Source organism: Nicotiana tabacum, chromosome 20, assembly GCF_000715075.1.
Source record: "Nicotiana tabacum cultivar K326 chromosome 20, ASM71507v2, whole genome shotgun sequence".
Lineage (NCBI taxonomy): Eukaryota > Viridiplantae > Streptophyta > Magnoliopsida > Solanales > Solanaceae > Nicotiana > Nicotiana tabacum.
The window spans coordinates 129,710,212-129,782,300 of record NC_134099.1 but is presented as its reverse complement, the minus strand read 5'-3'; the positions used below and the strand labels follow the sequence as shown (position 1 = coordinate 129,782,300).

Below are 72,089 nucleotides of genomic sequence, written 5' to 3'. Positions count from 1 at the left end.
GATGTTCTCTAGAAGGTTTGTGTCCATCTTCCAATAAAATCTTATGCATGTAGAAGGTCGGGCTGATCTCCTTAATGTCAGCAATGGTCCACCCAATTGCAGTCTTGCACTCACTCAGTACCTGCAAAAGCTGTTCTGCCCACACATCTAACAAACTAGCTGAGATAATAACAGGTAAAGTTGAGTTAGGTCTTAAGAATGCATACCTGAGATGAGATGGTAAGGGCTTCAATTCCAACTTTGGTGGCTCTTCAATCGATGGCTTAGCTTCCTCTAAGTGCAAAGGCTCAAATTCGAGCTCCCTTATCCAAAAACCTTGGCCTTCAAGAGCAAGTACCCACTCTCCAAGTCTTCACCATTAGTTTCATCTAAGTTCATGAGACAAGCTGCTAGAGGGTCTTTAATGTTCAATGCCTCATCTTCCTCCTCCAAAACTACATCCACCGCATCTATTAGAGAGCAATTAGCAAATTCACTTGGTCTCCACATAGATTTCTACACGTTGAATGTTATCTCTTCATCGTTTCATCTCATATTGAGTTCTCCAGTTTCACAATCAATTAAGGCTCTCCCAGTGGCCAAGAACGGTCTTCCCAAAAGTATGGGAATTTCCTCATCAACCCGATAGTCAAGGATGATAAAATCTGCTCGGAACACAAAATTCCCAACTTGTACCAATACATCATCTAGAATCCCAGCGGGCCTCTTCACTGTTCGATCAACCAACTGTAGTAACATAGATGTGGGTCTAGCTCTTCCAATGCCTAGCCTTTTGTATATAGCCAGGGCATAAGGTTTATTCTTGCTCCCAGATCACACAGTGCCTTGGCAAATACAAAGTTGCCTATTGTGCAAGGAATTGTGAAACTCCCTGTGTCAGACAGCTTTTCAGCTATGGGTCTCGTTACAACTGCACTACAATTCTGAGTTAGTGTAACCGTGGCTAAGTCTTGAAAGTCGAACTTGCAGGACATCAAATCCTTCATCATCTTCGCATAACCAGGCATCTCCTTTAAAGCATCAATCAATGGAATGTTTACATGAATTTGCTTCAACATCTCCAAGAATTTCTTGTACTGCTCATCTTTCTGATACTTGGCCAATCTCTGTGGGAATGATGCTGGAGGTCGCTTCTTCCCTGCAATTGGATTTTTTTCTTGTTTAGGCATTGCTTCTACTGTCGGTTCTGGTGCAACCTCGGTCTTTTTCACAACCTCTTCTTCTTTATTGGTGTTCTCTTTCGCATGATGTACTGTCACCTCAGTTAACCTTGCTGAATCGTCTAGCTCTACGGGTACTGGCACCAGTGCCTCCGTCGGTCTACTTTCATGAGCAATTTCTTGCTCCCAATCTAAGTCTCTACCATTTCAGAGACTAACTGTCATCAGCTGCTTGGGACCTTGCTCTTTTGGATTGATTTGGGTGTCTGCAAGTAATGTCCCATGAGGACGATTATTTAGGGCCATGGAAATTTGTCCTAATTGGATCTCAATATTCTTTATCGCTGAATCATGTGAGCCTACTCTGCCAGTTAGTTTTCCAGTGGACCCAATCACTTGTGTATCATTCCCTCAAGTTTAGCAAACCCATCTTCATGTCTCACAATTGCTGTTGTGGAGGTTGTTGATAAGCCTGGTGCTGATTTTGCTAGTTGTACCCTTGTTGTCTTTGGTAAGGCACCATTTGACCCTGTGGTCGCATAGCCCTATGGTTATTGTTGTTGTTGTACTGCTGCTGAGCTGGTCTATATTATTGATTTTGCTTACCACAATTCTGACCACCTGGTTTCGGTCCCCCGTAGTTGGCCACATAATTCATGTTCTCCTGATATTGTTGATTGTCACCTTCAGCACTCCATGAGTAGACATAAGGTTGATTAAGGCATGTTGTACATAAGCCCCCATTCGTTGCATCAACAATGTGTACCTGCTGCTTCTGGCCTGATTCTTCAACCTTTTTGGTGAGGATGCTCATTTGTGTCAGTAGAGTAGCCATATTTTCAGCCATGGAGTTAGTCGGGTCTAGAGCTACTGAGTGCACCACAGGAGTGATTGGAGCGTTTCTTGTTGTCCATCCTGAGTTTTGTGTCATCTTGTCAAGTAGGATTTTGCACTCTCTGAATGTTTTGCTCAAAAATGCTCCACCTGTTGAAGCATCAACATTGGCTTTCAAACTATCTGCCAAACCCGTGTAAAATGTCGGCCCCAACATCTGCTCCGGAATACCATGATGTGGACACATAACTAGCAGACCTTGAATCTCTCCCACGTTTCTTGTAGTGTCACAGTTGGTTTCTGTCTGAAGCTCAATATCTCATCAATTTGCTGAGCAGTCTTGTTGGGTGGATGAAATTTGTTCAAATATTGCTTGACTAATTCCTCTCAAGTAGTGATGGAGTTTATGGGGAGTGAATTATGCTAAGTCTGAGCTGCTCCTGTCACTGAGAATGAAGACAACAACAAACATATTGCTTCTGGTGTCACGTTGTGTTGCCTCTGCGTGGCGCAAATGGACAAGAAATTCTTTAGATGTTGCTGAGGATCTTTAACGTATGACCAAGAGAACAGTCCCTTGTTCTGCAACAAATGTAGCATGTTATTTATGATCTGGAATGAATCTGCTTGTATCTGAGGGACTACAATGGCAATTTCTAAGTAGTCAGTGGTAGGTTGTGCCTAATCATATAGTGCTGCTTCTAGCACAAGAGGTACCACACCCTGATCGTTTGGGTCATTCAGTTGTTTCTATTGTTTGGGTCATTCAAGTTATCTCTGTTGTTTAGATTATCGTCTTCCACATCTGGTTCATTTTTTTTGGTTGAGTTCTGTTGTTGTTTGCCTTTCCTGTTTGCACGGTTCAATGCATTGAACACCTTCTCAGGATATGCTAATGCTTCAAATAATTCACCAGTTCTTGAGGAGTTTCTAGGCATGCACCTGTAACAACCACGACTACAAATATTAGAATTTCAATGATCAGTTTAAATTGAAGAAAATTGACTACAATAAGAATTTTTGCACTTCTTTTTACTGCAATTAATAACACCGTTAATTCTCCGGCAACAGCACCAAAAGTTGATCACGCCCAACTATACCTTATAAAAAAGACAAAGCGGTCGCTGCAAATATATTCCAATTAACAAGTCCGGAGTCAAATCACAGGGAATTAACCTATCAATCACAACTATTGGACTCACAGAAATTCACGTATTCAATCTTCGGATATATTTAAGTAATAGGTTGGATGTTTACTAACTAAATATTACATAATGAAAATGCAGTAATTAAGAACTAACTATGAACGGTATGTAAACAAGAATTGGAATGATCTAAGGTTCTGATTTCCCTATTGTCGGAATCTACGTTTGCTATAAATTTGCCTAAGTCTTCTCTATCGATCATGAGCTCTCTAACTGTCGTAACTCTCTCCCGAGTAATTACAACAATATACTAGACATATTCTCCTGAATTACACTAGCAAGATTTAAGTATAGCTCACTTAGATCACACCCAAGGTTTCGTTATGCCTAATCCCACATTTAAACCCTTCGTATTGCTCTCTCATATACGTTAGGAGTGATGATGTTCAACAACTATCTAAATATGCACTCTCTCCCGAGTAATGCACACTAAATAGGAACAACTAATTGAGGGTCCTTCAATCAACAGCAATAAGCATATAGTTGAACAAATAGAGAGAATACTATATGGCAAATCTATATTAACGTAATGAGAAAATCATCCTTCAATAGGTTCCATCAAAACCTTAGATTAGGTATTTAGCTACTCATACTCATAGTAACAATTTCCCAAATATTTTAGCTACTCATACTCAGACCAACTTTTACACTGCTACGCCGCAACTTGTGGCGCCCCATGCGCGCGGCAGTGAAATTATTTTGTCCTCTTTTGACATCCAGACATGGTACACGACCTCCGAATACGATCCCGGCTTAATGTATTGGGCTTTTACTCAGACTTCAAAGCTCCAAATTGATCAATTTAGCTCCAAATTAACTTTTGAGCTCAGGATTCCTGCAAGACATAATACACGTACTAAGTGTAATTCACTATCATTTGAGCTCAACACGCATAAAAATGCAGTAATTGGAATGTAATACTACGGCTAAAACACGGGTTTCTAGTCTAATATCACCCCACTAGCTACCACCTGATAGATTTATCACCTCTAAACAACCCTCTCCATCACCAAGAGGTCATCCAAGCGCTATTCTCCTTTAAACCTTTTAAGGCACCAGGCTCAGATGGCCTTCACCCTTTCTTTTATCAAAAACACTGGTCCATAGTAGGAGAATCTGCGCTCAGGTACTGTCACCAAATTTTTAGATTGCAAAAACTCCCTGAAACTCTTAATGACACTCTCTAATGCCTAATCCCAAAATTTTAAAATGCAAATAATTTAAGAAACTTTTGACCAATAGGTCTATGCAATACTATCTACAAAGTCGTTACAAAAATCATCGTTAAACGCATTAAACCTTTCCTGCCCGATCTCATTGGACCTTACCAATCTAGCTTCCTCAAAGGTAGAAGAGCAAGTGATAATGCTTGATAAGTTATGGTATTTTGAGTTTTGATGATTTGTAACAGTCTTGAGAAACCAGTTATGATCAGTTCCTTAGGTTTGGTTCTTATGGGGGATATGGCTGATTCATAGGGGGTACAATGTGGAGATCCAGTTCTCATGAAGAATATCAATTCTAAGTTTGTCATCATCAAAAATGGGGAAATTGATAGGTTACAAGTACTTTGGGCATAACTACTTTACTTTAGGTTTTGATGATCTAACAAACTTACCATTCAGAACCAGATAAGGAACCTGTTACACATTTACAAGACCTTAAGATCACAAAGTTTCAGGTTGGGATCCAGCGTGGGATATAACTCAACTATCCAGAGTGGAAGGAATAGCTGAGCGAACAGGTCCCTACCAGTTCCCGAGGAGACTGTATTAAGTCAACTCTCAAGTTGGAAAGTTGCTGCCTGCACACGTTACTATGCAGGAACAGTGCAGCAGTCAACTTTCTATGGAAGACTTTTTACCTACCTTGCTTACATCTTTGTAAGTGATGTCACACATGTATAAATACAATCAAGAAAGGTAAAACAACTTACTTCATGAGAGTACAAGATAAGGAATCTGATACAATTAAGTTTTCTTGCATTTAGAATAACTAGTCAGATGTCTGGTTCAATTATCAATGAAATCAGATAAGGAAACAACAAAGGGAACAGATAGGGATCAGTTTCCCTTATCGTTGTACAGTCAACTCTACTGTCTGGGAGGCTGCTGCACTGTACCGTCTGCAGCAGTACAGCAGCATAGTTGTAGCTTGCTAAGGCCAAACTAAAGGACACTTTATTGCATCATCCTTGATGACATCACACACACATATTATCAACATGAGGCAAGGGATTTCATCTCTTCAACACTTGAAAAAACAAAAAGAAAATATTTTCTCAAGTGCTAGCCACAACCTCTCTCAAGAACAAAGCTGCTGCAACCTCAAGGACCAAATCCAAAGATGGAAGATATCTTAAGTCCTTAGGTTTGTTGAGTCTTTGTTATTTGTTCTTCATTTGTAACTCCTACTTAGCTTAGTTAGAAGCATTGTGTAGGAAACCCTTTGTAAATCATAAACAAAGTGGTTTGTAATAGTGTTGTTACAAGTTAGTAAGTGATTAAGTCTTTGTAATAGAGTTATTACAAAGTGGTTTGTAATAGTGTAGTTACAAGTTAGTGAGGGATTAAGGTTAATAGGTTGTAATCTAAAGATTGCTTAGTAGTGAAGTTAAAATCCTACAAGGATAGGTCATGGTTTTTAATCCCGTTGAGCTAGGAGTTTTCCACGTAAAATTCCTCTGTGTTCTTTATTTACTGTCGATTTACTGTGGGAACAAATAGAGAACTTGATTACCTATACTGTTTGGTTTTACAGTCTGTTTCTTACTGTGGGAACTGATTCTCTATATAGTTTGGTAGACGCTTAGTATCAATCAATTGGTATTAGAGCAGGTTCTTTCTAAAAGGTTAACACCTAGAAAGGATCTACATGGCTGCTCCGCCAAATTCCGAGGAAAGGACAATCAACGTACAGACCACCAAGATTCAACGGCCAATACTATGGTTGGTGGAAAACAAGAATGCATGACTTCATTATGGCTGAGGACTTAGAGTTGTGGGATGTAATCTGTGATGGAACTTTTGTTCCCATGAAAACGGTTGGTGAGGGAATAGTTACAGTCCCAAAAACAAGAAAAGAGTACAACGATGCTGATAGAAAGGCTATTGAGAAGAATTTTAGGGCAAAGAAGATTCTTGTTTGTGGTATCGGACCAGATGAGTACAACCGCATCTCAGCTTGTCAGTCTGCTAAAGAGATTCGGGAAGCTCTTCAAACTTCTCATGAGGGAACTACTCAGGTTAACCAGTCCAAAATTGATATGCCTACTACTGAGTATGAAATTTTCAAGATGAATGAGGATGAGTCTATTCAAGATATGCACACACGTTTCGCCTCCATTATCAATGAGCTTCAATCCCTTGGTAAAGCCATCCCAAGAAACAAGATGGTTCGAAAAATACTTAGTGTTTTACCAGGTTCTTGGGAAAGTAAAGTGAATGTTATCACTGAAGCCAAGGATTTGCAGAAGCTAACCATTGATGAACTCATTGGAAATCTTAAAACTTATGAGATGAGGAGAAAGAAGGAACTTGAAATAAGAGAGCCCAAGAAGGAGAAAAACCTGGTTCTCAAGGCTGCCAACAAAGACTCAAGTAGTGATGAATCCGACATGGAGTATCTCACTCAAAGATTCCAAAAGATGATTCGAAAAAATGGTGGGATTCCAAAGAAAGGAAGTTCTAGCAGGAATTTCAAAGAAAATGATTGCTGCCATAAGTGTGGAAAGTTTGGACAATTCATTAAAGACTATCCTCTTCATAAGTAAGATCATTACAAAACTAACATTGAAAAGGCCACTAAAAGGAACCAGATCCTTGATAGAAAGTTCAAAAGAAGAGATGTTACTGACAACATGGTGAAGCCAGCCCTGGCTGATTGGGGAAATTCCTCTAGTGAATCTGAAGGTGAAGATATGATTGTTGCTAACAATGAATCTTCAGAATATGAGTCAGTCTTTGCACTCATGGCCAAATCTGATGATGATGAGGACAAGGAGGAAGATGAGGGAAGCTTTCTTGATGTTCAAAGAAATTTGAAAACTTACTCAAAGAAAAAATTAATGTCATTAGCAAATGTGTTGATTGATTCCTATCATAGCCTCATTAATGAGAAAAATTCTTTAATAGAAGAAATTGGTTGCATAGAACATGAGAAGGATTATATGGTAGTTCCCATTGTAGACTTAGAGGAAACAATTGAGAGTCTGAAAAAAGAAAAAGAGGTTTTAACTGAGAGTAAGTGACATTGAGCATGAGAGAGATGACATATTAGTGGTAGTTGTAAACTTAAAGGAAACAATTGGGGAACTTAAAATGAAAAGTAGGCTTGAAAATTCTCAAAAAGGAAAGGAAATTGCAAGTAAGGCACACATTAAGGTTGAAAGTGAGTTAAATTCAATAAAGTCTAGCTTGTGTGCTGAGCTTGAGAAAAACAAACAACTTCAGCAAGAACTAGGAAGAGTGAAGAGTGATCTTGAAAAATCACTTAGGTGGACTTGGTCCTCTGATGTTATCACTGTCATGTACACCAACAATGGGGGAAACAGGTAGGGAATCGGGTTCCATAGGGAAAAAACTCCCTACAACCCTCATAGCAAGTACATTACTATACTTATGGCTTTGCACTCACTATGGCAATATTGGGCATTTTAAGAAAACCTGTAAGGCCAGATTCCAATCTCAACAGAAAAACAAAGTATTTGCTGAAAAAGTAACTACTACTAGGGAACCTAGTACTTCACATAAAAAATATATAATGCATACTTGGACCAAAAGAGTCTTAATTCATTCATTTCCTCATTACAAGGGACTCAAACTAGTTTGGGTTCCTAAGTCTAACTCCTGATTTTCGTGTGTAGGAAACAGTGAAACAGAGCAGCCTACAATGGCACATGGATAGCGGCTGCTCAAAGCATATGACTGTAACTACAAACGATTTCCTTTCACTTAAGGCCCTTCAAGGAGAGTGTACCTTTTGGAAATAGCTAAAAGGGGTACTGTCACACCTCCTTTTTAACCCCCGAGAGTGTATATAAAGGAATTTTTCCAATTAAAGTGACATTATTCGAAATGTGATTATTTATTTAATTTTCAGAGTCGCCACTTGGAATAGTTTATTTGGTGTCCAAGGTCACCGGTTTATTTTAAAATCCCAATTCGAGGAAAATTGACTTTATTTAAAAGTCTGCGAACCAGAAATTCTAGATAAGAAATTTTGTTAACCCGGGAGAAGGTGTTAGGCATTTCCGGGTTCCGTGGTTCGAGCACGGTTGCTTAAACTATTAAAATTGACCTAATTATCTAATTAATTACATGTTTTAAACCTAGTGTGTATTTTTAACTTTGTAACCGCTTTTATTTATTTAAAATCGCTTTTTGGAATTTATGGAATTATTTCTTGAATAAGTTACGATTATCGTACACTTGCCGTTTTGGAACACACCGCAAACCACGCTACATGAAATGCACTCGCGATTCGTGACATGTGTATTTTATTATTGTTTGAAGTTGTTATGATCGGATCGCATGAAATGCACACCTGAATTTGGAAATAGGCATCATAACTACGTCACAGGAACCGTACTCATAGTCACGACGATTTATTATTAAACGCGCCTAAAGCAAACTACGATATTCATGAATTATTATCTTTCCCTAAATTTGAGATTATTGTAAGGCCATGATTTATGGAATTAATGTAGAACTTTATGAGTAATATTAAGAATTTCAAAGCAGTTAATCAAAGTTATAACTCACAATTATGCCTAAAATTACTAATATTCTTGTAGACAATAAATTGCATCAAGAAAATAAAATCAAGAGTGAAAAATATTGCAACAATCATAATATTTTATTTTGAATATTTGAGTGTACAATCTCTATAATTCCTCTGATTCTACTTTTCTAGTATAAATTCAAGGGCATTTGAGCTTGATCTTGAATTTTATTTTATTTTAATCCAAGTGCTCGAGGCATGCTCTTGATCTTGACGTATTTTTAATCCAAGGGCTTGCAGCTTGATCTTAAATTTTCGTCTTGATCTTTTAATCCTTAGAACACTTGAATGCTTGTAGCTTTTAGAGAAATCTGCAGCGTTTAATCCACGAGCTCTCTCTTGCTTCTTGTTATAACTTCCGATGTCTTTTCTGAGCTATGAAGACTCCTATTTATAGTTGTGGAAAGGAAGAGTTATGTTAAGAACAAACTCTTTCCGACCAATCAAATTGAAGTGTGACATTGCCGCATTTGATTGGCCAGAACATGTCACTTGCACAAATGGTGCGATTTCATTAGCCTTTTAATGTGACTTGGCATGCCTTATCATTTTGACACGTGGCATGATCCTATTAGCTCTTTCGTTTGACTTGGCATGCCACATCATTTGACATGTGGCACCAAACTTGTGCCTCTAGGAAGATGGCATATTGGGCTTAATGAAGTGGACTCATTTGTTGTAGAACAACTAAATGGACAAGTCCAATGGATTAAGCCTCATTTATTTAATCCATATATGTTTGACTTATATAAATAATCCAATTATATTATCTCAATAAATTTATTTGAACTAATATATTTAAAACATAGTCCACATTATTTTATCAAAATTCGATAAAATTTAAATGCTTACAAATGACCCCTACTTCAAGACTTGACGGGATATTAAATCAATACGACTAGGCTTGAAGTATCATAAAGACGTCAAATTGGTACTTGAAATGTTCGTTTGCCATATTTTTGTACCAAAACACATTTGATTACAAATATGGATGATTGACGTCACCTTGGCAGGAGATTTTGAACTTTGCCAAAAATTCTTCTTTTTGTTCCATTAGAATAATATTTCTTTCCAATTGCAATAATTGAACTTGAGTATGTGTCATGCATCTTGTTATTGCACATATTTTGATTTAGCTCTAACATTGTCACAAATTTACTCTTATTTAATTGATGAACAAAGTCCCACATCACATTGTAGGAGATTTAGCTCTAGCATTGTCCCACTGGACGTGCCAAGAATTGTGCAGTCCCATCAAAAAAATTCAGATCTTGGTATAGAAATATCGAAATAATGAACCGTTTGATTTATTGAAAATTAGACTTCAAGATCTACAACATATCCAAAATTCTCAATCAAACAACTTCATAATCGTCCCAAATAATATTTTAAAATCAACTTTATATTGCACCAGGCTATCAAAACCAGATTTGCGCAGTCCCACCAAAAAATTCATATCCTAGTGTAGGAACGTCGAAATTAAAAACCCTTTAATTTCTTGAAAACTAGACTTCAAGACCTAGAAGATATCCAAAATTCTCAATCAAAACGCTATCAATTCCAGATTTGCACAGTCTCACCAAAGAAATTCATATCTTGGTGTAGAAACGTCGAAACTACGAACCGTTTGATTTTTTGAAAACCTAGTTTCGAAATTTAAATCATATCCAAAATGCAAAATTTAATGCCTTAAGGATAGTTTCAGATAATATTCCAAATTTAACGTAAAATTCTGACACGCTGACGATTTCAGATTGCGCGACTTCACCAAAACTTTTGTATCTTGGTATGGAAGCCTCGAGATCGGAAGATGTCTTACTTGCCGTCAATCAAAATTTAAGAGTTATATTCTCACAAATATCTTGGGTTCAAGTCTCACTGAATTCGAAACATTGTGCCAAGCAATCTTTTCCTTATACTTGTGTTTCCTTTCGACGCCTCTCTTTTCTTCCCTCCCCCCCCCCCTTAAGGCAAAGGGCGGACTTGTAGACCAACAAACTTGAAGGTTTGGCGAACCTGAAGACACAGAGAATCCCTGGACTTCAATGCAAATACTTGACATCCTCCTAAAATCGGCCCATTGAAGATATCCCTTTACCATGGAGGGTTGCCCCCTTTAAATCAAATGAGATCAAAGTTCAACAGGAAGATGGCGTTTCAGCTTGATTTTACATTCCTTTATACTTCATTCAATTGGGGTAATATGTATCTTTTGAACTTATGTGACTGGACTTAGAATGAAACTCTAAGCTGCATGCGTGCCTCGATGAAGAGGATCAAGTCATACCGTAGTTCAGACTATGTGATTTTTTTTTATGTCCTAACTTTCTGCCTAGGCCGCCTCTTTCGAAGTTTTCAACCTAGCGGACTCCTTTTTTTTATGTCCTAACTTTTGCCTAGGCCGCCTCTTTCAAAGTTTCCAACCTAGCGGACTCTTTTTTTTTTTTGTAGGGGTCGTACAAAGTTTAGACTCATGCGGGCCAGAAGTGTAGCAACATGCAGTTTAGGCTCGTGCGTCAAGGAGCATAGCAACTTCAAGGATAATACTTCTTTAAAAACTAGCCATTGATAGGGTCAATTCTCATGTCATCTGCATCAACCAACTTGTAATCCCCACTTGAGTAAGCTTCTTGTACGACATATGGCCCATCCAATTTTGAAGTGAACTTCCCTACAGGTTTATCAGAAGTAATTATGGGTCTTCGTATGGCAAGGACTTGATCTCCTACTTGAAAGGATCTCGGGCGAACCTTTTTATTGAAGGCATGAGACAATCGAGTTTGATAACATTCAAGACTCTGTTGAGCTTCCAACCTCTTCTCATCAAGAGCCTCCAACTCTGCTAATCGAAGTCGAGCATTTTCTTCATCAGTGATGCCCTCTTGAATAGCCAGTCATAATGAAGGTCTTTGACGCTCAAGTGGCAAGATAGCTTCGACTCAATAAACGAGTGAATAAGGAGTCGCTTGTGTTGGCGTGCGGTGAGTCGTCCTATATGCCCATAGAGCTTCTTCCATACGGTCATTCCAATTTCGTTTGGATTTGGAGATGACTTTCTTTAACAAGTTGCATAGTGTCTTGTTGAATGCCTCGGCTAGACCATTGGCAACAGTATTGTACATCGAAGAGTTACGTTGCTTGAAGCCAAAGAGCTCACAAATCTTGTTCACCAACCTATTGTCGAACGACTTGCCATTATCCGTTATTATGTAACGGGTAATACCAAAGCGATAGATGATGTTTACTCGGATGAAACTTGCAACATTTTCCTTCTTTACCTCCTTAAGAGCAACAACTTCAGCCCATTTTAAGAAGTAGTCAATTGCAGCCAAGATGTATAGGTGCCCGCCAGAGGACTTTGGTAGTGGTCCAACAACATCCAATCCCCAAGTGTCAAATGGCCAGGATGCAACAGTTGGGTGCAACACTTCAGGAGGTTGATGAATAAAATTCGCATGGAATTGACAAGCCTTGTATCTTCGAGCGTAGTCCAAGCAATCTTTTATCATCGTTGGCCAATAATATCTCATCCTTTTTATATGGAAGTGGAGCTTTGGTCCAGACTGGTGTGACCCACAAACCCCATAATGCGCTTCTTGCAAAGCTTGGAGTGCTTCATCTTCCCCTAAGCATCACAAGAGTACTCCCTTGAATGATCTTCTATATAGAGTATCTTTGTAGTAAAGGAAGCGAGGTGCACGACGACGGATTTCAGTTCTTCTCCGCGAATTTTCTGGAAGTATCCTATAGCACAAGTAGTCAATAATGGGTTGTCTCCATTCTTCTTTCTCGACTTCAGAAATAGCGACAAGATGCTTGAGTTCATTTTCTTCACCTTCAGCCTCATTTGGCAGTGGTACTACCCATTTTTGGCAGACAGTAAATTGCGCTTGATCAGGAAGGGTTAAGATGAAGCTAGGGCAGCTAAAGCGTCCGCCTTCTTATTTTCTTTCCTTGGCACATGTTGAATAGTCACATCATCGATCCACCCCATTAACATTTTAGCGTAATCAAGATATAGGCGTAGTTCAGGCTTCTTGACCTCGTAACTACTTAAAAGCTGATTGACCACTAACTGAGAGTCACCAAAGACTTGCAATTGAAACCGCTTCATTTCGACAGCCATTTCGAGCCCAAGTATTAGTGCTTGATACTCAGCAACGTTGTTAGAGCAAATTTGCGTCAACGTAAAAGAGTAGGGCAGAACTTCACCTTGAGAAGTGACAAATACTACACCAGCACCAGCTCCTCCGCGATGTGCAGCACCATTAAAGTACATCTTCCATGGAGGCTGAACATCGATAACCATGGCGTCCTCATCAGGTAGTTCATTAGTTAGCTCCCAATCATCAGGTATAGGGTGATCTGCCAAAAGTCCATTAACGCTTGTCCTTTTATAGCCTTTTGAGGGATGTACACGATTTCAAATTGTTGAAACTGGAGGTACCACCTTGCTAGTCGATCACTAAGGACAGGTTTTGACATAACGAACTTGATGGATTTGCTCTAGAAACCAAACGAACGACATGAGCTTGAAAGTAGTGTTTCAACTTTTGGATAGAGAAGACTAGCGCCAAACATAACTTTTCAATTGGCAAATAATTCAGCTCATTTGGTGCCATCATCCTGCTCAAGTAGTAAAGGGAGTTTTCTTTCCCTTCACTATTTTCTTGGGCCAGTAGTGCTCCAACAAACCTTTCTTGTGCTGAAATGTATAGTATCAACGGCTTTCCAAGTATAGGGGCTGCCAAAACTGGAGGCTTCATCAAGTAGGATTTAATGCTCTCAAAGGCATTGCTACACGCTTGGTCCCATTTGAAAGGGACACCTTTCTTCATACGGCGACTGAATGGTTGGCACTTCCCGGCTAGGTTTGAGATGAATCTCCTAAGGTACGCTAACTTTCTCTGCAGACTTTTCAATTCGTGAATGTCCCGAGGCTCAGGCATTTTCAAGATTGAATCTACTTTGGCTTGATCAATTAAATCCCTCGATGTCGAACAATGAAACCAAGGAACTTTTCGGAAGTAACTGCAAAGGCGCATTTCAATGGGTTCATCCTAAGTTGGTACCTCCGGAGCAACTCAAACACCATTCTCAAGTCTTTTAAATGGTCGCCCTTCTCTCTTGATTTTACCACCAAGTCGTCAACAACACAGTATTCGACATTCTTGTGGAGAAGATCATCAAAAATATTCTGCATAGCCCTTTGGTAAGTAGCACCAACGTTTTTCAAGCCAAAAGGCATTATCTTGTAGCAATAAATACCCTTAGGGGTACGGAATGCAGTAAGCTCTTCATCTTTTGGCGCCATGCAAATTTGGTTATAGCCTGATGAACCGTCCATAAATGACATTGCCTCGTACCCAGTAGTAGCATCGATCATCAATTCTGGAATGGGAAGCGGGAACTCATCTTTCGGACATGCATTGATAAGATCCCTAAAGTCAACGCACACTCGAATCTGACCATTTTTCTTCCTTACAGGGACAATACTTGAAACACATGTTGGGTATTTAACTTCACGAATAAAGCCAGCTTCGATGAGTTTGTTAACTTCGGTTTCAATCAAGGGAACCAAGTACGGCCTAAAATGCCTTTGAGCTTGTTTAACGGGGTGAGCACCATTTTTGACTACAAGGTGATGGACTGCTACTTTCAGGTCCAAGTCAGGCATCTCTTTGTAACTCCAAGCGAAGACATCCCTGAACTCCTTGAGTAACTCAATATAAATGCTCTCTTCATCAGCTTCTAGTAAAGCACTTAGGTAGGTGAGTCTTGGTTCCTCATCGGTGCCAAGGTTAATTTTTTTTAAGGCATCAACTGTCGTTTTCACTCCTTCTTCAAGTTCGGGTGGAGCGTCTTTCGTATCTTCATCTTCTTGAGGGTCCCTATCGTTGAAGGATATGTGATAACATGGTGAAACATCCCCCAATTCTACATTATCCTCCATTGAAGATGGAACACCATTCTTGCCTTGTACAGTAACATGATTCGAAGAACCTACACTTTCTTCATCTTCGTCACGCTCCTTAGTGTAGACCACAGCATATGGCTTTACCTTCTGTACTTCTTTACATGAAACCACAAATTTTGTTTGTCGCCTCATTCTAGAAGGAACCAAACTTTGGAAATCCTTAGAGATCTTCTAGATTTTGGGTGAAGCGGGTGTTCTTATGCTTTGAAAATTTCTCTGGAACTTATTTCCCTTCTTTAATGGACCCAATCTCTCAAATACAAAAGTTCTCACAGTTGATTTTTCAAGTCAATCAAAAACAGAAGGCATGTTAGAAGCGGCAGATTCATCTTCTATAGTGATATAATTCTTACTCGCCCTTCTTATTGAGATTCGCACTAGTGACGATTTCTTGTATCCCAGACCTTCACGTGGTTGCCTCGTTGCAGCTTCTGATGGGAGCTTCTCTAACTTTAATGGCTCATTGGGATTGTATCCAACTTTTGCAAATAGCTTGTAAGCGTTAGGATCAAAACCTTCGTCTGTTCGCTTTGTAGGGAGTGCCACATTCTGTAAATGATTTTGGGCTACAAACCTTGCAAGCGGCTTCGAGGACAACTTTACTACCTCAATTCGTTTTACCGGAAGAGTTAACTCCCTTAGCATCTTGGTTTGGAGATTAGATGATGTGCCCTCGTCTTTCTTCCTTTTAGGGACATATTGGAGCACAAGACTTACTTTCTTGCCATAAGACGCAATACCCCATTTATGAGATTTATTCACGTCGGCATGTATCTCCTCAGTAACAGCTTTGGCTTCACGAGTAGTCACCTCTGGTCTTTTAGTTGTGGGCTCGTCATTCTTGCATTTGATGTCGTAATCAACTTTTATCTCCTTCACAATGCGGTTAGTCAAGTAGAACTTTGCATCGGCGAAGTGTGACTCTGCCTCAGTGAATGGCTCATCATCAGCAACTATCTTCATCTCAACTTCACCCTCGTAGTATTTCAAACATTGATGGTAGGTAGATGGGACCACTTTGTTCTCATGTATCCAAGGCCTTCCAAGCAAGATGTTGTATGAAGTCTTTGCATCGATCACATGTAACCATGCACTTGATTGCATATCTTCAATGATGATTTCCAGCCTGATCGCGCATATGGCTCTTTTCTCCCTTGGTTGAATCCTTGGATCATCATTCGACTTTCTGAGAGTTCACTCATGGGAATACCAAGTTCTTTCACAGTGCGAATTGGCAAAATGTTCACTGAGGATCCCCCATCAACCAAAATTCGATTTATTCTTTCATCGCGCATATAGCCAACCAGGTATACTGGGCGATTGTGAAGAGCGTCACCTAGTAGAAGATCATTATTTGTGAACGTAACTTTTTCCTCGCAGGCATTAGCTTCTTGAGGAATAGACTCGATGAGCTTTTCTGAAGATGGTACCAACGATAGGTCGTCACTCTTTTCTTCCCTTTTATCAGCATTGCAACAAGAGGCTTCAATACCATCACGGGAAATCTTCATGCGGAACCAACATGGCATGAAATCCTCCAAGGTCACTGGATGTCGTGGCTTTTGAGGGTGGTGCACCTCCACTTTTGCTTTCTTTACGTGCTTAACTGGATTCCATTTCCTCGGTCTTTTCACCATTATTTTCCTTGTTGGTTGTTCTATTGATTCTTTTCATGGGCTCCTTTTGTGGCGCCTACGACGAGTCACCAATGTCCAACCTTCATCATCCTCAGGTTGATTGACTTTAGATTTGTCATTCTCCAGTAATTCTTCATCTTTACTTTCTTTAATACGGCATAATTCATCCGAACTAAATGAGCCAAAGGTCATAGAGACTTGGTTTATGCTTGTTTTCTCATCTTCACACACGATCTTCTTTTCGCGAGCCAAGTCCATGACTTTGTCCTTGAAGACAAAGCACTTCTCCAGAGGGTGACTTACAAGTCGGTGATATTTGCAGTAATTTGGGTCATTTGTTTTCCCATATTTATTTGGTCGCTTCATCTCCGGAAGCTCAATGAGATTTAACTCAAGGAGTTCTTCGAAAATGTCTGTTAGCTTGTCAATTCTAGCCTCTTGATTTTGCATGCATTTGGTCAAGCCAGCGATTGCTTCCGTCAAGTTTGCCAATTGCTCCTCCATATATGAAGTGCTTATCACCATGGCTTGCACGAGTGTCGTGGACGATGGAGGGTAGCATGGATTTTCACATAGATTGATCCTTGATTGGTTCACACTATGTGGTGTAAGTAGGGAGGATCCATCACTTAAAGCATCATCATCTTCCTTCACAGCAGATTGCTTGGATCCGGAGAGGTCAAGGAGAGTAAGAGTTTTCTTGATCTTTTTACCAACATCGCTTCCTCTTTCAGATGCGTTTGTGGAAGATCTTGCTCCTTTTAAGGATGAAGATCCAAAAACAGGGGTTGATGCGGACGGTACTTGGGGTGCTTGTTGTCCTAAAGAGCTTGCTTTACTCCTCGTAATTAGTCTGAAGCTTCCAAAGGTAACATCGAGGATGCTTTCCACATCAGCATAGAACCTGGAGTTAGCAGCTTTGGTGGAAGTTGAACCGGAGTTGATTTTCTTTGAAGCCATTTCAATGTTCTCGGACTTTGGTGATTGAAAAGTTGAGATGAGAGGTAGAGATTGTCCCACTGGGCATGCCAGATTTGTAGACAATAAATTGCGTCGAGAAAATAAAATCAAGACCGAAAATATCGCAACAATCGTAGTATTTTATTTCGAATATTTGAGTGTACAATCTCTATGATTCCTCTTATTCTACTTTTCTAGTATAAATTCAAGGGCATTTGAGCTTGATCTTGAATTTTGTTTTATTTTAATCCAAGTGCTTGAAGCCTGATCTTGATCTTGACGTATTTTTAATCCAAGGGCTTGCAGCTTGTTCTTGAATCTTCGTCTTGATCTTTTAATCCTTAGAACACTTGAATGCTTGTAGCTTTTAGAGAAATCTACAGCGTTTGATCCGCGAGTTCTCTCTTGTTTCTTGTTATAACTTCTAATGTCTTTTTTGAGTTATGAAGACCCCTATTTATAGTTGTAGAAAGGAAGAGTTATGATAAGAACAAACTCTTTCCGACCAATCAAATTGAAGTGTGACATGACTGCATTTGATTGGCCAGAACATGTCACTTGCACAAGTGGCGCGATTTTATTAGTCTTTTAATGTGACTTAGCATGCCTTGTCATTTTGACACGTGGCATGATCCTATTAGCTCTTTCGTTTGACTTAGCGTGCCACGTTATTTGACATGTGGCACCAAACTTGGGCCTCTAGAAAGATGACATATTGGGCCTAATGAAGTGGACTCATTATTTGTAGCTCAACTAAATGGACAAGTCCAATGGATTAAGCCTCATTTATTTAATCCATATATGTTGGACTTATATAAATAATTCAATTATATTATCTCAATAAATTTATTTGGACTAATATATTTAAAACATAGTCGGCATTATTTTATCAATTTAAATTCGATAAAATTTAAATGCTTACAATTCTATCATTTGTTATAGAAAAGATGGACCAACTAAATTGGGCTGCACAACAATAAATACTTCGGCCCAAAATATTTTGTTCAAACACTGATAAAGTATTAGAGGATGTAAAATTAATACATATTTCAAGTTCTTAACTAACTAAATATTGGCCTGCTCCTTTAAACCAGCAACAAGCAACAAAAGGGAAAGAACCAAGAAAATAAAATCTTCAGTACTTTATATAACTCATTCAAACCAAAGTGTGCCAAATCGAAAATGTCAAAACCAGTGAAGATGGAAAACTAAATAATTTGAACTAATCTAAAACAAGACAAATAAACAATTAAATAAGGGAAACGTGATTTCAAATCGGAAAAGAAACTACAAGAAATAATTATTTTCATCTTCTAAGAACCTCCACTTCACTGTGCAACAGAAACTAATATTATGATTTCCTTGAAGATAATGATCTGGAAGACCAAACCTCCACTTCACCGTATTCCCTCCTTACTAAAATGCATAACCTTAAAGATTCAAATAGATGCTATTTAAAGTTATTGTTCTTCTTTTATAAATGAAGGTCTATTTCGCTTAACGTCCATATACAACATGGCAGATTGCAGAAGTATTAAGGAAAACGTAACTCTAGCTTCTAACAGAATTGAACCAGTAGGAGAAATAAATGATTAAACTCAATATCACAAACAATTGGAACTCACTTCACTGTTCAAGCATTCATCACTAAATATAACAAAATACAAAGGGGTGCTTTTGAGTTTACCTCTTAAGCAAACAAGCAGTAGAGCTCAACTAATAATTCCAATACAGAACAGCAGCATTTTTGAAATCCCAGTAATTCCAAAAAAGCGAAATCAGTAGAAACGGCAACAGCTCTTCGAGATCTTCCTTTCACTCATTTTTTTTAGTTTTTGAGGTCTGTGGAGTTATAAATCTCAGGGTGAACTTTGAATTTCGAAATTTCATTTTCAGATCTGGGTTTTGAATTCGGAATTTTGAAATTGGTTCTTCACTATCTCGTGTGTGCTTGGGGAATGGGGGGTCCGATGGTCTATTTTTTTAAGGGAGGGGACCAGGCGGCTCTCTTGGTGAAGATGGAGAGCCAGAAACGGCGCTCCTCTTTTTGAGAAAGCAAATACAAAGGGGTCTCTTTTCTTTTATGTGAACGATCTGATTATTTCTCTGGTTTCTGGGTTCTTGGGTAAGGGATCTGATGGTTGGAGGTGATGAAGGAAAGGAGGAGAAGGGGGCAAGCTACGCCGTTGTTCAAGGGGTCTTTCCAAAAGAGGGGTCCTCTGATTATTTCTAAGAAAATGAGGAAGAAGAAGGCCTAGGAACGGCGCCCTCTGCTGAGGTGCAAGGATCTGATCCCTTTTTTAGGCCTCGGATAAAAAGGGGCTTTAAAGGAGGGGGAGAGATCCGGTTATGGGCTAGTTAGGGAATGGACTAGGAAATTTTTTGGTTATTTTGGTAACTAGGCTGATGCAAATGCCCTAGCCCGATTTCAATAAAGAATAAACACGTCCCCTTTCCTCTTTCTTTGTATTTTAAACTCAGCCCCTTAATTGAAACACCGACTTCAAATAGATTTTTGCAAAAATGACCTATTAAACTAATTAATTAAAGTTAATGTATATTTTTTGTGATTTTCATGTATTAATCTAACAATTGAATGGTAATTAATTTCTAAAAATGCAAATTAAACCTAAGATGGCATGAAATGAAAAATGTGATAATTTTTATGATTTTTTTTTTGTGATTTTAAAAATATTAAAAATGCATGAAATGCAACTAAATAAAAGAAAAACTCTTAAAAATCAATTAAAATTATTTTGGGTCTATTTTTAGAAGTTATTTTCACGTAGAAAAAAATTAGGTGCTCACAGGTACACTCTAGGAGTTGGAAGGATTGGGAAGTCACTCACTCACTCAATTGAGAACGTGTACTATGTCAATAGCCTGAAGTACAGTCTCTTGAGTGTTTCTCAGATATGTGACAAGGGAAATAAAGTGGAATTCTTATCCAAGATCTGCACAGTCACAAATCTTGTGACTGGTGAGGTGGTGCTTGTGGCCAAAAGATACAAGGATATTTATGTTGCTGATTTTAAGTCTCTGCATGGTGGTGATCTAACATGCCTAAGTGTCATTGATGATGATGCTGAGTTATGGCGAAGATGACTGGGCATGTGAGTTTTTATTTGTTGAACAAGTTGGTGATGGAGGACCTGGTTCATGGGTTGAAGCAGTCAACACTGCATGCTACTTGATTACCAAGTGCATGATCAGGTCCCTTCTCGAGAAGTCTCTCTATAAACTACTCAATGGGATAAAACCCAAGCTGACTTACCCGAGAGCCTTTGGATGCAGAATGTTTTGTTCTCAACAATGGTGGCAAAAGTTCATATAACAATGAAATTCTAGAAGACGGAGAACCAGGTAGCAGACATCTTCACCAAGGCGCTGAGTAGGGAACATTTTGAAGAAAAAAAATCGGCTGGAGTTGGGGTTGATCAAGCTCAACTAAGGACCTGGTCCCTCGATGATTGGTTATGTTAAGAAGGAAAGGTACAATGCTAAAAAGTATTTTTCGGCGACATCTAACTCAAATCTATACTGTTACAGGTATACACATATGGCAGCTTCAGGATAAAAACAAGTAAGAGTGACATTGCACTTCTAGAAGTCGTTGCTCAGATTTTCAGAAACTGTCAAGGAACCTGGTTCATGTGACTCAGGTTAGTGGTCTCTTCAATACTTATATGTCTTTTTAAGCTACTGATGTGTCATGTCATTAATTTATTCCTGCCTTTCTCTTGCCACTCTCCTGATTTTTGAAGTTCAAAATGTTAAACCTCTTCTGAACTGACCCGTTGCCTCAAAAAATCACTTCTCTATCCTACACCCAACCAAAATCGATTCTTTTCTTCAAAACCAAAATCAACCTTGTCTCAAAAAGAATCCTTATCTCCAAATATGCTAGAAGTTAACCCAACTCTGTCACTTTTCAAAATCCTAACTCCATCCAATCAAAACCCCTAGAAGTCTTTGGTAGGTTTTGATGGAAGTTTAACTGAAAGGAAATATGGTAGATCTAATATTCTAGAGTGTGTAGTTGAAATTGTTGCTGGATTTGTGGAATTCTTGAAGGATGGAGAAATTGGTAAATGTAAGAACTGAATGAGGGACCTGATCCCTCAAGTCCTTCTCAGGAAGTCAATTTTAATGATGATCTTTTTCTTTTGCGTTCTGTGTTTAAACGAACTTCCGATCCAGTAAAAAGGATTGATGAAAAGTAGGTTGATTGATGATGAGGTAGTGTGACCTGCTAATATGATTGTGGAAGAGAGAATGAAGTGAAAAAAAATTACTTGTGAGAAAGAATTCAAAAAAAAAAATTGGAGAAAAAAAAAGGCTGGCTAAGAAAGTTGCAGCAAATTATAATGGTAAATAGATTAAGAAGAAGAAGAGGGAGACATGACTGCTCAGTGAAAGAAAGGGTAGTGTAAGTGAGAAACCTGGTTCCTTGCAGAAGCAAAAGGTTGAGTCATTAGGTTTGGAGAGGTAGAAGACTATGAAGTCTCAAAAAGCGTCACTCTGATATTTCTGAAAATAGAGGAACTTCTTGACATTGTTGTGTTCCAAAAATAGAATCACCTTTTTTTCCTCCAATTCTCAACGTTTATGAAGAAGAAGTAAAGACTTCTATGTTTTATGTGATACTCTGATGTTATACGTGCATGAGACTGAGTTTGTTCTTGATGAGAAGAAGTTTGGGGAGATTCTTGGTGATCTAATTGATGGTTCAGCCTACTCATATAGGTTGAGAACCTGGTCCTTGTGGATCCTTGGCAAAATAGAATTCTAAGTTGAAGGGTGAGAATGAAAGATTGAGAAAACAGGTGGAAGAATTGAGAGAGCTGATAATCATTGATCAAATGAGAGTGAATTAACAAATGGACAAGATCATCAAGGCCTTAGCCCATTACTTTTCCTCCTACCTAGTGATCCATGTCTTTCACTCCTTCCAAATTCCCTTGAATTCTTATCTTCTTTTGATCCCTATATTTGATGACATTGGTACTTCAGTTGTTTAAATTGTCATATTATGTATTGTTGAAACTAGTGTGCTTTTATTATAATTACTCTACTATGGGTAATCACTCTATTTTGTGCAATGACATTCACGTGTTGTTCTTGTTATTGTTTATGTTGTGTTGCCCACGTGGCATGAGTTAATGTTGCTGAACTTCTTTTTGGTTGTGCTTCTTTTATTATTCTTTTTAATGATGCCAAAAGGGGGAAGTTATATAGGTGTCAACATGGGGGAGGAACAGAATCGAATTGATATGTTGTATTGTGTGTCAACATGGGGGAGGAACAAAATCGAATTGATATGTTGTGTTGTTCATGAAAGATAGCTCTGCTTCGCGGGGGGACGTTGCTGATATTATGTTGATTATAGGTCTGATCCGCAGGGAAACATGTGAGGAATCTGGTTCTCAACAGAAATATTAATTTTGGGTTTGTCATCATCAAAAAGGGGGAAAATTGCTCTAAGTTATGTTGTGTCATACTTTGATAATGACAAACGTTCTCATGGAACTAGGTATGACCCAGATGTGATCAGTAGATGTAAGGAATCTGATTCTCATGGGGAATATTAATTCTGGGTTTGTCATCATAAAATAGGGGGAAATTGATAAGTAATGGTATTTTGTGTTTTGATGATTTGTCAAACAGTCTTGAGGAACCAGTTGTGATCAGTTCCTTAGGTTTGGTTCTTATGGGGGATATGGCTGATTCGTAGGGGGAACAATGTGGAGATCCTGTTCTCAGGGGGAATAAAAATTCTAAGTTTGTCATCATTAAAAAAAGGGAAAATTGATAGGTTACAAGTACTTTGGGCATAAGTACTTTACTTTATATTTTTATGATCTAAAAAACTTACCATCCAGAACCAGATAAGGAATCTGTTACACATTTACAAGACCTTAAGATCACAAAGTTCCAGGTTGGGATCCAGCGTGGGATATAACTCAGCTATCCAGAGTGGAAGGAACAGCCGAGGGAACATGTCCCTACCAGTTTCCAAGGAGACTGTATGAAGTTAACTCTCTAGCTAGAAAGTTACTGCATGCACACGCTACTGTATAGGAACAATGCAACAGCCAACTTTCTGTGGAAGGCTTTTTACCTACCTTGCTTACATTATTGTAAGTGATGTCACACATGTATAAATACAACCAAGGAAGGTAAAATAACTTATTTCATGAGAGAACAAGATAAGGAATCTGATACAGTTAAGTTCTCTTGCATTCAGAATAACTAGTCAGATGTCTGGTTCAATTCTCAATGAAATCAGATAAGGAAATATCATAAGGAACAGATAGGGATCAGTTTCCCTCGTCGTTGTATAGTCAACTCTGTAGCTGTAAAAGTTACTGCATTGTACTGTATGGCAGGATGCTGCACTGTACCGTCTACAGCAGTACAACAGCACAACTGCAACTTGCTAAGGCCAAAGTAAATGGCACTTTATTGCATCATCCTTGATGACATCACACACACATATTATCAACATGAGTCAAGGTATTTCATCTCTTCAACACTTGCAAAATCAAAAAGAATATATTCTCTCAAGTGCTAGCCATAACCTCTCTCAAGAATAAAGCTGCTGCAACCTCAAGGACCAGATCCAAAGATTGAAGATATCATAAGTCCTTAGGTTTGTTGAATCTTTGTTATTTGTTCTTTATTTGTAACTCCTATTTAGCTTAGTTAGAAGCATTGTGTAGGAAACCCTTTGTAAATCATAAACCCTTGTGTTTGTGTCTTGGCTAGAGTTAGTCGAGTTGTGAAGTCTTTGTAATAGAGTTATTACAAAGTGACTTGTAATAGTGTTATTACAAGTTAGTGAGTGATTAAGCCTTTGTAATAGAGTTATTACAAAGTGGCTTGTAATAGTGTAGTTACAAGTTAGTGAGGGATTAAGAGGTTAATTCCTAGGTTACAAAAGGTTGTAATCTAAAGATTGCTCAGTAGTGAAGTTGAAATCCTACAAGGGTAGGTCGTAGTTTTTAATCCCATTGAGCTGGGAGTTTTCTACGTAAAATTCCTCTGTGTTCTTATTTGTTGCCGATTTACTGTGGGAACAAATAGAGAACCTGGTTCCTTATACTGTTTGGTTTTACAGTTTGTTGCTTATAGTGAGAACTGATAGAGAATCCGGTTCTCTATATAGTTTGATGGACGCTTAGTTTCTATCAATGCTATTCTTATTCAGGAAGTACTTTGACATGTTAAACATTCAAAAGTAAAGAAAGGCAAACTGATGCTAAAAATAGACCTAGAAAAGGTATTTGACCGCATTGAATGGTCATTTTTCTACCGTACTCTTCGATTCTTCAAATTCCCCCCAAAAATCACCACCCTCGTCATGAATTGTATCAGTAGCAGCAACATTGCTATCTTGATTAATGGGATAAGAACTAATTATTTTTTCCCATCAAGAGGCATCCGTCAAGGAGACCCCATGCCACCTTATATTTTTATCATGTGCATGGAATTACTCTCTACATATATTAATCATCAGGTAGACCTTCAACGATGGGATCCTATCACCCTTAGTAAGAAGGTGATGTTTTATACTTCAATACCATACAAGAGGGGGGGGATAATTTGTGTGGTACCCAATTTTTGCTTAACTAGATTATAGAAGGACTTGGTTCTTCTATATGTTCTAACTACTACTGTTTGTGGAATAATATGTAAAGAAAATAAAGAACACAAAGATTTTTATGTGAAAAACACTTGGCTCAAAAGGTGAAAAAATCACGACCTACTACTCAGTAGGATTTTCCCAAACTTTCACTAAAATCACTGAGCCAAAACTGCATTTACAAAAACTCTTTTGTAAACCTAGGATTAACTCTAATCTCATTGTAGCACACAACCTCAACTGTTGCGATAACTTCAAGTTAACTCTAACTTGAACACTCTAGGTACCTAATACAATTGCTTTTATAAAAGCTGAAAGGTACAATGTAAAATCACCTACTACAATTGAACTAGAATAAAAGATAGACACTTGGAACTGGTTCTTCTATCTTGTTCAAGTAGCTTCAGGATTGCACGCTTGGATCACACATAAATTGCTTGTAAAATCGCCTTGCTCTTTTGCTCTCAATTTACATTTAACTTCTGCTTATGTGCATTACCTGTAAAAGAGAACAACACTGATATTTAATGGGTTAATAATTAGAGATTGACTAAGATATAGATGCTACTCTTCTATCGTAGAAAAGTTCTAGTTGATCTCATACTCTAACACTATCCTATTTCTAAACTGTGTTCTCTTCGTGTAAGTAGTCTTTTTCTCCTTATCCAATATGCAACATTTTCGATCAGATCAGGAGATATTACTTCTGATAAGTTAGATTTATCTCCTTCACATGCATCTCACATATTTGGATTGATTATGACTGTGCTTCACAAAATGGACCTGGTCCATGTCTGAGTTCTTTTGTCAGTCTTCAAAACTTCACCTTTACTTGGCCAACAGAAAGGACCTCAATTATCTCATTTATTCTTCGCGGACGACTTAACCTTCATGTCTAGTGCCAACCATAAATCGATATATTCTATTCACAATAGCCTAAGGTATTTCTGTCATCTTTCCGGGCAAAGATTCAACCCAACCAAATCCAAAGCTATCTTCTCACCTCAATGCCAAGAGGATACAAAGAAACATGTCCTCCAACTCCTAAATATTAAAGCAACTGATAACTTTGGTAAATATCTAGGCTTCCCAATTCTCAATACCAACCCCAAGGCTTCAGATTTCCAATTCATCATTGATAACATGAAAAGTAGATTATCTAGTTGGCAAACAAATTTCCTTACACCGGCTGGAAGAGTCACTCTTGCTAAAACTACTTTAAACGCAATCCCGACATATGACATGCAATACTTCCTTCTCATAAAATCCATTTGCCATAATATTGATAAAATCTAAAGGGACTTTATTTGGGGGACCCTTCCAAATAAAAAAAAATCATTATATTAGCTGGGATGTAGTTACCCTTCCAAAAAACCAAGGAGGTCTGGGACTTTGCAAAGCCCATGACAAAAATATTGCGCATCTAACGAGTCTCTCGTGGCATCTCTTCTTGCACCCCAAGTCTCTTTGGGCACAAACCTTGATCAATAAATATACTCCTAACCGGAGTACTACCTCCCAGTCCTTTATCTGGAAAAATTTCTTAAAAGGGGGAACCTATTGCTCTAAGGGAATTGCCTCGATACCTGGGACAAATTCTTCAATTGACCTATGGACCTCAAGATGGATTCCCCACTCCCCTCCACTTAGAACAATTGTCCATGGCCCTCTAAACCATAATGAGAAAGGTTTCAAGCTCATGCACTTATGGAAAGACAATGGTTGGGATTGGACAAAACTATCTCTCTAACTCCCCCATGAAACTACCCTTAAAGCCTTAGCCACATCTATCCCTACCACTATTGGTTATAAGGACACACCCTACTGGGCCCTCAATGCCAATGGCATGTTCACAACCAAATCTGTGTACTCCCTCATTCACACCAGCCCTCCAATTCCCTATAACTTCAACTGGATTTGGTCACTTCATACACTGGAAAAAATTAAATTCTTCCTCTGGCTATCTTCTCATAATAGGCTGCCAACAAAAACATACCTCCACCATATGGGCCTAGATATAGAACGTACTTGATCCATATGTTACACCACATAAGAGGACATCCACCACATATTTTTCGAATGCCCAGTAGCAACGAAATTCAGGCTAGACATGGGCTTAAACATCCAATATCTGCCCTACCAAGACCTCCACATGCTACAACTTTTAAAAGAATTGAACGTCTCTCTTCAGACTTATCACCTCCAATGGCTTGAATTCCTCCCTTTTGATCTATGGCATATTTGGTTAAATCGCAATCACAACTCTTTTAAAAACAAGCGTCAAACACTCCCCCATTAACATCCCTATTACAAGGGCATTAGAATTTAAATACACCACTACCCTTAGAAAAAGGACTATAAAAAAATAACAATCCATGTGAAATGGGCACGCCCCACCCTTGGTTACTACAAATTAAATATGGATGGTGCCTTCAACATAAATACAAATAGTGGCGGAATTTGTAGAGCGATTAGAAACTCAAATGGAGACTGGGTAGTAGGCTACTAGAACCTATGCTATAAATCGTACACATATGTAATTATTAGCATTACATCAAGGACTGCAACTAGCAGCAACTCATACTTTGAGGCCAATTGAAATCGAAACAGACTCCACCGAAGTCATACAACTACTAGAGCAATGCACCCCTATTTATCAAACGTTAATTGATTCTTGCAGGTGCCTATTGAAGAAGTTGGGGAATCCAGTGGTCCGGCATAGCTTTCGCAAAGCAAACAATATAGCTCACTTTTTGGCCAAGGAAGGTTTCAAGCAAGCCATGTGCAACCAACTTTCAGTATTCTGGTATCAGCCCACAACCGTATGCATCAGTTTGCAAGCTAATAAAGAAGTAGTCTCCTAAGAAAAAAATAGTATCAGTTTCTATGTGTAATAATTTGGCACGACTTGGAAACATAAGTGTACTAAATATAGAAGATGCTACTATTGCTAGTACTTCGAGGGTGTTTGGCTAAGCTCATAAGCTGGTTAAACTGGCTTATAAGCACCTTTTGGCTTATCTACGCATTTGGTAAATACTCAAAGTGCTTGTAAGCTAAAATCAACCATAAGTTATAAGTTGGTCACCCCCAACTTATGACTTTTTAGCTTATAAGCACTTTTAGTTTGACCAAGGTTTTTACTAGTTTATCCTTAATAATATTTTCTAATTCACAAAATATTTTTCCCAAAATAAATTTTCTAACTTTCTTTTCATTCTATATTCGTTGTTCATTTTTCTCTTTACAAAGAAACTTTTTAATTTATAATCTTTTATAAAGTTTTTTAGGATATTTTAGTCATTTTAATAAAATAATAACTTATCAGCATTTTTTTACCAAACACATAAACTGCTTATTATCCGTTTCAGCACGTCTATCCAAACATGTAAATGCTTATTTAAAAGATTAGCTTCAACACTTAAAAATATTTTTCATCACTTCAAGTTTATCAGCTATTTACAATCAGCTGATCCAAACGGTGTCTTCTTCTCTTGTAATGACGGCTCATAATAGAGCGCTTGTAATAGACTAGTATTATCTACATCCTTTTAACCAAAAAAAAAAAAGGAGAAAAAGAAAATATTCTAGTTATTGGCTTGTAGTTTCCGAATACTGCTAAACCAATATCCCAATTGGCTCCCTCGTGTTAAACCGCAACCAATACGGAAGAGCCCGTTTGGTTTAACTGTTTTAGAGTAGCTGATAAGCATTAGATGCTGAAAAGAATTTTTAAGTGTTGAAATTAATTTAAAAAATAAACAGTTACGTGTTTGGATAAAAGTATTGAAATTAATAATAAACAGTTGAAAAACTGATTATACGAAAAATTTTGTTTAAAAAGAATTATTGTAGGGATCGAATAATAAGGCTTACAAGCACTTAACTTATAAACTAGTCTTCTTCTACTATCCATTTCAGTAAACCCCCCACCCCCACCCCACCCCCACCACACAACCCCCACCAATCTATCATTCATTCAACAAATATCTTTAAAATCATACATAACTATATTCACAATACTCCAATTATTGATCAGAAGAAAATGTTTTCAGCCAGTTCATCAAATTCACCATTACTAAGATCCAACGAAAACGATGAGTCCTTTCACCTGCGATCACCTCGTCGACATAGCCTTCGAGAAGCAATTCGGGTATTCCAAAGAGCCAGCAACAGAAGTGGGTTAATGATGCGTGAGCCATCTGATCAGCAAGTCAATGATAGGCAAAGTAATTGGGCTTACTCTAAGCCCGTTGTGATTATTGACCTCCTATGGAACTTTGCATACATCATTGTTGCGTGTTTTGTCTTATTCTTCAGTAGAGAAGAGGACCCAGAAATGCCTTTGAGGATTTGGATTGTTGGCTACTCTTTGCTTTGCGTGCTTCATATTGTGTGTGTCTTTTTGGAGTATCGGAGAAGAGGATATGGGCAATCCGATGAGGCGTCGTTTGGGAGCTCTGCTGAGGGTTCGAGTGGGTCTAGTGGTTATGTTACTTTGGCTGAATTAACCCCCGAAAGATCAAGGTATATTCTCGAAGAATTTGGAATTCCTACTTGATTTTCTTAAATATCTTTGTACTGTGATTATGTATCAATTTATCCGTCAAGGTATTTGACCGAGCACAAAGTCTAAAAAAAGAACAAAATACTTTTGAAACTTATGGTCCAAAACATGACACACATCCCTCTAGGACAAAATTGAACGTTTAGCGTTAAATAATTATAAAAAAGATGTTAATTCTATTTGAAAGGCTAAAAAGGAAATTGTGTCAATAGTTTGGGACAGAAGAAGTATACTAAATTTCAGTCCAATTCGTAAATGATAGGGAAATAATGTTATAACCTGTGGGATTTATATTTGAATTGTACTTGGACTTTGGTTCAATGGCAAAGGTAGTACAACGCACAATGTATGAGGTGGACACAGGTTACGAGTTGAAATCCTAGCTGGTGAACTAGGCCTGATATTTAAGTAGAATTATTTCTGTTACATTTGGAAGCTAAAGTCAATTTCTGTACAATGCAGTGTTGGTTTTTTTCCTCTTTCCCTTTTGTTCCCTCATACATGGTAGGATTATTGTTATGTCGAGGAAGAGGCAAACCCGAAAATAAAGAAGATAAAGAACACCAAATTTTAACGTGGAAAACCCTTCAAATCGAAGGTAAAAACCACGGGATCACAAAGATCCAAAAAGCTCCACTATAACAATAAGAGAGTTACAAAAGTTCTCCATTTTGGCTACACAACAAGTGCCAAACACGGAGCAACAATAGCAATAAGAGCAACAACTAATCAATTAAAGAAAGAGTATAATCCACAAAAAACGAAGCTGCTGTTCAAGACTCGAAATAAGATGCTACGAGCCTCCAAATCCGATCTTCACCGTTCAAATCCAAGACCAAGATGTTACAAACACTTAGTCAAAATTTTAGTCCGATCCAACGGTTAACGAATCGGTAAACGTGATTTGAAGTTGGCTGGTCGGAATAAAAATCTGCAGCAAAACAAATAATTTTCTTGTCTCTTCTCTCTTGACGAAAGCTCTCTCAAAAACCACTCTTATGTGCTTAAGTCTTTCAAAGACTTGTACCAATGAGCATAGAATAATTCTCCAAGGTTGTCCTATTTATAGATCATGAGTGGTGCTTTCTCTTAAAGCCAAAACCCACTCAAAATAGGAATAAACCGAATCCAATTCCAAATAGGAATGGAAACCAAAAGAGAATAGGATTAGGCCATTGGGCCTTTGGCTGGACAACATGGGCATGTGCCCAACAAACTCCCCCTCCAGCCAAGGGGCCAAATGTGTCTTTAAGTAGAGGAACTATTGACAGGCTCCATGTCTGCCAATTTTTTACAAAATTCATGTTTATCTGCAACCACCGCCTTTGTCAGCATATCCGAAGGATTTTTATTAGTGTGTATCTTCTCAACCTCAAATAATTTCTCTTCCACGACCATTCTTATCCAATGATACTTTCTATTCATATGTTTGGTCTTAGAATGAAAAGTGGAGTGTTTGGTGAGACAAATAGCACTCTGATTATCACAAAATAAGATGTACCTTGGCTGCTCAAAGCTAAGATCATTAATAAACCCCTTCATCCATAATAGTTCTTTGGCACCTTCTGTGACAACAATATATTCGGCTTCTGTGGTGGATAGAGCTATGCACTTCTGTAGTCTAGATTGCCAAGAAATAGCCCCCCTGTAAAAGTGATCAAATAACCGGAAGTGGATATTGAATTATCAAGATTGCCTCCTAAATCAGAGTCTGTGTAACAAACAAGTTCAGGCTTGCCATTGCCAAAGCACAACTTTAAATCTGCAGTACCTTTCAAATACCTTAATATCCATTTTACTGCATCCCAATGTTCTTTTCCAGGATTAGAAAGGAATCTACTAACAGTACCAACGACATGTGCAATATCTGGTCTAGTGCAAACCATAACATACATCAAGCTACCAACGCCAGAAGAGTAAGGAATACAAGACATCTCCTTTTTCTCTTCATCAGAAGATGGACTCTGACTAATACTCAATTTGAAGTGTTTAGCAAGAGGAGTACTAACCACTTTTGCATCTGTCATATTGAACCTCTTGAGTACCTTCTCAATGTATTGCTTTTGGGACAGAAATAACTCATTTCTGTCTCTGTGTCGGTGGATTTGAATGCCCAAGATTTTCTTTGCTGGCCCCAAGTCCTTCATCGCAAACGATTTACTCAACTGCTTCTTAAGGACTGCAATTCTGGATTTATTCTTGCCAACAATAAGCATGTCGTCCACATAAAGCAATAAAATAATAAAATCATCATCAGAGAACTTCTGGAAGAATACACAGTGGTCTGAAGAAGTTTTCTTGTACCCTTGTTCTTCTATGACAGATTCAAACTTCAAATACCATTGCCTTGGAGCTTGTTTCAATCCATACAGGCTCTTTTTCAATTTGCAGACATAATTTTCTTTTCCCTTAGTTACAAAACCCTCAGGTTGCTCCATATAAATATCCTCATCTAAATCACCATGGAGAAAAACAGTTTTGACATCTATCTGCTCAACCTCTAAATCTAGACTTACAGCTAAGCCTAGAACCACACGAATAGAAGACATCTTCACAACAGGGGAGAAAATTTCATCAAAGTCAACTCCCTTCTTCTGGCCAAAACCTTTAGCAACTAACCTCGCCTTGTATCTAGGCGCAGAGGTATGGTTATCTTGCTTTATTCTGAATATCCATTTGTTAGATAAATTTCTCTTACCTTTCGGCAATTTCACTAACTCATATGTGCCATTCTCATGGAGTGACTTCATCTCATCTTCCATCGCTTCGATCCACTGATCTTTGTGAGTATCTTGCATGGCTTCATCATAATTCTCAGGTTCTCCCATGTCAGTCAAAAGTACATACTCTTTAGGAGGATAGCGCATGGATTTTTGCTTCTCCCTTGTAGATCTTCTAAGAGAGGTTTCAGGAGCATTCGAAGTAGTTATCTGTGCAGGAATTGGTTGCTGATCAACCATAACTTCATCAACTGGAGCATCCATAACATCTACACCATGATGATCATTTTGATCTTGATCACTATCTCCATCATTGTCTTGGGTTCCTTCATGTGCAATAGGTGCCTTAGCAATTGAAACTGGATCAATATCAACTAAGCTCTCATTACTCTGAGAATCTATCTTCTCAGCTTTGTCAATATCTTCAATAGTTTGGTCTTCAAAGAATATTGCATCATGACTTCTAATAATTTTATTGTCAACTGGATCATAAAAACGATACCCAAACTCATCTTGACCATAACCAATAAAGATGCACTGCTTAGTTTTGACATCCAGTTTCGATCTCTCATCTTTAGGAACATGCACACAAGCTTTACACCCCAAAACTCTCAGATGATTATAAGAAGCATCTTTGGCAAAGCAAACTCTGTCTGGGACATTACCATCCAAAGCAACTGCAGGAGACAAATTGATAACATATGCAACAGTGTTAAGTGCTTCCGCCCAAAATGTATTTGGAAGTTTAGCCTCTGAAAGTAAGCATCTAACTCTCTCAACTAGAGTTCTATTCATCATCTCTGCCAAACCATTCAATTGAGGTGTCTTGGGCGGAGTTTTCTGATGACGAATTACTTTTTCCTTGCAATAGTTATCAAAGGGACCACAATATTAACCACCATTGTCAATACGAATACATTTTAATTTCTTCCCCGTCTGTCTCTCAGCTAAGGCCTGAAATTCCTTAAACACGCTAAGTGCTTGATCTTTAGATTTCAAAGGATACACCCAGAGCTTACGAGAATGATCATCAATGAAGGTCACAAAGTAAAGTGCACCACCTTTTGACTTTACTTTAAAGGGATCACACAAATCAGAGTGTACTAGCTCCAATAAATCGGGCTTTCTTGAGGGAGGATGACTATGAAAGGAAACCCTTTTCTGTTTGCCCGCTAAACAATGGATACACCTTTTCAGCTTTGCTTGTTTCACTCCAGAAAGCAAACTTTTCTTAGCCAAACACGTAATCCCCCTCTCGCTCATATGACTCAGTCTTCGGTGCCACAATTATGATAAAGTATCACTTTCCACCAGATTTATGGAGTCATTAAGAATAGAGCCTTGTGTCACATATAATTGACCAGACTTTACTCCTCGAGCTACTACTAACGAGCCCTTGGTGAGCTTCCATTGGCCATTAAAGAGGGTATTATGGTAACCTTCATCGTCTAATCTTCCTGCGGAGATCAAATTGAAAGGGAAGTCTGGAGCATGCTTGACATCTTTAAGAACTAACGTTGAACCATTATTAGTTTTCAAACAAACTGTGCCAACACCAAACACCTTAACTTCACTGGCATTGCCCATCTTTAACACTCCAGAATCAACATGAGTATAAGATGAGAAAAAATCTTTTCTTGGTGTGACATGTGAGGTAGCTCCAGAATCTACTATCCAGCTCGTCTCATGGGATACCAAATTGATGACGTTTTCATCATAAGCAAAAAGATGGTCATCTCGAACAATAGCAGCAACATTGTTCTCGTTATTTTCAGCTTTCTTTCCTTCTCTAGTGTCTTGATTCAACTTGCGGCAAAACCTTTTGATGTGTCCTTTCTTGCCACAGTGGTTGCATGTAATATTATAGTATTTGGACCTTGACTTGCTTTTACTTTTACCTCTATTCCTTGAGCCTCTTGTTCTATCTCTCCCCCGGTCTTCTGTAACCAAGATATCTGCTTGTGAGGACGAACCCTGAGATTTTCTCCTTACTTCCTCGTTCAACACACCACTCTTGGCATATTCCATGGTCACCTTACCTCCAGGAGTTGAATTTGTCAAAGAAACACGAAGAGTTTCCCAAGAGTCTGGCAGAGTATTAAGAAGCCAAAGTCCTTGTATCTCATCATCAAAATTAACTCCCATTCCAGATAGCTGATCAAGGACGCCCTGAAAATCATTTATGTGATCAAGGATAGGGCTGCCTTCCTTGTATTTAAAGGTCATCAATTGCTTTAGCAGAAATAATTTGTTGTTCCCGGTTTTTGAAGCATAAAAAGTCTCTAGCTTTTCCCACAATGATCTCGCACGTATCTCGTTCACAATATGGTTGCGAACATTATCTTCAACCCATTGTCGTATATATCCACATACTTGTTGGTGCTCAAAATCCCAATCTTCATCGGATATACTCTCGGGTTTATGAGCTGAAAAAACGGGTAGATGCATCTTCTTCACGAACAACAAGTCTTTCATCTTGCTTCTCCAAACATTATAATTTCTCCCATTTAAACATACCATCTTGCTCATATTCGCCTCCATTCCGTAACAACCCAGATAATTAACCAAGGCTCTGATACCACTGTTATGTCGAGGAAGAGGCAAACCCGAAAATAAAGAAGATAAAGAACACCAAATTTTAACGTGGAAAACCCTTCAAATCGAAGATAAAAACCACGGGATCACAAAGATCCAAAAAGCTCCACTATAACAATAAGAGGGTTACAAAAGTTCTCCAAATTGGCTACACAACAAGTGCCAAACACGGAACAACAATAGCAATAAGAGCAACAACTAATCAATTGAAGAAAAAGTATAATCCACAAAAACGAAGTTGTTGTTCAAGGCTCGAAATAAGATGCTACGAGCCTCAAATCCGATCTTCACCGTTCAAATCCAAGACCAAGATGTTACAAACACTCAGTCAAAATTTCAGCCCGACCAACGGTTAACGAATCGGTAAACGTGATTTGAAGTTGGCTGGTCGGAATAAAAATCTGCAGCAAAACAAATATTTTTCTTCTCTCTTCTCTCTTGACGAAAGCTCTCTCAAAAACCACTCTTATGTGCTTAAGTCTTTCAAAGACTTGTACCAATGAGTATAGAATAATTCTCCAAGGTTGTCCTATTTATAGATTATGAGTGGTGCTTTCTCTTAAAGCCAAAACCCACTCAAAATAGGAATAAACCGAATCCAATTCCAAATAGGAATGGAAACCAAAAGAGAATAGGATTAGGCCATTGGGCCTTTGGCTGGACAACATGGGCATGTGCCCAACAAACTCCCTCTCCAGACAAGGGGATAAATGTGTCTTCAAGTAGAGGAACTATTGACAGGCTTCATGCCTGCCAAGATTTTACAGTAATATGGCGAAGTATATGGATTCTGCAAATACAATGTTATCATTCCTCTGGTGGATCATTGGATTTTATTGGGTATGTATTGGTGGGCAACGGATGGTACAAAAATCCCCTCAATTATACTGGTACGCGTTGAAAACATTCTTCGTCTAAGCAATCTGTATGACCTTTATTTTCAGTTTATTTCTCAATTCAAAGCTGTCATCATTTGATAACTTTATCTTAATGCAGGCTCTGCATTGTTTTCTTGGCTTTTGATGTATTCTTTGTGGTCTTCTTAATTACGTTGGCGTGTGCTGTTGGTCTCGGAATCTGCTGTTGTCTTCCATGTATTATTGCTGTTCTATATGCTGTAGCTGATCAGGTAATGCTCTCATGATTTTTTTATAAGGAACTTTGCCTTTCTGGGGGAATCTATATTAGGAGCTAGTTTTCTGTCATATAAGTATTATAGGATGAATAATACTTTTGTAGTGAGTTGCTTCTTGTGGTTCAATCCACTGTAGTGCTTGCCCTTATGAACTCATGTGAAAGTGCTCTTCCTTTGCACCTAGTTATCTTAGTTGGATTTCAATGATTTCTTGTTCGTTCGTAGATTGATTGCATTTTCTGATGCCCTTAATGCATTTAAGAGCTAGACAGATGAAACAGAAGACATAGTCTGGCAATAAAGTAAGATTTGCTAGTCTAACCTATGTAATTAGACTGGGTTAATATCATGAATTGTACATTTGATTAGTTGCTGCTATTGATATGTTTGAGATGAGGCTTCGTTAAGTCGAGTGGAGCTGCTCAAGTTCTTAGTTCAGCTGATTTCTGTGTTTAAACAATTAAGCTGCCTTGGTGGACCACAAAAAATGTAATACTTCCTTTAGGAGTATAGAGGTAGGGGTCAATACATACTTTTCATTTCCCAGAAGATATATGCTTTCCATTCTCTGAAAGAAGGATGCTTGGGTTGCTCTTTCCAGAAGAAAATGGCATGAAATTTTTGTTAACAAAGGTAATTGGCAATATCAATAAAGTGCTGGTCTTCATCGTGGTGTCAATAGCAGCAGTATGTTGGATAATTGGGTTGATGTTGAATTTTGGAACAAGATCATTCTGCTTCTATTCCAAGAACATGATTTTTCAAGAAAAGCTATGCGTACCCCTTTGTTCCAGTGTAGAAGGTTACTGTAAACGATTAACATCAGCTCTAGGTTCTCTTATTGAGATTCTCTTCAAGACATATGAAAATCGTGGAATAAGAAATTTCTGATTTACATACTAAAACTTCAGTGATGTTTGTGCGTCATGTTTATCATGTTTTTGCTATATAATTCTTTCAATATTTTCTACAGAAAGGAGCTGACAAAGAAGATATTGAACAACTGTCAAAGTACATTTTTCGACAAAATGGCTGTAGTGATAATCGGACTGGTGAAATCCAAGGGACATTTGCTGGATTCATGACCCAGTGTGGGACAGATACACCCATAGAGCACTCACTTTCCACAGACGATGCTGTATGTAGCTTTGCTTTTCTATCTTTTTACCTCGTTTTACTCTAGTGTGTATTTGCTTCAGGAAACGTGCTTATATTATTTCCATATTTGTTAATAGGCATGTTCCATATGTCTCTCTACTTATGATGATGGAGAAGAACTCCGAGAACTTCCCTGTGGTCACCATTTTCACTGTGCTTGTATTGACAAATGGCTATATATGAGTGCAACCTGTCCCCTTTGCAAGCGCAGCATCGTTGGGGCTAGCTGTTGCAGTGAAGAAGTGTAGAAGTAGAAGAGGATCATTGACAAGAATGCAGGTGTTTGTTGCGAGTTTTTACACATGTTGTTATTTCAATACAGAGTCATAGCTATGTTTTTCCTGCCTGCTATTGTTTGTGCAGCTGTATTCTTCTCTTAGACCACCAACCTTGAGTATGTACATATGAACAGATAACTCTTTGCCACTATCTATATAGATATAGATATATACATGTGCTAGTGCAGATAAATACACATACTTGCGCTGGAAGCAGAAGCTCAGGACAGAGGATGTTATTCGAGAAATCAGTTATCCATTCAGATGCCTTTCCACACTTGAGCCAAAACCATCAATCTCTGAAGAGCATGATTCCCAGCTGTGGCGAATGTTAAAATAAAAAAGAATAAAAATTTGGGTGTACTATACATTTAGGAGAATGCGACTAAACGTGAATGAAAAGCTGCTTGCTCTAACTATGTTCCGTACATGTGACAAAAAGAAAAAGTAGAAAATTCGACTAGTGCATGAATGCATTATATCTATAATCTTATACTAGCTTAAAATTAAGAAACCAGTACAAATATTTATTCTAGCGGTCAATTACATAGCAAAATTCTTTGAATACTGTAAATACTACGTACCAGTAATATAAACTTTGAGATTTTGAATATGATTCCAGGATTGCTAATGGATGTTAGGAGTAGTGTTAGCTTACGTTGTTTTATTGTGATATATAAAGTGAATATTTTTTTTCTTTTCTTTGGAAAATGATTTTTAAGGAGACAACAATATTTGGCTAATCACTAATACCTCCCACCAAACAATCCCTTATACATTTCGGTTAGGTGCTCAACGAATGTGTTAGAGCTTTCGCCAAAAGCATCCGCTAACTATATCTACAATCTAAATTACATCATTATCATTATGGAGAAAAGAATTCCTGTTATTTCTCAAAATTAAAAATTATAAGTTTGAGGGTTGAAAGAGCGAAAGGTATATTCAACTTCCTTGAATAGGATTTTTCTCCAGGTTCGAATTGAAGAACGTCCCTGTAGTTTATTTTAAATGGCTCATGTGCTTCTCACGACCCGATTTCGTAAAATATAATATTGCCGGTGTTTTTAATAATAAAGACCAAAAACGCTCAATTTAGTAAACATAAGGGACTAAAACTACTCATGTATATAGTTAAAGATCATTCTAGACAATCCTAAACATAAGGGACTATTTTGGTCATTGTCTTAGTGAAGCCCAAAGAACAAGTAGAGTAGCTATTTCCCTCGAGCTTGAACAAGGTCGCGGGGGAAGCTTTTGGAAGGGTTTTTCAAGTTGCAGAGCCGTCAATCTTTCAAGTCGGCAATTGAATTGTTCTCGAATGACATCATCTTCTTCATTGACATCAACTGGTCCAGATATCCCATGGGTAGAGAAGTACCGGCCGAACAAGGTAGCAGACATCGTCGGCAACGAAGATGCCGTTGCTAGGCTCCAAGTCATTGCACGCGATGGCAACATGCCCAATCTTATCTTAGCTGTAAGTAATGTTGCTCACTTCTGTTCTTTTACTAGTAATTGTGAAGTTATCGTAGTTCACATTGATACTCGGAGGTGATCTGGAAATCAGACTATTTGGTTCAACAGATGTGGAGATACATACCTTTTTAAATGTAATTTATCTAATTTTAGGACAAAGGGGTTCAGCTTATCACCTGTGATTTTTTAAAGTGGGTCCGCCACTGAGTACCATAGACCAATTGTATGGTCGAAAAGAAAAGAAGAATTGCTAATAAAACGTCTATGAGAGATCATTCAAAAGCAGTATGCCAAATTCCAATAGTTTATCCAAATTAAAGTGAATAATTTTGTTAAGAAGATCCACATTTCTTTCTATAGGTATTAACCCAATTTTCATTAATCTATTCTTTCCACCTAGTTTATGTACGATTTGAGTAGTAACAGGTTAACTCTCATGTTCGGTTCGAATCCTACTGAGAGGTCCACTAGGGATCAGAAATTGTTGAAGAAACAACAAGATCTTTCTTTTGTCCCTTCCAGGCGATCGGAAAATAAAGAAATGGTTAATATATTCACGATAATTACATATTTACAAAATACCGTCTCAATTCATCCTATTTCATCAGATCCGGGATGTGATATGGTTCCGAAGGATGAACCGTCATCCCATTCTAGGTTTTCTCCTATGACATGGAAAATAATTGTAGTAACTTCATCATATCAAGAAAAGCAGTTTATTCCTTTCCCACTTTTCTGTATTAATTTGCAAATTATCTTTCCGTTTCTACGGAAACAGCATTATATGTACTTAGTGTTATTCAGAAATTAGCCCATGACTAGTGAAGCGCATTAACTATATCAATGTATGGGATCCATGAGCAATATTGTTTGGCTGTTGTCAATATGTTCATTGATCACATAGGTCTAAGAAGAAAGCGACTATTTTTAGTTTCTCAAATGCAGGTTTTTTAAGAGTTTCATACCCCAAGTGTTCTCCTTTCGGTGTTGTTTATTAATTTGACAAAAAGCATGCTGCTCACAACATTCCAGCACTTTCTTTGTGCTGTTTTTGCCATTAATGCATTTTCCTTTCATGATAGAAAGAAGCATGTTGCTCAGAACAGTGGCTGGAGCTTAATTCGAAACTTGGTTCTTTAAGCACATTTTTAAATTTGCATAAGGTATTAAGATCACTTTATTGGATGTTATTTTGCTATGAAATTCCTGCAGTGCTCTTCTAGGCCACGTCTTCACATTTCATGTTATAAGAAGATTTGGTATTGTAGGCATAATATTGTAAACAGAGTACTTTTCATGTGTTCTTCATTCTAATCACTTAAGAGAAGAACAGTTACCTGTCTATAATGCAATTTATTCATACTGGCTACTTTTCTGCAGGGTCCCCCTGGTACTGGAAAAACAACAAGTATCCTTGCTCTTGCTCATGAACTTTTGGGACCAAACTATAAGGAGGCTGTTTTAGAGCTAAATGCATCAGATGATAGGTATCTTAACCCTTTTTAGCTTAAACGCTCTACTTTTCATGTGGTTTTTTCTTGCTTCTATAGAATGCTTAGAACATTTTATGGTTCTTGTGCAGGGGCATTGATGTTGTCAGAAACAAAATCAAGATGTTTGCTCAGAAGAAAGTTAACCTCCAGGGCGACACAAAATAATTATTTTGGATGAAGCCGACAGGTTGGACATTATTATGCAGCTGTTAAGCATTGTTTTTAGAGGTTAAGTTCATACGAAAGAACATGTTACTTCTCAATATCTTGCTCTTTCTTTTTCATTTTGATTTAATTTCTGTGGTGGCCGTTCTATCTGTTTATTGGTTTCCACTGTCTACCTGCATTTGGCATAGAGAATTCAGTTATATTTTATTCTAGTGTTGGAGTATGGGAATCTTATTTCCATATCGAATAAATGTTTAGCATGACATCTGGAGCTCAGCAAGCTTTAAGGAGGACAATGGAAATATATTCAAATTCCACTCGCTTTGCTCTTGCTTGCAACACATCTTCTAAAATTATTGAGCCTATCCAGAGTAGATGTGCCCTTGTCCGATATGCAAGATTATCTGACCAAGAGATCCTTGGACGCCTTATGGCTGCGGTTGCAGCAGAAAAGGTACTAAAATCTTAATCTTTGCCACAGAAGCTGTTTTCTTGTCTGGTTCCTCTTGAAGTTTCTTGCAATAGCTTTCTCTGAGCTTTATGTTAAATCAATAATTTGTCTGCAAATATTTCTATCCCATTAGTAGAACTTAATTGGTTGCAGCCAACTGAAAAGACCAGTTGCTTACTAAATCTAATGCCCTTGTATTAGAGTACCTTGACAACAACAACAACAACAACCCAGTAAAATCTCACAAGTGGGGTCTGGATGAGGTAGAGTGTACCCAGACTTTACTCCTACCCCAAGGGGTAGAGAGGCTTTTTCTGATAGACCCTCGGTTCAAGAAGACGAAAAAGACAATATATCAGTACCAACAGCAGAAAGCATAAAAATAATAACAGAATCAAAAGTACCAGAAAATAGATGAAAAACAATAACAGTAGCATGTAAGAAAGGCTCGGTACTATGAAAAGTGAAAGAGAAGTGTGGACACAATATTGTTACCACTAGCACTCTAGGACACAACCCTGTTAGACTAGCCTCTCACCCGGTACGGAGTAGCAAAGAGCTCCGCTACCCCCTATCCTGCAACCCTAATGCTAGACCTCCACACTTTCCTATCAAGGGCCATGTCCTCGGAAATCTGAAGTCTCACCATGTCCTGCCTGATCACCTCTCCCAATACTTCTTTTCTTATACTTGTCAAAGCCAACCGTTCATATCTCCTTACTGGGGCGTTTGGACTTCTCCTCCACACATGCCCGAACCATTTGAGCCTAGCTTCCCGCATCTTGTCATCCATCGGGGCCACGCCCACCTTCTCCTGAATATCTTCATTCCTAATCTTATCCATCCTAGTGTGCCCGTACATCCACATCAACATCCTCATTTCTGCTACTTTCATCCTCTGGATATGCGAGTTCTTAACCTGCCAACACTCTGCCCCATACAACATGGCTGGTCTAACCACCGCTCTATAGAACTTACCTTTGAGCCTCAGTGACACCTTTTTGCCACATAGGACTCCAGATGCTAACCTCCACTTCATCCACCCCACCCTATACGGTGAGCAACGTCTTCGTCGATCTCCCCATCCTCTGTATAACCGACACAAAGTACTTGAAACTGTTTCTCTTGGGGATGACCGGTGATTCAAGCATCACGTCCACGTCCACTTCCCTCGACTCGGTGCTGAACTTGCACTCTAAGTATTCTGTATTAGAGTACCATGAATTTATATGAAAACCAACTGTATTTAAAGGAACATTTTTGATCCCAAAATAGGCAGTTTATGATTGTCAGCTATTAGTAAGCCTTTCTCCATGCAATTTCCCATTACAGATCAATGGTACTCCAAGAAATTTCTGCTTTCTAAATCATCTCTGGAGCTATTGATTCCAGAGCGATGTCATCCATTTAGCCGCTAACTTGGAAGCCTAACTAAAGATACCACATTCACTAATTTTGATGTACAACAACAACCACCACCACCCTAGTAGTTTCCCACAAGTGGAGTCTGGGAAGGGTAAGATGTACGCAACCTTACCCCTACCCCTATCCCTGGAAGGTCAGAGAGGCTGTTTCCGATAGATTCTCGGCTAGATAACGGCTAAAAAAAAAACGGTAATTGCCACAAGTAGGAATAGCAGCAACACAAAATAAGATTGAATCCAAGAATGCTCACTAATTTTGATGTACGCAGAAATATTATTTTGAAGCTACTAAAAAAAACAATTGTATCCAAAGGTTGACCTCCTATACCTTTGTCTGATCTTTTCATTTTAGGATCTTCTTTAATGAGTTAGATTACAAAAATGTTTCCTTTTAAAAGTAAAGTGTGTGTAAATTCTACTGAAGTATCAAATTAGAAGATACAAGGAAGAAGAAAATAAAAGAATTAGCTTTGCGTGCCGTTTAATTTTATTTTCATTTAGCAAAGACACAGTTGTTGGTTTAATCATTGTGATTCTGTTGAGTCTGCCTTGAACATGCACTACATTTTTCCTAAAGTGTGCCTCTTTTCTGCTAATTAGATTCTTTTGTGTGGAGCAGTTCAACGTTCCATTTTTAATCTTAAATAAATTTCTAAGCAAGATTGTGTTAGGTACTCTTAACATATCGGTAAGGTGTGAAATGTGCCTTGTTTCTAATTATACCAATACATGATCATCTTTGTTTTTTGTTCAATTGTTCATAAGCACATTATTGGTAGAAGGGGAGGATAATATGTTGTGTGCAACTCTCGCAGGTTCCTTACATACCTGAAGGTCTTGAAGCTATCATATTTACTGCTGATGGAGATATGAGACGGGCTTTAAATAATGTACAAGCAACTCACAGTGGATTTGGTTTTGTCAACCAAGAGAATGTTTTCAAGGTTTTAGGCTCACATATCACTCTCTTAATCACTCATGTTTGACAGATTCACCTGATGTTTTAGTTTGTCTATATTGGTTGGATTCTAGGTATGTGACCAGCCCCATCCATTGCATGTGAAGAATATGGTGGTGAATGTTCTTGAAGGGAAGTTCGATGATGCTTGTGCTGGATTAAAGGCCCTATATGACCTAGGCTATTCTACCACTGACATAATCACTACCCTTTTCCGAATTATTAAGAACTATGACATGGCTGAATATCTGAAACTGGAGTTCATGAAGGTTGATTTTGGTAATTGCTCAATAAATGTTCTTTATAAGGCATCTTTGATCAACACCATTTATTTCTTTTCTGCTGGGATCACAGGAAACTGGTTTTGCCCACATGAGGATCTGTGATGGGGTTGGTTCATATCTCCAGCTATGTGGTCTGCTGGCAAAACTCGCATTGGTTCGAGAAACGGCTAAGGCAACATGATGAAACAGGCACTGAGTTGTTAGTCAACTGCGCTGATGGTTAATCTTTTGTCTTCTTTTAGCTTTTCTTAGAAATCTCAAGCAGCTATGCTGAGTGTTGGAAGGTCTAATTGCAAAGTTATTACTACTAGGTGATAACTGCTTGCCAAAGTATGAAAAATTACATCCTATGAATTTAGAAGGAACTTTTTTACTCCACGAAGGAACAATTGGAGAATTGGTATGCTAGTCTTTTGCTAACCTCCCCATCCCCATAATATGGGGCTCTTTTGAAGGAAAAAAAGAAAATAAAAAGATCTTGTCACACTTGAACTCTTAACTCAATTAGCCCAGTGTAGGGGTGAGAACATCAATTTTGTTTTCCTATGATAAGATCTTCTAGGCTGCTGTTAGTAAGAATTAATCTACAATTTGAGTATATTACCGGCTGATACAAGTTATAAGATTAATGAGTTCTCCTTTATCAAATAATAATAATGATAAGATTAATCAGTTCTCATTATCAAACACCGATAATTAGTTCACTAAGAGATTGCATCCTCTAAAGTTAAATTAGTAAAGGACAAATTGTCTACATTAGTTTGGTATTACAACAAAGACGAAATGACCTCTCTAGGACATTAGATATTCTAAACTTGAACCATGTGTTAGCACAATTAATTGATAAAAACTTGAATCTGCTCAATATCTATGCAAAAGACCACCACTGAATGCAGATCTGTCCCTAACAGAAGATGGATAGGCTTTATTGGTGAAGTTGGGATGAAAGGCAGAAACCTTTCTTGATTCGCTGTCTACATTAACTGAGTACCTCTTCATTGTGCTTGATCTTTCATAGAGAGGCCTCTGTTTTGGTTCACTCGTTGACTGCAGCTTAGCCCTTGCTGATTCGGTGCAAGACATGTAGTTGGGATGATCTTGGCAACCATTCGAGCAACTTCTTGAAGCATTACTAGTTGTTGTAAATAGTCTTCTACTTGAACTTCCATCTTTAAATGAAGTTGAGGAAAATTTTGCGTTATTATCAGCTATGCAGAAAGAGGCTTCCTCATCAGCACCTTGATTCAATTTCAGGGGACTCAGAGATTGACTGCCACATGAAGATGGAGTAGTAACTGTGTGACGAGCTGTTGTGTCCTTAGATGTCGGTAAGTTGTAACTGTATTGCTCTGATTTCAAGCTAATATGAGAGGATTGGAAGAAATTCCTGGGGTTGACATATGGTTTCTCAATGTCTATTTTGACGATCTTGTCACTTTTATCGTCATCTATTAATATAGTTTTTGTAGAGATCCCTTGTGTTTCCTAGATCTAGCGTCTATCCTGCTGCAGTCTGTATGAATCATATATAGTTCTTCTGCATCAGTTGCCTTGATGTTTGATTTTGGTGCTTGGTTCTGCAGCATTAGGTACAAGTTAATATAATTATTTACTGCATTTCTTAAGCTAAAACACCCAGCCAATACCTTGAGCATGAACGTCTCGACATGCTTCATGTTCCTGTGACGAACAGCATGCTCAAGTTTTTCTGGAGTTGCAGGATCCTACACATTGAAATTTATATTAGGTAAAGTTGTTGGACCTCTACAATGTGAAGAGGAAACTCAGATACAAACGCACCTAGCCAGGACAAGATCTTAACACTATATTTTACTTCCGTTATTACCAATTTCTATTACTCTCTCTATTTCATTTTATGCGGCAGTGTACTGGGCAGATAGTTTAAGAAATAAAGAAAGAATTTTGCTGCATACTAAAAGTGAGAGGAAACCCTCTTCAAAATTGAATTCAATGGAGGAAAAGTGAGACATGCTTACAAGATTTACGAGTGCTCGCGTACGCCTTAGCATATCAGCACTTTGCTTCCTCACAATATGACCTCTTACTACTGCCTGAAGCTTCACCAGTCCCTTTAATGCTCGTAAGGCTCTCCTTGCCTTCAAATTACCCACATGAAAAAATTTAGTAGTACTAGTAAACTAATAGCATGATCAATAGCGCTATCTTTAGCAGTCAAATGGTACATTATATTGCTTGCTATAATGAATATGTTTATTGTCACAAATAACAATAAAGTCACAAAACTATTATTCTTAAAAATAATTTACTTTATTATGAAAAAATAATTTTTAAACTAACTTAAATGCTATAATGAATTAAGTTTAGTGATTATAAGTTGTCTTTCATTGTATAATTGACCTCAACTTGTTTGGAACTTAGGTATAGTTATAGTTGTTGTTAGTGTTGTTCTTGAGGAACTGAGGTATAGTAGTAATTGTTGTCTGTTAGTGAAATATTTCTGAAAGATACTATACAACATTATACTAACCAGATAAGTTCGGAAATGCGACTGTATTAATATAGCGGCCTGCTCTTCACGATTCCTTGAAGCTGCACCGGTTCTGCTCACGCATGTAACAGAGGAGGTAGTGGTCATGAACCTCCCGCTACTTGTCAGCTTTGCAACTGCTGCTGCTGCCTTAATAGCGGTAGCCTCTGTTCTCGCAATCGCGTGCTTGGTTGGGTCAAGACCAACATCGTTTCCACCGCGAAAAGACGTTAACAGAGTACTGTAGTAGGATATATGAGCAGCATTGAGAGGTTGGTGATCATAATGTTGTTGGTAGTAGTCATTTTTTGATCTGTAGGATTCCATTTTTTCTTTGTCGGTTTAATGTTTTGTGTGGGATATGGATTTATGTTTCCGGATAACGGGGAGGATGATGGAGAGTGATCAGGACGTTTCTTGAGCCCAAGGAGTCCTTTGAAACAATTTAATGATTTGTCCATATATTTAGCCTAGCTACGCACTGTTTTTTGAGCCAACGACTCAGGTTGTTGGATTAGCAAGAGCATTATCTCCCAGTGAATTATATAGAGGAAAAGGCGCGGATGAGATGAAAGTGGCTTAAAAGAGAAGGAAGATAGTCAGTGAAAGCAGTGAGATGATAGGAAGACAAAGTAGAAGTGAGTATGACAGAAGATTCTTTAACATAAAAGGATAGTGGTGGGAGGATGGATCTTTCATCCTTAATCAGAGTTTTCAAATTCGAATCATAAAGAGTGAAAATCACGAATAAGAAGCGTATACCCTTAGTGGGTTCGACATGGAATGAATTTGGACTAATTCAGTCCGTTTGAATCCTAAAGAGTGAAAAATCCTGGATAAGAAGCGTTTCCACTTAATGAGTTTGATACAGTGCAAATTTGGATTAATTCAGTTATAGTGAATTTCAGATATATATAGGATGATTACACAAAAAAAAAGTATAATGGCAGATTCCTGAGCTGATGAAATCAAAATGTGATGTGTTAGTTTATTGCCAGCAGTGAATGAATCTTTACGCCAATGCCGGAAACTGGACGAAGAAACAAAATAGAATTTTGTTGCCATTATGATAGCATTAAATTTTCCCCGTCTTAATAAGCCAAAAGATAATGTTATTTTTATTCTTCTGCCTTTTGAAGAAAACAAGAAATTCACTGACAGAATATATAAACAAATTTCTAAACCTTTTTTAGTATTTAGTTTGGAAACTTTTGTCGATTAACAACAACAACATACCCAGTGTAATTCCACATAGTGGGGGGGGGGGGGGGGAGGATAGTGTGTATGCAGACTTTATCCCTACCTGGTGGAGATAGAGAGGTTGTTTCCAATAGATTCTCGGCTCAATAAAGCATAAGCACAACAGTAGTGAACTCTTGTCGATTGAGATGAGATTATATTATCATAAAAAAGCATGTTTGATGATAATTTACATAGAAATTTCTAAAACCTTGTTTAGAATCTAGTTTGGCAACTCCTGTCAATGATTTCGATATGAATTTGAATATAATATTCATGTATAATCAGGAAATAAGTCTCTTGAAAATTTTCAATTCCTTTCAAGAGAATAGATTCACGTAGCATACATACATAACAATATATGAATGCGTAATACTCTTCTTATTTCCTAAGAACCAAGTCTTTAATCTATCCTTTTACCCTCATTGAGTTGTTTTCCCCTTGACCACCCATATTGATTTGTTGAGTGTGAAGTTGGCGTATTTAAAAATGTTCAAGAAGGTAAAAATTACTTTGATTTTAAATTAAGCATAAAATCACTAGCATTTAAAATCTTGGGAAGGATCAAGACACTTCAATATTTAAGCAACAAATTAGCGATAGATTATCAAAAAATTATGTTAGCTGCAACCTATTTAGCGATAGAGTTCATTTCTTTTAGTGTAATGACCATATATTGAATACTTCTCAGTTTGTCGTTCTTTTATGCAATTTTTATGTTGCATGTGGAAAAATAAGGAGTAGGTATAATTTCATAATTTAGAAAGTGAAACAAGTAAAATTGTAAAGGCTTATTCCAAATGACAATCTATAACTTCACATTACCTGTTTAATTTGTTTTTATTCTGTAGTAATATAAAACTTTTAAGTTTCTAGTTTTTTCATATACTTTCAAGTTGTCTTAGATGAGATAAGGATGAATAAAGAATAATTTAATTTCGTCAAGGCTCATTACACTAGTAACTTTTTAAATTTCTTCTTTATTCGTTTGTTTTGACTTATTCTTATACATAGTTAACACCAAACAATACCAATAATAAGCAATGTGCATTAAGTGATGTACATTGAAAGTAGAGTAAAGGATAATGCACCAATCAAAGTCATAAAAAATACTCGTGAAATTATGTTTATTTGAAAGTTAATATTTCTCATTTTATCTATTATTTCTTAACATGAGAACTGTAATGTTTTTATGTTATATTGAAGTTCACTATTTTCACATCAATGAGAATCCTAAGAACTCAAGATGATTGAAATAGTTCGAAAAAGTTTTATTTTAATTATATCCAGTAAAGTGACCAAAAAGTTTGTACGATACAAATTTATGAAATAATCCGCCGAATCAAATCATTCACACCCTCGAGGGAAAGCTTACCTCATTATTCATCGGGCTAGCTCATCTAGATGTGCTTTTAGTTTCCATGCTTATGCTCGAGGCTCACTCTTACGTATCAGGTTAACCATGTTTGTCTTCCTCACTTTTTCGCAAAAATAGCACAGTCTAGCTAGTTTTCGGGCAGGTTTAAAAAATAGCCAGCATTTACCAAGTCAATGAAAAATAGCCACTATTTTGCTGCAATAGAAACCGTTCCAGCATAATATACTGGAGTTCGACGCGCCTGTATATGAACTTCCAGCATATTATGCTGGAACGGTATACTTTGCTGGCTCCAGTATAATATACTGGAGACTGGAGCATCGGTGCTCCAAACTCCAGTATATTATGTTGGACCGGTATATTATACTGGAGTATTTTTCCGGATTTTGAACAGTGTTTTCATTCAGATTTATCTTTACATGAAAAGTGGCTAAATTTCGATTACTTTTGAAATTATGGCTATTTTTGAGTGACCACTTGTAAATTTGGCTATTTTTGAATTTCTCCCCACTTTTTCCGAACTAATGAAAAGAATCAACAATGCCTAAACAGGCCCAACCCAATACTTGTGGACTAATTAATCTCTCAAGCCTAAGGTAAAAATTGCACGGGGCGCCCTATTTGGTCGCCCCCATTTAACCTATACCCATTTTTTTTTAAAAACTTTTAACTTGCACCCACTTTTTAAACAACTTCAGCTCCCTTTCTCCTCCCCTTCAACACCTCACCAGAAGAAAGCAAGGTTATGTTTTAACATTTATAAATAACGATGGAATAGTAGTATCAACAAAGTGAAGAGAAAGTGCAGTTCTTTATCTGCATAAATACTAAAGGGGAACTAGATGAAAAAATGGGAAATTCAGAGAGCTTGATACCGTTTTCTATGATATCTTATTTTGCTGATCAAGAACAGAGTGATGAGAGACTTGCAAAAATGATGGAAGCGGCTGAGATGCCTCCTATGGGGTTCATAAATGAAGTTTGTAATCAATTGAGAACTGCTATGAAACTGCATCTTTTTAACTATTATATGATAAGAGATAATAGAGTTGGAAATCGATATCTTATTATTGATATTAATTACTTCCCTGGTTATGCTAAAGTGTCTGAATATGAAACTATGTTGACTCCTTGTTTTCTTGATCTTGCACAACAGAAGCGAAGCAGAGATGCTGGTAATTTGGAGAATAAGATTCATGAGGCAGATTCTAATGGTCAGAATAAGACTCATGAGACAGATTCTAATGGTCACTATCTAACGAAATATCAATTTGAAGCTAGCTTAAAAATATTAAACTTTAGCTCTAGAGCTGAAGTTTCCCAGTTACAACACAAAAAATTTAGCTCTAGAGCTGAACTTCAGGTCCGGCTACTAGAATGCTGAAGTTTTGCGTGATTGTCTTTGCTACTTCAGCCCTGTGTGCTGAAGTTATGCGAAAAAGCGGGTACGCTTGTAATTTTTTCTGCAAAGCGGGCACAAATTAAAATGTGACACAAAAAACGGGTATAGATGCAAATGGCCCAAGCCTAAGCTTGCTTCGCTCTTCATTGGGCTACCTTGTGAAAGGGTAAATGGCAGAAACAATGATACTTTAGTGCCACTATTAATTTTTTGACTCCACTAAAAAGAGTCTTGGGAAATAACCTCTCCCAAAATTTTGCGATATGCTCCTAGCAATCACTAGATTTTTTGATATGTTGATCTTTCGGATTTATCGCAAAAATATAGCAATCGCTTGAATTTTTTATATGTTGTTCACCAAGATTTGCCGCCAGAAATTTTCATATTGTGATCACAAGATTTTGCCATGGCAATTGTTAGAAATTTTCATATGGTGATCACCAAAGATATGCAAAAATATGACAATTGCCAGATATCTTCATATGGTGATCACTAAATTTGCCACAGAACATGTGATGTATATTTTTAATTTATCCCAAAAAGAATAATATTTTTTTAATATTTAAAAATAAATTTAACTTTAAACTTTTTAATTTTATTATTAATGAGAAATAATTTCTAGCGACACAAGTATCTATGGACGATTAAATCACAAGTTTAAAAAAAAAAAAATTTCTTTTTGGGTACTGGCCAGTGGAGTATCTAGTATCTAGTAAGAAGAAAGTACTGCTATCAATTAACCACTTGGTATATATTTCGTCTTTTCTTAGTTTATCAATATGCCCCGGCATGTGATAGCAAGTTAATCTTTATCAGGTTAGTGATTAACGAGTATTTCAAAAATTATTTTTTAATTAAATGATCTGATTAATGTGCAAATATTTTCAAACAATTAGTTCATTAAATGCATACTGACTGCTGAGGCCTGAGTGTGTGAATTATACTTTCTTTTAAATGTTGCCCCATGTAGGCTGCTGCTGGTTGGTGAGTGAACCAGTGGACCAACGAGCAACTTGTTTTTTGTACTGCTTATGAGATATTTATTATACTTCTGTCGTTATTAATAAACTTTAGAGATAAAGGCGTGGAAAGTGTTCAAATCACAAATAAAACGAATGCTTAATAAATAGCAACCAACCACACTATATATGTTGTTCGATCATGTGACCACCAATTTTAATATAACGTCAAAATCATCAAACAGTAAATGAGCAGAGTTGTATATTAACCACAATCTCCTGATATTCTATACATATTGTACAAAACATGACCATTTTGTAGCCAATGACATCTTTTAACTTAAATGATGAAAGGATTTCATCCACTTTAATTTTGATGATTCTGCTTTGTGGATCCAATGCAAGTGTGGAATATAGCGGGAGATATTTTATGAATATTTATTTATTAATACACAAACATATGAGCTCTTTGTTTACTCATTTTTTCATAGGCAAATTCAATGTTTAAATATTTTAATTCGAGTGTGAAATTCTATCACAATCTATTTAAATTATTCGGTATGTTAATTCTATTCTTTGTACTACTTATTAATAAATCTTGTAACGCAGTTTGAGTCAAAGTGATTGAGCCCGTAATTTAATGACTGCATCCGACCTTGGTTTTCTTTCGAATGGGAGCAGCCTTTGATCAACGGTTAAGTTGTCTTTCTGTGACCTATAGGTCACGGATTCGACTGTGAAATCAGTCATTGATGCTTACATTATGGGTAGACTGCCTACATCGTATCTTCTTGGAATGCGGCTCTGCACCAGACTGCCCTCAAATTTAACTGATGATCACAGGAGATCATTTGAAAATATACCAATACACATGTATATATTCACTCTTATTTTTGTGGTTAGACTTGGGGGTGGGGGGTGGGGTTGTTTATGTGAATGAAATCTGCATTCTTGCCGTCACCACTCACCATCACACTTTTCAATCGGCTCATTTATTGCATTTTCTTAACTTGTAATTATAGCAGCTTTCGCATCAAAGCAGCCTCAATCCCACATAGTGCTTTGTCCAGTGTAATATTCTTGTTTTCTTCCGGCTGCTTGTGTATTAGAATTTGTTGGAAACTAAATCAAGATTAATTAATATTTCTAAATTGTCTATAATTTGATATTTAGTAGTTTATTTAATTCATGTCTAGTTAGGTTTTGTTTGTCAATTTTATATTTGAATAGGTTTTTGGTTTTATAGTATTATAAATAGGGGTTGTACTACTTATTTTTTCTTGTAAAGAGATTCAAGAGTTTATGAGTTGTGAAAAAAGCCTCCTACCAAGTTCTCTCCCTAGTTTAATAATTTTTTTCTATATAGCTTTTGTTAAATTTCTTGCTTGTGCCTAAATTGTTCTTCCGGGTATTTCAATCCTTCAAATTGGTATCAGAGCCTGCGTGAGATCCTATCAGAGCCGGTAGGAGATCCGAAAAAAAAAATGGATACTCTATTACCTAATTGTCCTGTTTTTGTATTTGAGAACAAAAGTAATTTTGAAACTTGGTATCAACAAATGAAGATTTTTTTTAAGGATATTGGATTATGGTCCATCATTGATGAAGGATTTGAGGAACCCCTAGAAGGCACAACATTGACGGGTGATGCAGCTACGCAATTGGAGAAGAAAATACATTTAGATTATAAGGCACACTACTATCTCGCCATCAAAGTCGATTTGTATATATCTAAAAAATATTTGTATGCAAAGTCATCAAAGGAGGCTTGGACAATCTTGGTGAAGTCATATCGAAAAGTTACTGACATAAAAAAGGAGAAACTGCAAGAGTTTAGGAGCCAATTTGAGTTGGCTCATATGGGACCAACAGAGTCTGTTAAAGAATTTTTTACGAGAATTGAAGAAATAGTCAATGGTCTAAGGATCAATGGAGAAGTAATGGAAGTAGTTAAAATTGTTGAAAAAGTATTGTAGTCTCTAAGTTTAAAGTATAACAACAAGAAAGTTATTCTTGAGGCTACCAAAGATCTTAGCACTCTAGAACTTGATGATTTAGAAAGTGAATTGGTGACATATGAGAGATCACTGAATCAACAAAAAGATGAGACATTGGAGGAGGCATCACGAGAAAAGGATGATCAACCAAAAGAAAAAGAAGACACATCAAATCCGGCGGAGATAAATCAAGAAGACCAAAATTCAGAAATAGAGGAGAAAGGAAGAGAAGGTACATGTAATTTTTGTTGTGATAGAGATTCTATTGAATGCGAAGGAAAGTCAAATAATATTCAAATTGATCTGCCAAAAATTTCTCCGGTTGCTAAAAAGGAAGATGTGGCTGCAAGGGACGTTCGTCCAAAAGAGGTTGGTGTTTCACCTGACATGTTATTTGATAGTATTGAAGATGAACCTATTAACGAAAAAAACAAGATGATTCATCAAGAGAAAGTCTCTGATGATCTACACAAGATTGACACAAAAATAGCTTGGGATCCAGAACTACAACACATGATTATTGAAGATGAAATAAATTTTGCGCCATTGTTCGAGATTACATGTTTCAAGGAGCAAGACGAAATATCTATTGGTGGCATTACTCTACAACCTATACAATGTTCAATTGGAGTTGAATGGGTGTACAAGTCTAACTACAAGGCAACTCGAGAAGTAGATGATTTTAAAGTAAAGAAAAATTATATTGATGATATTTTGAAGGGATTTACCATGGTTAAAGACAAATCATATATGGTTAATATTGAAGGGAAACTGATGTTAACTAAAGGCGATACTCGCGACTTTATTGATGCAACATATTTTAGAGAATTGGTGGAGAATCTAAAGTACTTGAGTTCTACAAGGCTTGATGTTACTCATGGCATGATCAAGTTTGAAGATCTTGGTTTAAGGGAGGCTGTTGGAAACTAAACCAAGATTAATTAGTATTCCTAAGTTGTCTATGATTTGATATTTGGTAGTTTATTTAATTCATGTCTAGTTAGGTTTTGTTTACCAATTTTATATTGGAATAGGTTTTTGGTTTTATATTATTATAAATAGGGGTGGTACTACTTATTCTTTCTTGTAGAGAGATTCAAGAGTTTATGAGTTGTGAAAAAAGCCTCCTACCAAGTTCTCTCTCTAGTTTAATAAATTTTTTCTATATAGCTTCTGCTAAATTTCTTGCTTGTGCCTAAATTGTTCTTCGGGATATTTCAATCCTTCATTTTTTTTATAATAATAACAATATAGATAATAATAAAAAGAAAGCGATGTAGTCAACTTATATATGAGGACATGACGCAAATATATACTTACTCTGTCTCATTTACTCCATCTATTTCATTTTATATGATAGTATTTGGACTGAATATAAAGTTTAAAAAGAGAAAAAAATTCAGCTCACATCAAAAGTTCACAAATATATATAAAAAAATGTCATACGGAAAAGACTAACATATAAAATGGAACAAAAGGAATAATTGTTTGTATTTATGATGGTCTTGCATGCACACGTATTTAAATATATATTTATAATAAAAACTTTTGATAATAGTATTTCTTATGTAATTGTTTTAAGAATAGCTAAGAGAGGAACGTCGTTGTTCGAATTCTTATTAAAATTAAATTCTAAATTCGCAATTTGAATTATATAATTCTTTTGAGACAAACACTTTAGTTTTATATTGATACTATATACTATTAACATTACGTTAAAAAACAATTGACTGGGTACCCGCTGTCACACCTCCTTTTTGCGCGCCCGCCCCGAAGGGTAAAATGTGCGAGGGAGTTTTTCCAATTTAAGTGACAATATTCGAAATGAGATTATTTATTTAATTCAGAGTCGCCACTTGGGAAAGGTTTGGCTTTTGGTGTCCCAAGTCACCGGTTTATCTTGAATACCAAATCGAGGAAAATATTCGACTTTCCAAATGAAGTCTGCGAACCAGAAATTCTAAGTAAGGAATTCTGTTGACCCGAGGGAAGGTGTTAGGCACTCTCGAATCCCGTGGTTCTAGCACGGTCGCTTAAATTGTTATAATGGCTAAATATCTGATTTAAATACATGTTATGACTTATGTGCTTTTATTAAGTTTAAACCGCTTTTATTATTATCATTTATTTTTTATAGAATTGCAACGTCGTGAAAATGCATCTCGAACCACGTCACAATCAATGCACCCGTAGTTGTTAACACATTTCGACTCCGTTGAGATTTGAATTTGGGTCACATAAATGCGCACCCGAATTTAAGAATGTAATTTAATTAAGTCGCGCCTAAAGAGTCTAACACGTTATTATCTTTGGGGAAGACAGTGAAATTCACTAAACAGTCCTTCCCAAATTCTAAGTATTTATTATGATCAATTATTGAGGGCCCCACGATTTGCATTTTTATTTGGCGAGGCTCGTCTCATTATTTGAAAGGATAAACCTACAGCGACTACGTTTCTATTATGTTTGTCTCTAAAAAATAGAAGAAAGAAAATACATGCTAATTAAATTACATGCTTGACCAATTCTGGCCTCTTATTAGTTATTGGATTAATTATTTACGAGGCGGGGAATCGTTTCGAGCCTTATTCCAAGAGCGAGCATGCTTTTAATTCGCTAAAGGAGATTAACGTACAAGATTAATGAAAATGCTAAACTTACGCTAAATGTTCTTCAAGTTCGAATTTAAACTAACTTATTTAAACTAGATTAATGGAGTTAACTACTAGAAACTGCTACTAATGGGATTCGAACATGGTTCTATAGACTGCCTAACAGAATCAGATTTAATAAAGTTAGCTCAAATGATGAAAAAGAAACTATATTACATTTGGCAAGATTAGAAACAGTACCTTATGTACAAAATATAACTAAAGATGAAGTCTAGTTATTGCTATACCAACTACTCGTGCATTTTACAAATTGCGTAATTATCATACATACAACTGAACCGCTATAAATCACAGTACCTAAACAACTAAGTTTCAACTAAGTACGAAACTAACTGCTGTATTATGCTTTTGAGTTACAACCTAACAAGTTACACAAATCTAACAACATCTACAAAGCTGTAATTACGCAGTAAATGATTAAACTTCTTCACATCTTTCATTTCATGCTTTCACCGTTACAACAATGTGAAATTCTAGTGTGTACCTGGATGTTGAATCGCAAAGAAGAAGAAGAAGGTAGAGAAGTCAGTAGCAGTAACAAGAATAGCAGCAACAACAACAAATACAACAACAACAGTAGAGCAAAATCAACCCCAGATGGACAAACCAGAAGTAGCCCAATGAAACAAGTACCTAGTACCCAAACAATCACACTCAGCAGACTCAGTTGAGACTCGGAAATACCAATGTTAATCAACAGGTAGTAATAGGTGAATCCGACACAATAATGGAACACAATTTCTGATTTTTCAAACACTCAAAGGAAGGACCCTAAGTTTGACAGAACAAATAGCAGAAATCTTCTTTTCTATCTCCCTCAATTCTTTTCTCTCTGAACCCTCACTTTTCTGATTTTTCAGAACTATTTTTGCCTCCCTCACTTTTTGATGTCCTCCCGTTTGCTTTTATAACCTCTATCAGCCCATTCAAACAGCCTGTTAAACAAACTGAACCCCCTCCCATGTTCTCCTCTTGTTTTTCCACTCAAAGAATAAAATAAAGGCCCTTCCCATGAGATTCCCCTGACAGCCTCTTTTTCATTATTAAAGTGGTTTATCATTTTATTAAACTAAGCAAGCATGGGCAGCAGGAATATACCCTGACAGCACATGCTGTCCAATTAACCCTAATTCATTAAAGAACTACAAATTGCCGTGCTTTCTGATTTTCTGAATCTAAAGTGAATAAACAAGGCTAGTAATCTCTATCTTATGTGCACAAACAGGGTCAGCACATCAATATCAATCCAAACTAGGCTTTGGTTCAATTCAAAACTAGTATGAATTCATATGTACATATATTCAGCAGAATCAACTAACAGGAAACTCTGAATCAGGGAATGTCAACAAAACTGGCACCAAACAGTTCGAAGGGAACAAATAAACTACAAACAATTAATCGACGAAACTTAATTAATCGACTACGTAGTGTATAACATACGACTGGCAACAAACAATCAGAACCAAACAGGCAGACTTGTGATTTCAATGGTAAAAACAGGGGCTAAAAGGAAACTTAATTAATCGACGAAACTTATCAAATCGATTACACAGCCTGTTGTATACTTGAACAATGAACATAAATAATTCGACCAAATAAAAGGTCTGATTCAGAGAAAAAGAAGAACAAAGCGAAGAAATTGGAAATAAAATCATTCTAAACAACAAACGAACAACAAAACAAACAAACAACAATGGATCAAACGGAAAGAAACAAAAGAATACCTCAAGTAAACTAGGTGAAACGGACCCGAACTCAGACTCGACCTTTTTGAGGTCGAACGGACCTTAATCAAGTGTTCTCAACAGAGCACACTTTGACTAAGGTTTATTAGACCCTTAAAACTCTGCTAATTAGGACAAAATCCCGATTTCTGGATTTTTAGGGCTCCTAGGGCGGATTTGGGATTCAAGCTTTCCTGCTTGGATTCGGACCAAACCAAGCCTGGTTTGGTCACGAGGGAGGTTAGGGGAGTACCTGGCATGGATTTTGGGGGGTTTGGTGTAGGTCGAGGTTTGGTTCGAATCTTCGAATGAAGATTCGAGAATCTAGGGATTGATTCGAACTAAACGGTTTGTGGATTTGGATTCAGGGTGGTTGAGTGGTCCTAGGGTGTTAAGATGGTGGCCGACGACATTGATGCCGCCGGGTTTCAAACAGAAGGGGACTAAGGCGGCTAGAGTTTAAACCCAGGTCCGTCTCTGAAATGAGAGAGACGGAGGAACAGTGAGAGGAGGGGGTCTGGCTCGGGGGTGCGAGGTGAAAGGGGGTAAGATTATATACGGGGTGAGTGATTTGATATTGGCCGTTGGATTGCCAATGATCAACGACCGTGATCTTTCCACTGAAGGGAACATCGTCGTTTGGTCTCATGCTGGGAATGGATCGAGCCGGGTTTTAGTGGGTCGGGTCAGGTAACGGGTAAAGAAGATGGGATGAGGGCCGTTAGATCAACTTGGTTTGAACGACTGAGATGGGTTATTCTTGAAACGACGTAGTTTTGGTATCAAACTACGTCGTTTGGTGGCCTGGGAGATGGGTCTCTTGGACCGGCTGCCTTGGGCTGCTTTTGGGCCTCGAATTTTCCTAAAGAAACTGGCCCAATCCGATTTTTAGACCAATTTGCACTCCTTTTCTTTTATTTTCTAATTTAAAACACAATACCTAATTAAAGTAAAACTAAACACATATTAATTAACACTTAACACAATTATCACACACATATTAAAATATTTAAATAGGTAAAATCACACCATGGCAACAAAACATAAGACGAAAAGCATATTTTTGCGATTTTTCTTTAAAAACCAAACTATGATTTAATTAATTCCTAAATGTACAATTAAATCCTAAATAAGCATGTAATATATTTATTTTATATTTCGCGATTAACTACAATAAGTAAACTTTTAGGGACAAAAATGATTACCAAAAATGTCACGCAAATTCTCAAAATTGTACCCGAAGGTAACTTGTTTTATTTTCGATTTCTTTTGGAGTAATTATTGTGTAAACAAAAATCACATGCTCACAGCTGCCCCTCTTTGTCCGAAAACACGAAGAGTTTTCGTACAAAGATAAGCTGAGCGGATATGAGCGATTTTTCCCATTGGAATACTCCGTGTGAAGCGCATTTTTTGAAAGATTTGACCGAATCTTTGCTTCAAAGATTTTCACATATCCTGGGCTAAACAGGAATCAGGTCAATGTAGTTCGGGAAACTTTGGTAGCTGGGACTACCCTGGGATTGCGATGCTTGCTGTTACTACTATTTCTGTTGCCACTACCGCTTTACTGACCTCCTTATTACAACCAAAGGAAATTGAAACTGAGCTAGCTACTTATGCCTGTCAACCGCTAGTTACAAGATTCATATCTATAATTCTTTTGCAACTTGATCATGGGTCTTAGCTGATTCTGCTTGTAGACTTCGATCCGAATCTTGATGCTCGCAAGTTGTAGGCGCTTGTTTATTTCTGCAGTATTGAGTGAAACGGGATTGGCGGAGCTCGAGACTTTGATCGAATTTTGGAGCGATCCGCCGTTTGTTTGTTCCAGTATTTGGGAACATCTTCTCTTTTTATTCTTTTCTTCTTTTCTTTATTCAAGATTGAGACTCATCCCGTAGGTCATCTCGATCCATGCGCCTCAGGGTCAGACCTGCTGAGACAAACAAAACAAGCGAACGAAATTTTCTGCCCCAGTTTCACTAGGAACATTTCGTGAGTTAATTGTCATGAAAATTTACAGCACTGATGAGGGGATTGGAAAAAACTCTAGTCTACAAAACGCAACTCAGGGATTGGAGTCCTAATGTCGCCAAAGGTAAAAATGCACAACTCAGGGATTGAGGCCCTAATGTCGGCTAAAGGAAAAACGCTCAGTTCAGGGATTGGAGCCCTAATGCTGGCTAAACAGAAAATAAACGCTCAGTTCAGGGATTGGAGCCCTAATGCTGGCTAAAACAAAACGCTCAGTTCAGGGATTGGAGCCCTAATGTTGGCTAACAGAAAAATGCTCAGTTCAGGGGTTGGAGCCCTAATGTTGGCTAACAGAAAAATGCTCAGTTCAGGGTTGGAGCCCTAATGCTGGCTAAGTGAAAAAGTGCTCAGTTCAGGGATTGGAGCCCTAATGCTGGCTAAAACAAAACGCTCAGTTCAGGGATTGGAGCCCTAATGCTGGCTAACAGAAAAATGCTCAGTTCAGGGGTTGGAGCCCTAATGCTGGCTAACAGAAAAATGCTCAGTTCAGGGGTTGGAGCCCTAATGCTGGCTAAGTGAAAAAGTGCTCAGTTCAGGGATTGGAGCCCTAATGCTGGTTAACAGAAAAATGCTCAGTTCAGAGGTTGGAGCCCTAATGCTGGCTAAAACACAACGCTCAGTTCAGGGATTGGAGCCCTAATGCTGGCTATCAGAAAAATGCTCAGTTCAGGGGTTGGAGCCCTAATGCTGGCTAATAGAAAAATGCTCAGTTCAGGGGTTGGAGCCCTAATGTTGGCTAACAGAAAAATGCTCAGTTCAGGGGTTGGAGCCCTAATGCTGGCTAAGTGAAAAAGTGCTCAGTTCAGGGATTGGAGCCCTAATGCTGGCTAATAGAAAAATGCTCAGTTCAGGGGTTGGAGCCCTAATGCTGGCTAACAGAAAAATGCTCAGTTCAGGGGTTGGAGCCCTAATGCTGGCTAAGTGAAAAAGTGCTCAGTTCAGGGATTGGAGCCCTAATGCTGGCTAACAGAAAAGTGCTCAGTTCAGGGGTTGGAGCCCTAATGCTGGCTAACAGAAAAATGCTCAGTTCAGGGGTTGGAGCCCTAATGCTGGCTAACAGAAAAAATGCTCAGTTCAGGGATTGGAGCCCTAATGCTGGCTAAATGGAAAAGTGCTCAGTTCAGGGGTTGGAGCCCTAATGCTGGCTAACAGAAAAAATGCTCAGTTCAGGGGTTGGAGCCCTAATGCTGGCTAACAGAAAAATGCTCAGTTCAGGGATTGGAGCCCTAATGCTGGCTAACAGAAAAATGCTCAGTTCAGGGGATGGAGCCCTAATGCTGGCTAACAGAAAAAATGCTCAGTTCAGGGGTTGGATCCCTAATGCTGGCTAAATGGGAAATGCTGGGGATTCTAACTGACCCCCTTTTTTTTGAGTTTTTTAGTAAAATGTAAGAGAGAATTTTGGGGAAACTTCCCTTTTGAGTAGATTCATTATTGCCACGCTGTTTCTTGCATTCACGTATTACTTTTTGTTTTGGGCGACCCCTGCTTCTTGCAACGGCTGCTTTGGATCACACCTGTTTCAATTTTCCAAACAAAGAACAATTGTCAGTTTTGAAAAATGGTGGTTGGTTCGGTGACCTTGATTGTTCCAATTGCTTTGTCGCGTTCTTATTTTTGTTGAGAAACTCTGCCATTGATTGGATTCACAGGCGAATCCCTTTTAGACTGCTCAGACTCGTATTTCCAGATTTTGTGATGATTTGCCCGTGTAAGGCTTTCGTTCTTCCGTCCCATTCTGCTTGGGGATTTCTAGTGGGGATTTCTATTGGGGAGACTCTGTGGGGATTTGTATAAGGTAGACTCGTTGGGGATTTTTACAAAGGGAGGCTCTGTGGGGATTTTTACAAAGGGGGACCCTGTGGGGATTTGTACAAAGGGGACCCTGTGGGGATTTGTGGTATTTTTTTTGTGTGTGTGTGTGTGGGTGTGGCTTCACTTCGAAAGTAACCAACATCATGATCAATCGGGACTGGACAGACGTACCACTTGAAGCGGGGTATTTACTTCTTACTAACGGAGCTCCGTGAGACTGGTCCTGCCACCTATTCTTTCCAGTATATCTAGAACTTGGGGTTAAAAATGAAAGGGATTCAAAGAAAAGTAAAAACAAAGAACGGAGAAAGCAAATTTTAGAAGAGAAATGTCTCTTTCGGGACAAGAAAGACTTATCTGAGGGAAACATGCTGACTTTAAATTGACATGACATGCTTTTTGGACTGGACGCCTGACCTTCACGAACTTGTATTTCCTCATGAACCAAAGCGGATCTATGTTTCGAAACCGGTGGAATTTTGCCAAGACTTTCTGATGCGGAATTATCTTTTCGGCCGACAGCACCCTTTGCGGGTTTTCGCTAGTCGACCTCTCTCATTTCTCTTCTTGCTGTCGCTTGATAGCACTCTTCGCGAGTTTTTGCTAAACAAGCTCTCTCATTTTCAATTTCTATACTCCCGTCGCCTCACGGTGCCCGAAGGTTTTCACCGATAAGACTCTCTCGTTTTATTTCTCTCAATTTTGAATGTACTGGCCCCAAATCATGCTATCTCTTGACTCCCCCTACCTTTGATAATTGATCCGAAGGACTTGTGCTTGGTAAAAGAATTGTAGATGAGACTACAACTTCTAAACCATTTGTTGTGCCCCGGTTTCAATTTCAGGGTAAATTGGATTTTATTTTGGTGTGACTGAACCCCAGAGAGAGGCTGCCTACGTATCCTTTCGGAATCAAGTCAGACGTAGTTCAGGCTCAATCAATGTTTTTTTTCTTTTTCGATAGGTAGCCGAAGATATGTAACCGGCTCAAAGGGCTTGTAGAGAGAGTTGATAGTATTTGGGGTAGTGGGAATAAATCCTCCATCATCTCACATGTGCCAAAATATCATCGAAGCAAACTCAAACATAGTACCTTTTGACTGCATCCGCATTCACTGCTGTTTCAGGACCATTTCCTTCAATATCACCCAGATACAATGCTCCTCTTGGCAATATCTTCCTGATGATGTATGGTCCTTTCCAATTAGGGGTAAATTTTCCTTTCGCTTACTGGTGATGTGGCAGAATGCGCCTCAATACCAATTGACCCACTTCAAAATTCCTGGGTCGGACTTTCTTGTTGTAAGCATGGGTCATTCTTTGTTGGTACAACTGCCCGTGATAATCCGCAGCCATTCGTTTCTCATCAACCAAAGTCAACTGCTCCAATCGAGTCTTAACCCACTCACTATCTTCAATTTCTGCTTCGACAATGGTTCGGAGCGAGGGAATTTCCACCTCTGCCGGTATCACAGCCTCGGTCCCGTAAACCAATAGATAAGGGGTTGCTCCCACTGACGTGCGTACTATGGTGCGATATCCCAGCAATGCAAAGGGTAACTGTTCATGCCATTGTCGGGAACTCTGGATCGTCTTCCTCAAAATCTTCTTGATGTTCTTGTTTGCTGCTTCAACAACGCCATTGGACTTGGGCCGATAAGGAGTGGAGTTCCTATGCGTTATTTTGAACTGTTCGCATACATCCCCCATCAAGTGACTATTCAGGTTCGCCGCGTTATCTGTGATAATAGTTGCAGGAATACCGAAACGATAGATAAGATTTGAATGTACAAAATCCACCACAGCCTTCTTAGTGACCTACTTGAGAGTGACAGCTTCCACCCATTTCGTGAAGTAGTCGATAGCAACTAATATGAATCTGTGTCCATTTGAGGCATTCGGCTCGATAAGACCAATGACGTCCATGCCCCAAGCAACAAATGGCCAAGGTGCAGACATGGGATGCAGTTCTGTGGGAGGCGTATGAATCAAATCACCGTGCACCTGACACTGATGACACTTTCGAATGAAGCTAAAACAGTCCTTTTCCATGGTCATCCAGTAATAACCTGCTCGAAGGATTTTCTTTGCCAAAACATACCCGTTCATGTGGGGCCCGCACACTCCTGCGTGTACTTCATGCATGATCCTTCCCGCCTCCTCGGCGTCAATACAACTTAGCAGATTGAGGTCCGAGGTCCTTTTATACAGTAACTCGCCGCTCAAAAAGAAACCACCTGCATGCCGCCTAATGATTCTCTTTTGATCTCCAGTAGCATGTTCGGGGTATTCTTGTGTCTTCAAGAACCTCTTGATATCATGGTACCATGGCTGTGTACACGATCCTGCCTCGATTACGTTACAGTAACTGTGTCTTTCCCTGATTTGGATTTCCAAGGGATCGACGTGGGCGTTGCCTGGGTAGGGTAGCATTGAAGCCAAGGTAGCAAGTGCATCCGCTAGTTCGTTGTGACACCGCGGGATGTACATGAACTCTATTGACTTGAAATGCTTGCCGAGGTCCTCCACGTGCTCTGTTAAGGAATAAGCTTAACATCTCAAGTTTCCCATTTACCTTGGGCTTGCCGGATAATCAGGTCGGAATCCCCCATAATCAATAAATCTTCAACATCTTGATCGATCGCCATACGCATGCCCATGATGCAGGCTTCATATTCAGCTGTGTTGTTTGTGCAAAAGAAGCGCAGTCTAGCTGTAGCAGGATAGTGCTGGCCAGAGGGTGAGATCAAAATTGCCCCGATTCCTATACTTTTGGCGTTTACGGCCCCATCAAAGAACATCTTCCAAACGTGGGCGTTTTCCGAGGTCACTTCTATGGTATTTATTTCTTCATCTGGAAAATAAGTACTCAATGGCTAGTATTCCTCATCAACCGGATTTTCGGCCAAATGATCTGCTAACGCCTGGGCTTTCATTGCCGTGCGGGTGACATAGACTATTTTAAATTCGGTAAGCAAGATTTGCCACTTGGCCAGTCTTCCAGTAGGCATTGGTTTCTGAAATATATACTTCAAAGGATCCAACCTGCTTATGAGGTAAGTAGTGTGAGCTTGGAGATAATGTCTCAATTTTTGAGCAACCCACGTCAAAGCACAACACGTTCTTTCCAGCAGAGTGTACTTGGCCTCGTAGCCGGTGAATATCTTGCTCAAGTAGTAGATCGCTTGCTCCTTCTTTCCGGTTATGTCATGTTGCCCGAGGACGCAACTGAAAGAATTTTCCAAGACTGTCAGATACAAGAACAGGGGTCTCTCTGGCTCTGGCGGGACCAAAACCGGGGGATTTGAAAGATATTCTTTGATTTTGTCGAAAGCTTCTTGACACTCAGCCGTCCATTTGATCGTTGCATCCTTCCTCAATAGCTTAAATATGGGCTCACACGTGCTAGTCAGTTGGGCAATGAATCGACTGATATAGTTTAACCTGCCCAACAGACTCATCACGTCTTTCTTCGTTCTTGGGGGAGGTAGATCTATGATAGATTTTATCTTTGTTGGATCTAATTCGATACCTCTCCTGCTTACTATGAAACCCAAAAGCTTGCCTGATGGGACTCCGAAAGCACATTTGGCTGGGTTCAGCTTCAAGTCGTACTTCCTCAGTCTCTCGAAGAATTTCCTCAAGTCTTGGATATGATTGTCGCGCATCCTGGACTTGACTATCACGTCGTCCACATACACCTCTATTTCTTGATGCATCATGTCATAAAAAGTGGCAGTCATGGCCCTCATGAAGTTGCCCCAGCATTCTTCAGACCGAATGACATAACTCGATAGCAGTAAGTGCCCCAAGGTGTAGTGAAAGCAGTCTTCTCGGCGTCTTCTTCATCCATCAACACCTGATGATACCCAGCGTAACAATCTACGAAAGACTGGATCTCATGCTTGGCGCAATTATCAACAAGGATATGGACGTTGGGCAATGGGAAATTGTCTTTGGGACTCGCCCTGTTCAAATCTCGATAATCCACACATACCCGAGTCTTCCCATCTTTTTTCGGCACTGGAACTACATTCGCCAACCACGTGGTGTACTGGACTACCCGAATTACTCCCGTTTTCAACTGCTTGGTGATTTCTTCTTTAATCTTGTCACTGACATCAGTTTTGAACTTTCTCTACTTTTGTTGAACTGGAGGACAATCAGGGTGAATTAGCAATTTATGCACCACTAGATCAATACCTAATCCTGGCATGTCATCGTATGACCAAGCAAACACATCTTTAAATTCAAAAAGGAGTTGAATTATCGCGCTCGCATTTTCTCGTCCGTGTGAATGCTTATTTTGGTCTCTCAGATTCCTTCGGGAGTTCCCAAATTAATCGGTTCAGTGTCATTCAGATTCGGCTTAGGTTTATTCTCAAAGTGTTCCAATTCTCGATTTATCTCCCTAAAAGCCTCTTCTTTATCATATTCTGATTCTTGGTTCATTATTTCACAATTAAACAGCTCGTTGTGATCTGGGCGTGAAGTCTGCAAGCATGTCATATTATTTAAAGCCGCATTATTATAACTGAAAGAAAATATAAAGGAAAAATAACAAAAAATCAGAACAAAGGAAAAATGAGAAAACAATGATTTTTATTTCTTGGAATTTGGAAGATAACAATGTTTATATTTCAGGAATTCAAAACAACAACTGAAGGGAAAAACATCCAAGTTATATCCTGGGGATAACTCGTGATGCAGGAAAGGTGGCAGGACAGGTCTACCCGGACTCCTGTCTAGTTGGGAATGGCGTGGCCTCCCAGTTTCGAAGCTTGGCATTTGGCCCCACATATAGCATCTCAGCGGTGCTTGTGCCTTCTCCCGGTTGAACCATGTGAGCTTCGTAGAGCATTCCTCTCATTGCCCCACATATCTCCTCGATCTCTTCGGCCGTGAAAACCTCATCGTCTTCTTCTTCGATGTATTTCGGTCCGACGAAAGTCTCGTACAAATCTGGCAATGGCCGAGGCAGTTTCCAACCCTCATTTTTCCTCTTCCTTGCCCACTCTTTATCTTTTGGAGTGGGTTGAAAACCTATCCCAAAAAGTTTCTTGGTGGAAAGCAGGGTGATGGGTTCCGTTATTCCTTGCATCGTTCATCCAAGCCCTTTCCCTGTCCTGAATCCATGTCGGATCATTTCTTTAGTCACCATGATTGAGGCGTTGGACAAGAAAGGTTGGGGGCAAGGTCTTCCTTCTTCATACTGCTATGCTAGCACAACTTCGAAAGCCTGATAAACCGTGTGCTCGCTCCCTTCCCTTGATTCAAGATATGGGATGGATGGGTCCCGATAAATAGACTATTCGCCTTCTCCGTGGACCACAATTTCCCGATCTTCGTACTCAAACTTCACCATTTGGTGAAGAGTGGAAGGTACAACCCCTGCCGCATGAATCCAAGGTCTGCCGAGGAGAAAATTGTAAGACGTATCCATGTCAAGCACCTGGAAAGTTATTTCAAACTCCACTGGTCCTATAGTCAACACCAAGTCTATTTCCCCGAGGGTGTCCCTCTTAACACCATCAAAAGCCCTTACGTAGACATTATTGGGGCGGATTCTTCCGTTCCCAATTTACATTCTCTGCTGTGTGGAGAGCGGAAAAATGTCAACACCTGATCCTCCATCCAACATTACCCACTTGACGTAGTAGTCTTCGCATTTAACTGTCAGATGTAAGGCTTTGTTGTGAGCTGCTCCCTCTGGAGGTAAGTCGTTCTTGCTGAAAGAAACCTGGTTAACGGCGAAGAACCTCTCCGTCATTCGTTCCAGTTGTTCGACTAAAGTTTCAACTGGTATGTACGCTTTGTTCAGGGTCTTGAGCAAGATCTTTTGGTGTTCGGCCGACCTCATCAGCAGAGATAGCATGGACACTTGCTCGGGGAACTTGCGTAGTTGATCTACCACTTCGTAGTCTGGAATTTTCATCTTTTGGAAGAAAGCTTCCCCTTCCTCAACGCTTATAGGCTCCTTGGGTGGGAAGCGTTTCCGTGTGGCGTTGTTTAAATATTGAGTGTTCGAATACCTTCCAATGAAAGTATTCTCCGGAAGTTCTCCCGTGACTTCTCTGCCTTTGTACGTAACCAACGTTCTTTGATAGTTCCACGGTACTGTGGACGGGTCTGTCATCGGCTTCTGTGGCACGCGTCCGATAACCACTGGCTCATTCAGCCGAGGTGGTTGAATCGTCCCTCGGACCACATAGCCCCCTTTTGGTACGTACATTGGTTTTGCCTTGTTGACTTTGAATCTCTGCGGCTTCTCTGCTTGACCTCGTGGAACATAAAGAACTTCATTCCTTACAGGCATCATCGTCACTGTCTTTTCCTCGACCTTCTCTTTGGGCTCAACCTTGACAGTACTGTCCTTCTTTTCCCTTTTCTCTAGCTTCGGGGTGGTTTTAGGCCTTTTCCCTGCATCGACGATGGCGATTATAGCTTTTAAAGCAGGATCAAATTCTTTGTCCTCGCAAATCATTCCAATCAGCGGCCCGTTATTGTGAGCAGGCAACAGATTGTTAGTCACATTTGGGACCTCCTCGTCCCTTAGTACTATCTTCCCCTGCTCTATTAAGTTCTCGACTACCCTTCTCAAAGCCCAGCAGTCATTTGTATCGTGCCCTTCTGCTCCTGAATGATAGGCGCACCTAACACCGGCTTTGTAAGCAGGTGATGCCGGATTGTGCCTTGTCTGAGGGACTGGCTGCAGGAAACCCATCTGGACTAGCTTTGGGAACAAAGTAGAATATGGTTCACCGATGGGTGTGAAAGTCCGTCTTCTAGGTGGTTCCTGAGGGCGGAAGTTATTTTGAGGGGGCTGTGGATTATAGTGGTTCCGGTAGGGAGGCTGATTTCTGGGAGGTGGAGCTTGGCCTCGATTGGCTTGCTGTGGTGGATGGACATAGGTCTGGGTATTCATGACCATGTAGGGTTGAGGAGCATATGTCACATTTTTGTGGGGGTAGTAATGTTGTGGGGTTCTTTCTGGAAAACGGGGCCTGGGATTACGATATTCCCTCGCTTCTGAGGCTGCCATGTATGTTTCTTCCTTTTTCTTTCCTCTTGCCATCCCTCCGGATCCGCTTTGGACGGCTTGGGAGGTTGCCCTTATGGCTGCTTGACTTAAGATTCTACCCGTTTTCAAACCATTTTCTACCATCTCCCCGATCTTGATCGCTTCCGCGAAAGGCTTTCCCATGGCTGACATCATATTCTGGAAATAGCCTGATTCTTGAGCCTGGAGAAAAGTAGTGACCATTTCTATCTCGTCCATGGGAGGTTTTACCCTCGATGCCTGCTCGCGCCATTTAATAGCATATTCTCTAAAGCTTTCTGAAGGTTTCTTCTTCAAGTTTGACAGAGAATTTTGGTCTGGTGCAATGTCGATGTTATACTGGAATTGTCTCACAAAATCTCTGGCGAGATCATCCCATATATGCCATCGAGATATGTCTTGGTCCATATACCACTCTGAGGATATTCCTATCAGACTTTCCCCGAAGTATGCCATTAATAATTCTTCTTTGCCGCAGGCTCCCCTCAATTGGTTGCAATACTTCTTGAGATGAGCAATGGGGTCGCCGTGCCCGTCATACTTCTCAAACTTTGGAGTTTTGAAGCCCACAGGTAGGTGTACGTGCGGTAACATGCATAGATCGGTATAGGAGACACTCTTCTGTCCGCTCAAACCTTGCATGTTTTTCAGACTCTGCTCGAGGCTCCTCATCCTTTTCTCCATCTCATCTTGTTCAGCAACTTTGGGGTTTTGATCCTGCCCAGGTGCAAACTCGTATTGAGGTTGTTGAGGATGAGTGCTGGTGGTGAACCGAGTTGGTTCCAGTGAGAAGGACGATGCTTGAAAGGTGAATGAGGATGAGTCAAAATTCGGCCTGTGTGTAGCGGGTTGTGCCACGAGTGGACAGGGAGGTGCATTAAATATGTTTGTAGCTACATCTGTTGTTGACATCTGGGGATAAGAATCAGAGGGCGATCCAGCAGAAAGGGCTGAAATGGCTGGGTAACCGAAAGCTGGATAGCTTATGGGGACGTTGGAAGTCCCACTTGTCCTGGAGAACAACTCAGGGAACCCAGGGATTACACTCGGTGGCTCTTTTCCGTTATTCTAGTCATCCAACATTTCCAACATGCGGAGCCACAGGATTCTGTTTTCCTCAGCAGTTGCTGACTCGGGTGTCAGGACGGCTGAGATTGAACTCTCCTCGGAAATAGGAACTGTCGGCAAAGGAATTTCTGAAGACATCTCTATGCTTCCCTTTGATCTTGTGAAGTAAGTGTGAATACTCCCTCTCGACTTAACAACGGGTAACTGAACACTTCCTTTCGACCTCGTGAAATATGAATGTGAGGCCAGACCTCCACCGAACCAAACCACCTATTCTAAAAACCTGGAGAAAACGCTCAACAGTAAGCAAACGGTTAGTTTGAAACAAATAACAGATAGGTAATCGCACGTTGGGGCGTGATGCACCTATAAAGTTAAGTGAATTTCTACATGTTTGCAACAAAGGCATGTGTCATTCCGGCTTCTCCTTAGGCTTTCCTTTATTTATCATCATTTTTTCTTTCTTTGTTTTTTTTCCCTATTATTATTGTTTTCATTATTTGCAGTTAAAAATGTGACCGGATCTGATGAGGATTGCCTACGTATCACGATGCCGCGTGAATCAGATCATTACGTAGTTCAAAACAAATGAGTGTAAAAGAAGCACACATTTTATTACTGAAACAATCTATTACAAACTAACATTTTTGAAAAAAGGAAAATAACAAGCCTTGAAATAAGTACAGACTCAACAGACTAATACACCTTGATGCAAAAGACGGACAGACTCGACCTATGAATACATTAAGGTTCCGAGAATTGGCACTCGCGGGGCATCGTTCGGCCTTGCCGCAGTCTTAGGTGTGAGGTCCCTTTCAAGTTGTTCCAGCTCATGCATGGTTTGCTTGACATAAACCATCACTGCCGAGAGAACGGTAATGCTGGTCATGTTTTCACACCGTAGACATCTTCTGATGATGGCATGGGCAATGGTCCTTATCTTATCCCTGGTTTGCCTCTTTTCTTTAAGTAAGTGCTCTATTTGATCATTACGGGCTGTCATAACCCGAGAATCCTAGAGGCATTAATTTTGCCACTGCTGAATTTCTACTTCCATTTGGGCTAAGAGCTTGCGGCAATGTCTATTTTCAACTCCCAGGGTTCGGGTTTGCTCAAACGCTCTGTCCACCTTTTCCTTCAGATTGGCAATGGTTCGCTCGTGATCCCTTTCCAACTGCCGCAGGTGCCGGTTACGCTTTTCTGTCCTTCTTGCCCGGTGTGCTTCGAGCCCTGCTATGGTATTTTCTGACTCACTCCGGCACTCCCCAATTTCTATCCTTAAAGCTTTTATCAATCGTTCATCCGACCGACTCCTTTGCTAGTTATCAGCATCTATCCTCATCTGTTTGATCTGGGCCCTGAGCATCTCGTTTTCCTGAGTCAACTTGTTCTTTTCTCCTAGATCGGTAGCAACTTGCACGTTGTGCTCATATTTCAGACCTTCAACCTGTTGCTTTAATTTGCTGATTTCGGCACGATAGCCTCTTTCTTTTGCCAACCAATCCCACTGCTTTTGCGATGACTCGGCGAAGTTCCAGATGTGGGGTATTTTAACCGGCCTTTCGTGTTCAAGTTCTCTTCTATACCACGCAAGGTAACCTGGCACCATTTCGCTTTTGGCCCGATCCTGCACACAAGTATCCGCCTTCAAATGTTGACATTCATTCCAGATCTGGCGGATTTTTGCTTCAGGAAATTGTCCGTCAGGGCTAATCTCAATTGTTTGAGCACTAAGATCTTCCTCGTGTGGTACTATCTGGCATCTCCTGAGTTGCCTCAAGACTCGGCAGGGCGCGTAAGGTTGAATGCTCTTAAGTCCCATCAGTAGAAAGTGAGTTCTAGATGCTGGCATATACATGACCTCATCAACAGGCAACCATCCCAGTGTCCATTGTATTTGGCTGGCAGTGAGAGTCTGAAATAATGAAGTCCATGCCATAACTCCTTTGGGCAGACTGATCTTTTTGGTTCTTTTGTAAAACTCTTCTATGCAAGTTTTCTTCGAGGAACCATGGCTCAAAAGCTCGGAACGATGGCAGAGATGTTCAGTCATCCATATTTGTAACAGCAAGTTACACCCTTCGAAGAAATTCCCCCCGACTTTGCAGGCTGTGAGAGCTCGAAAGATATCAGATACCACCATAGGCACGAGAGTACTATCATTCTGTGTGAGCAAAGTATTGACGACCCCAGATATTATCAGATCAATATTTCCGTCTTTCCTTGAAAATACCAGAAGACCCAAAAATGTTATCATGAAAGCCACCCGTCTGTGCTCATCCCACTTCTGCTGACTACCTTTGCTGCATAGCTTGTTAATCGG

General features: G+C 38.8%; 1 protein-coding gene and 2 pseudogenes across 2 annotated transcripts; 2 read left to right on the top strand and 1 right to left on the bottom strand.

Annotated features, from left to right (window-relative positions):
- The first annotated feature begins 29,172 nt into the window (after positions 1–29,172).
- Positions 29,173–37,827, top strand: LOC107787685 (E3 ubiquitin-protein ligase At1g12760). Of its 2 annotated transcripts, none has more exons than XM_016609287.2 (5): positions 29,173–29,726; positions 35,840–35,971; positions 36,078–36,210; positions 37,190–37,354; positions 37,452–37,827. In XM_016609287.2, the coding sequence occupies exons 1-5, from the start codon at positions 29,245–29,247 to the stop codon at positions 37,620–37,622; spliced, it is 1,083 nt and encodes a 360-aa protein (XP_016464773.1). In that variant the 5' UTR covers positions 29,173–29,244; the 3' UTR covers positions 37,623–37,827. The 2 variants fall into 2 exon arrangements, with proteins under 2 accessions (XP_016464773.1, XP_016464774.1); XM_016609288.2 differs by having other exon boundaries at positions 29,174–29,726; positions 35,849–35,971.
- A 947-nt stretch (positions 37,828–38,774) lies between these two features.
- LOC107787686 (replication factor C subunit 2-like) lies at positions 38,775–45,469 on the top strand (annotated as a pseudogene).
- LOC107787688 (protein IQ-DOMAIN 22-like) lies at positions 44,619–47,303 on the bottom strand (annotated as a pseudogene).
- Between the last annotated feature and the right edge of the window lie 24,786 nt (positions 47,304–72,089).

Bases quoted from the DNA above. Each gene is read 5' to 3' on its own strand.
- LOC107787685 (XM_016609287.2), top strand. From the start codon at position 29,245: ATGTTTTCAGCCAGTTCATCAAATTCACCATTACTAAGATCCAACGAA. The intron at 36,211-37,189 runs GTAATGCTCTCA...TATTTTCTACAG, and splicing joins TATATGCTGTAGCTGATCAG to AAAGGAGCTGACAAAGAAGA. The intron at 37,355-37,451 runs GTATGTAGCTTT...ATTTGTTAATAG, and splicing joins CACTTTCCACAGACGATGCT to GCATGTTCCATATGTCTCTC.